This window comes from Amborella trichopoda, chromosome 4, assembly GCF_054954075.1.
Source record: "Amborella trichopoda isolate Santa Cruz 75 chromosome 4, AtrichopodaSantaCruz75HAP2 v2.0, whole genome shotgun sequence".
Classification (NCBI taxonomy): Eukaryota; Viridiplantae; Streptophyta; class Magnoliopsida; order Amborellales; family Amborellaceae; genus Amborella; species Amborella trichopoda.
Window position 1 is genome coordinate 11,789,500 of NC_142339.1, and position 72,089 is coordinate 11,861,588.

The 72,089-nt window shown below is 34.0% G+C and overlaps 3 protein-coding genes across 3 annotated transcripts; all 3 read right to left on the reverse strand.

The window, feature by feature from the left end:
• Positions 1 to 21,782: 21,782 nt before the first annotated feature.
• Positions 21,783 to 24,220, reverse strand: LOC110006339 (receptor-like protein 54; the record flags this gene model as incomplete). The annotated part of the gene is given in 2 exon segments (XM_088864605.1): positions 21,783 to 22,580; positions 22,814 to 24,220. Coding segments are annotated over 2 exon segments (1,776 nt in total), but the record flags the coding sequence as incomplete, so codon positions are not given.
• Positions 24,167 to 44,426, reverse strand: LOC18430565 (uncharacterized). The gene is made up of 4 exons (XM_020665079.2): positions 44,183 to 44,426; positions 25,502 to 25,621; positions 25,051 to 25,287; positions 24,167 to 24,933 (listed from the first exon to the last, which is right to left on the reverse strand). The coding sequence occupies exons 1-4, from the start codon at positions 44,424 to 44,426 to the stop codon at positions 24,233 to 24,235; spliced, it is 1,302 nt and encodes a 433-aa protein (XP_020520738.1). The 3' UTR covers positions 24,167 to 24,232.
• A 24,331-nt stretch (positions 44,427 to 68,757) lies between these two features.
• Positions 68,758 to 71,829, reverse strand: LOC18430569 (uncharacterized). The gene is made up of 2 exons (XM_020665077.2): positions 71,378 to 71,829; positions 68,758 to 71,260 (listed from the first exon to the last, which is right to left on the reverse strand). The coding sequence occupies exons 1-2, from the start codon at positions 71,784 to 71,786 to the stop codon at positions 69,204 to 69,206; spliced, it is 2,466 nt and encodes an 821-aa protein (XP_020520736.2). The 5' UTR covers positions 71,787 to 71,829; the 3' UTR covers positions 68,758 to 69,203.
• Between the last annotated feature and the right edge of the window lie 260 nt (positions 71,830 to 72,089).

Sequence of the window (72,089 nt, forward strand, 5' to 3'; positions counted from 1 at the left end):
GCTATTGTTCATTGTGTAACTAAATTTCAGAGCGACTTGCTAAATCAGTGTTTCCTTATTCATACTGATTGTAAGGCAACTAAGGATATCCTTGAAAAATATGTAAAAAATATCGTGTCAAAACAAATTTTTTCTCGATGGCAAGGTATACTTTAAGCGTTTGAATTTACAATTGAACACATTAATGATTAAAGTAACCATCTTCCTGACTTTTTGACTCGAGAATTTTTGTAGGAAGGCACGAAAAAGCAAAATCAAAATCACCCAATAGATATAGTTCTCAGTCCGGGTAAAAGCTTGGCTACACCATCGACATCTCCAAGTGCTTTAATAAGAAAGCAAGTTCAAGAGGTTGATATATCTCCCCAGCAATCTCCTTTAAGCACTAATAGTCCTGGTCAAAGTGCTAATAGAACTTCTTTTCTTGATACGACTTATATACCACTCATAGGCGTTGAAAATAATCACAAAACAAAAAATCCTACTGAAATAGCATCAATATATTTACGAAACCACACGCATCCCAATGTGGGAGAATAATGTAGAGAATGGTAAGAGGCCATACTCATGGAAACATGATCGGTGACTATAGTTCACCACTATATAAATAATGATGCAGAAATTACATACTCAAAATTTCAAATTCATAAGATCATCTCTTATAGAGACTATGGATTTCATCATTTAAAACCAAGGATGTTAAATACCAGAGGATTTAAAATGAAATCCTACCATTATTTAGAATATATAAAAGCATGGGATGAATTATTTGCCTATCAAAGTACCAAGAATTCACATAGTTGGTATGTGCAGTTTAAAATAACTGAACTTGTAGAATTCCCTAACTAGTTAAAAAATTAGTTCCTTTTACGGGGATCATGCAGCCAGATACTTTCTTCGAAAATGAAAGTATCACAGAGAAAGTTCTCTTACTACAATAAACATTGTTTAAAAAGAAACTATCATTTATACTTCATGGCCTTATACCAGGTCCCTTGGATTCTTAAATGTATATATTAGCTCTCAAAATGGTGGGATAGCTATAAAAATAACTCCCTAGATATGGAAAAAATTATATGAAATTAGTACCTTCCTCCACACAAAATTCTAATATGGATGTAACAAAATACATTGAAATAATGCAACAGATAAATCCAAAATTATCAAGGGCAGAGCATAAAAGAAAGCTACTATTAGCACTTGAAGAAGATGTTGATAAAATGTCTACATCAACAAAAGAAGAAATAAATAAAATTTCCTCCAATAAACTGAAATAAATTCTTAAGCAGATATGGTACGACTCCAAATTTACTCTGAACATTTGTCCCGAAAACCACCAACAAAATACAAAGGTATTATAGCCACCGACAGATTACTATAGCTACCGACAAGCTTTTTACTGTAGCAAGAATACGTAGCACCTTTCCACTATGCAAATGGAATCTTACTTTTGCATAGTATCGGTGCATTATTCAAAAGGCGTGGGTGCATTATTAAAGACGTCGGTGCTGATTTTCAACCATTTCAAATCCGGCTACTTCCCATCTATAAAAGGAGGAAGCCACATACATTAAAGGCAAGGGTCTGAGTGTTTGGCTGCTTGTGTAAGTAAGAATCGTAATTCTTATTAAGCCTGAGTATGAGAGCTTTTTCAGTATTGGTCAGAGTACTTGTGTATTGAGTGTATTGGCTTGAGCAAAAGTGAACTACCCTAGTGATGTGTCAAGCTCATCTTATGTAAGTTTTATGTTCCTATATTTTATTAGTCTTGGTTCTATTATTCATGTTGCGTTGTTTATTGTATTCTTGTTGCTTTGCATTTTATTGTTCTGGTTCTGTTGTTTTGTTTAACTGATTAACAACAGTTAAAGCCAAGTTCTATATATAATGGTTTGATAAGCTTTATATAATGTTAACAGTTAAAGCCAAGTTCTTTATATAATGGTATCAAAGCCTTGATGATATAATGGACATCGGAGCATTTCTTCTTCTCAAAAATCTTATCGCAAAACAAATATTTGCTTGATGGCAAGGTATCCTTTCAGCATTTGAATTTACAATTGAACACGTTATTGGTAAAAGTAACTATCTTCCTGACTTTTTGACCCAAGAATTTTTGCAGAGAAGGCAGGAGAAAGCAAAATCAAAATCACCCAATGGATATAGTTCACAGTCCGGGTAAAGGACTGGCTACACCATCAACATCTCCGAGTGAAAGCAAGTTCAAGAGATTGATATATCTCCTCAACAATCTCCTTTAAGCACTAGTAGTCCTGGTCAGAGTGCTAATTGAACCTCTTTTATTGAGACGACTTATATACCATTCATAGTCGTTGAAAATGATCACAAAATAAAAAATCCTACTGAAATAATAGCAATATATTCACGAAACTACATGCATCCCAATATGGAAGAAAAATGTAGAGAATGGTATGAGGCCATTCTCATGGAAACAGGATCGGTGACTATAGTTCACCACTATAGAAATAATGACGGGGAAATTGCGTACTCAAAATTCCAAATTCATAAGATCATCTCTTATAGAGACTGAGGACTTGATCCCTTAAAACCAAGGATGTTAAATACCAGAGGATTTAAAATTAAATCCCACCATTATTTCGAATATATAAAAGTATGGGATGAAGTATTTGCTTCTCAAAATTCCAAGAATTCACATACTTGATGTGTGCAGTTTAAAATAACTGAACTTGTAGAATTCCCTAACTGGTTAAAAAATTGGTTCTTTTCATGGGGATCATGCAGCCAGAGACTTCCTTCAAAAATGCAAGTATCACACAGAAAGTTCTCTTGTTACAATAAACATTGTTTAAAAAAAGATGATCATTTATACTTCATGGCCTTATATTAGGCCCCTTGGATTCTTAAAGGGACATATCAGCTCTTAGAAGACAATATGGACAGATGTGATTATATCCCAAAGTTATGCCGACAATCATGAGTATTGGATCTACTCAGATTCAATCTGACCATTGGGCATACACTGTGGATATTACCTAGGGGGCTAACATGATATATATGGGAGAAGATCCTGTTAGGGTTGAAAAAAAAAAGGTTTTAAGAAAAATTGATTAAGAGATGGGGAAGTTTTAAAAAGGAAAATAAATTGATAGGGTTGCAGCTCTATCAAACTAAGTGAAGTCTCAATATTTACAATTCAAGCATTGGAAAACTTTTACATGGATTATCTAGGCTTGAACATTATGGTTGTAAAAAGAAATTATGATTTTAAGCTCTAGAAAATAATATATATTATAATAAATTATTTAGACCGTACATTTCATCCTAAAAATATATGTCCATAGATCCACAAGTTCTGTATCATTTTTGTTGTTTCAAATTTTATTGTCGGTATTGGAAATTGATTTTAGATCCATCATGGAGATTTTCGTTACCAAAAGTGACTTTCCGAATAAGGATTTGAGGTGAAGCTTTATTTTTTTTCATAAAATCCTAGGCCTTATAGAAACTTCATCTTTTTTAAAATATAAAACATAGATTATGGCAGAAAATACAATTCCGATGCATTCAAGAAGCCTTTGATGTGAATGGAAAATTTTAGCAATAATACTATTTATTGTGTAAATCCATTTCAGAGTGAGAGGCATCTTAGCACGATTCACCATTAGCATTATTCGAGTCCGAGTCTGAGTTCAGCCGGACCCGACCTGTACCCATAGTCATAGGATATATGATTGCAATCATGTGTCGTTATGCACGCGTTAGATGTTCATATTGTCACAATATTGTCATAATATTGACATACATTATTATTGTCACAGGGACCCAACAGGTCTGGGTATGGGTCTAAATTTTGGCCCGAATTACTAAACCCGGACCCTACCTGTTGTCACCCCTAACTGTGAAAGTAATGCGCAGTTTAAAAACTCCTTGGAAAATTGGTAAAAACCTTGAAATATATAGATACGAAGGTCTTCAAGTTCTAACAATAGTGCACCTTGTAACATATTATCTAAAACAATCTATTTTTAAGATGTTCAATTATTTGTAGATCGCCTCTACCTTCACAAATAACTTTAAATTTCATACGTAGATGTCGAAATAGATTTTTTGGGCCATCAAAGTGAGTCCAAAATTACGTATTTTGAACTTATTTAGCGATGCACCTTACTTCAACTATTTAAAGGTGAGACATATACAAACAGCACCCTCCTCTTCTGTCGACATAAACAAAAATGTAATAGATCTTTTATTAAAGGGTGTGGTTTGTATAAGGTTGAAATTATAAACAATCAAAGTAAGGCACACCTTCATGTTGTTTCAGTATACAAAATATTAGTAATGACTTTAAAATTTATTTTTATCTCTAATTATAATATTTAAATAATAAAAAATAGTGTTAACCTAACAAATCTACGAACATTTGAGAATGTTAAAAATTGACGGTCTAATAATACGTTACAAGATGCACTATTTCCAAAACTTGAAATCTATTTTATCTCTTGTCCATACATCTTCAGCTTGAGATGATAGAATTGAGAGTTACTCAGCATCAAAGCAACCTCTTCGAGTGAATTTTCGAAGTACACCTTAATTTGATTATTTAGAACCTTACCCTTATATAAACTTTTCCCTGTACAATAAGGTTGGAGTGACATATTGTTCTAAGGTTGCAAAGACCTTATTTGAAAATACAAAAGAATATAGTCCTCCAAGATTGCCCATGAATGTAAGCAAGGGAATCACGCAATGGATTTGGCCACCTCCTTGAAAAATTTAGGCTTTTATTTATAATTAAATTTATAGAATTATGCTATTGTAATAAGATATATTTTTAAGGAATACTACGTATACGCCACCATTTTTAAGAATTATACTCATGGATTGTCATTGTATAACCCTCATTTTTTAGGTTCTCTTGGTCCGAAAAATGAAACAAAATCTCACTTAAATTAATAAAATAATTTTTATAAATAGGAAAGGCATGGAAGGTAAAAAAACCTTTTAACATTTTTCTTTTATGAAGGGCAAATAGCTCCATTTGGCTCACTATAAAAAGGTGGAGTGCTAAACTCAAAAATAAAATATTTTAAGGTCTATTTTCTTAAAAGAAAGTTATCATGAGGCCTGTTAAGAGAAAAGATGTTGCACTTGCCTGTTGATGTAACCCTTGGAACTATGTTCTCATGCACCTTCAAATTGGCTTTTTATGGACTAGGATTTTAAAACCTCAATCGGTGGGGTAAATGGTCCACCACAGAAATCTGTGATAGATAACTGGATCGTCAATCTAGAAAAATATTAAAAAATAAAAATAAAAATAGGGTGGAACTAAAGAAACATTAGATAAGCATAAAAAAAAAGGACAAAAGAAATGTGAAATGAGGAATTTTATGTGGGAACCGGCTATAACCGATACCTTTACAAAACCAGTTCAGTCCCTGCTGATTCCCAGCCTGGATCAGCGATTCACAAGTTGGATCGCAGCACGTTAAAACATTTTTGCTGCTCATTTTCTGACATTTTTGCAGCTCATTTTCAGATTTGGATGCTCATTTGCTAGGTTTTGGATGGTCAGATCAAGCTTTTAAGATCTAGCTTATTATTTTTTATTTTTCTAAAAAATTTTAAATCAAGAAAATCCTTTCTCCCTAGTGCCCTGGTCGTAAAATAATAGTTCATGCTCCTCTTCATTTAAAAGAGAAAAATATGGTTATAATTTACCTTAAGCAAGACCGTGCCTTGAAAACTAAATTGAAAGTCAAATTTTGCAATTGAAAAGTTGTTTTTTTTTTTTTTTTTGGATATATTAATGTTGGGAAGAAATAAGTTCTTGAGAGACTCTTTGATACACCAAGATTACCTAAAAATGTAGCTTTACGTCCATTCGTGATCTCGTATTCCATCTTATGGCCTTCATGTTCTCTAAACCCAGTTGTGTTAGGTTCGGATTTTGTTCTATTCTTTCAAAGGTATAACCCCGTTGGCATTTTTGGACCACATTAAATAAGACTCTACAGCCTTATTTTAGAAAAAAATAAGTTGAAATAAAAAATATTTCTAAACCCTCTCACAAAGAAAAATACAAGAATTTACAAATGTCAAAATTCAAACAATCGCAGGGAAGAAAATAAACATTCCTAAAAGATTTATGCAAGATCACTCTTTCAAATAAAAGGGAAAAAAAAAGATACATGTTTGTTATAACTGCGGGAAGGTAGGTCATTACAAAAATAAATGCAGAGCTAAAAAGAAAATCAATGCACTCGAAATCAACGAAGATATCAAAAAACAATTATTTGATATTCTTTTAGTGAATGGAGATAATTATGATAAGTTCTTCTAACTTTGATGGAGAAATTTTAATTGGAAAAATAAATGATGAGGATTTGTTCCTCACTAGCTCTGACTCTGATTCAGATGATGATGGTAATCCTAGAAATGTCTGCCAATGCAATTTTTACAAGGCTATCATTGATATGAATGGTTTAGACCTAAACACTCTTATAAAAGAGAAAAGTTTAATCATTGACCTGATTGATAAAATTAGTAACCCAGAGGCTAAAAAGGAAGCTTTAGTTCAATATATCGACATGGGAAAAGATTCATCTAGACCTACTACTCCAAAACCTTCTCTCGTACCAACAAGAGAAGAATATAATTTCCACGACATCCTAAAAAGGGTTCAAAACAAAACTCAAACTATCAGGAAACTTTCAACTCCTGAGTTAAAACATGAGACAAATGAAGTTCGCAATGAATTGGTAGCCCTGAAACCTAGAGTTCAAATCCTGGAAATGGCAACTGCTACTTTTAATAGAAAAGAAGGTATTCATGATGGAAATACTGAAGTAGAATTCAACAACTTGATGAATGAATATCTCCATAATCTTCTACCACTTGAAGCGGAAGATACACTTCCGAAAATTTTAGAAAATAATGACCATGAAACTTCAAAGAAATGTAACATGCTAAAAAAAATCAAACTTCAAAATTGTGAATATGTCAAACTTTTAGACAAAGTCATAACTCAACGATGGTTTATTATCGTTAAAATAGTAGTACAAAAGGAATATATATTCCAAACCACTGCTCTTATTGACTCTGGAGAATATCTAAACTGTATAAATGAGGGCTTAGTCCCTACAAAATACTTTAGTAAAATTACTCAAATTTTAAACACCGCTAACGGAAGTAAAATGTTAATAAACTATAAACTATCTGATACGGCAATTTGCAATAATCGAGTATGTTTTAAATTTCTATTTATCATGGTTAAAGAATCAAGCCAACCAGTTATTCTTAGAACCTCATTCCTAAATATGCTTTACTCTATCAAAATCGATGGTACCGGTATTGAGGCTAACATTGAGGGGCATGAGGTAAAATTACTTTCATAGATAAGCCTAGAGTTCATGAAATAAATAACATTAAGAATAAAATCTCTACTAAGGAAAAACTCCTTTTTCATCAAAAAGAAGAGTTCAAGTAGAAAACCATTGAAGAAAAATTACTATCTCTAGAAATACAAAATAAAATTAGTACTTTCAAAACAATTCTTGAAAATAAATATGCTCCAATGTCCCTAACGCTTTTTGGAATATAAAACAACATATAGTTGAACTTCCTTATGAACCAGGTTTCGATTAGCGAAAAATACCTACAAAAGCAAGGGTTATTCAAATAAATAGTAGGCTCCTTGAAATTTGTAAAGAAAAAATACAAGAATTACTTGCTAAAAAATTTATCAGAAAAAGTTCCTCACCCAGGAGCTGCTCAACATTTTATATTGAGAAAACTTCTGAAATCGAAAGAGGAGGCCCTAGATTGGTTGTAAATTATAAACTATTAAATAAAGCATTAAGATGGATTTGGTATCCATTTTCAAATAAAAGAGTTCTCTTAGATAAATTGGTAAATGCCTGCGTATTTTTAAACTTTGACTTAAACTCTGGATATTGGCAAATCCAAATAATAGAAAAGGATAGGTATAAAACAACCTTTAATATTCTTTTTCGGGCATTATGAATGGAACATTATGCCTTTTGGTTTAAAAAATGCATCATCTGAATTTCAAAACATTATGAATGATATATTCAATCCTTATACCAAATTCATGATTGTATACATTGATGATGTACTTGTTTTTTTTTTAATCCATTGATCAACATTAGAAATATCTAAACACATTTTTAAAAGTTGTTAAAAATGTTGGGTTGGTGGTATCAGCAAAAAAGATAAATATTTTCCAAAAAAATAAGGTTTCTTGGGCATAACATTTATCAAGAAAGGATTATTCCTATTGATAGGGCAATTGAATTTGTGTCAAAATTCCCAAATATCATTAAGGACAAAATCGAACTTCAACAGTTTGTTGATTGCCTAAATTATATCTCCGATTTTTATAAGGACCTTGCTATAGACACTAAACTTTTGTTTCAACGGTTAAAAATGAACCCTCCTGATTGAACTGACGAACATACCAGAGCAGTCAGAAAACTAAAATTGAAAGCCAAAGAATTACCTTTCTTGGCATTATCTAATCCCATAACTTTTAAAATTATTGAAACTAATGCCTCTGAACAAGGGCTAGTGGTGTACTTAAACAAAAACTTCATGAGCAAGAACAATTAGTCCGATATACTTCAAAAACTTGGAACCCAGTTCAAAAAAACTATTCCACTGTTAAAAAAAGAATTCTTGCCATTGTTCATTGTGTAACTAAATTCTAGAGCGACCTGCTAAATCAATGTTTCCTGATTGTAAGGCAGTTAACGATATCCTTGAAAAATATGTAAAAAATCTCCTATCAAAACAAATATTTTCTCAATGGCAAGGTATCCTTTTAGTGTTTGAATTTATAATTGAACACATTAAAGATAAAAGTAACCATCTTCTTGACTTTTTGACTCTATAATTTTTGTACGGAAGGCAGGAGAAAGCAAAATCAAAATCACCCAATGGATATAGTTCTCAATCCGGGTAAAGGCCTGACTACACCATCGACATCTCCAAGTGCTTTAATAAGAAAGCAAGTTCAAGAGATTGATATATCTCCCCAGCAATCTCCTTTAAGCATTAATAGTTCTGGTCAAAGTGCTAATAGAACTTCTTTTCTTGAGATGACTTATATACCACTCATAGTCGTTGAAAATGATCACAAATAAAAAAAACCTACAAAAATAGCAGCAATATATTTACGAAACCACATGCATCCTAATATGGGAGAATCATGAAGAGAATGGTGTGAGGCCATACTCATGGAAATAGGATCGGTGATTATAGTTCACCGTTATATAAATAATGATGCAAAAATTGCGTAATCAAAATTTCAAATTCATAAGATCATCTCTTGTAGAGACTGTGGATTTCATCCTTTAAAACCAAAGATGTTAAATAACAAAGGATTTAAAATGAAATCCTACCATTATTTCGAATATAAAAAAGCATGGGATGAAGTATTTGGCTATCAAAATACTCAAAATTCATATAGTTGGTATGTGCAGTTTAAAATAAATGAATTTGTAGAATTCCCTAACTGGTTAAAAAATTAGTTCTTTCTATGGGTATCATGCAGCCAAATACTTGCTTCAAAAATGCAAGTATCATAGAGAAAGTTCTCTGACTACAATAAACATTGTTTAAAAAGAAACTATCATTTATGCTTCATGGCCTTATATCAGGTCCCTTGGATTCTTAAATGGATATATCAGCTCTCAAAAGACGATATCAACATATGGGATTATGTCTCAAAGTTACACCAACAAATATCGGTAAAATGGTGGGACAGCTATAAAAATAACTCCCTGGATTCGGAAAAAATTTATATCAAATTAGTACCTTCCTCCTCACAAAATTCTAATATGGATGTAACAGAATACATTGCAATAATGCAACAGATGAATCCAAAATTATCAAAGGCAGAGCTTAAAAGAAAGCTAGTATTAGCACTTGAAGAAGATGTTGATAAAATGTCTACATCAACAAAAGAAGAAGAGGAGACTGAAGATTATAGCCCTCTAAATGGTGATGACTATGCAGGGAACAGTTTTCCTCCAATAAACTAAAATAAATTCTTAAACAAGGACGGTACGACTCCAAATTTACTCGGGACACATGTCCCTAAAACCACCAACAAAATAGAAGGGTATTATAGCCACCGACAGATTACTATAGCTACCGACAAGCTTTTTACTGTAACAAGAATACGTGGCACCTTTCCACTATGCAATGGAATTTTACTTTTGCATAGTATCGGTGCACTATTCAAAAGGTGTCGGTGCATTATTAAAGACATCGGTGCGGATTTTAAACCATTTCAAATCCGGCAACTTCCCATCTATAAAAGGAGGAAGCCACATACATTAAAGGCAAGAGTCTTAGTGTTTGAGTGCTTGTCTAAGTAAGAATCATAATGCTTATTAAGCTTGAGTATGAGAGTTTTTTCAGTATTGGTCAAAGTACTTGTGTATTAAGTGTACTGGCTTGAGCAGAAGTGAACTACCCTGATGGTGTATCAAGCTCATCTAATGTAAGTTTTATGTTCCTATATTTTATTAGTCCTGGTTCTATTATTCATGCTGTGTTGTTTATTATATTCTTGTTGCTTTGCATTTTATTGTTCTGGTTCTATTGTTTTCTTTAACTGATTAACAACAGTTAAAGCGAAGTTCTATATATAATGGTTTGATAAGCTTTATATATTGTTAACAGTTAAAGCCATGTTCTTTATATAATGGTATCAAAGCCTAGACGATATAATGGACATCGAGCAGTTCTTCTAAAAAAATCTCATCTCAAAACAAATATTTGCTCGATGGCAAGGTATGCTTTCAGCGTTTGAATTTACAATTGAACACATTATTGGTAAAAGTAACCATCTTCCTGACTTTTTGACCCAAGAAGTTTTGCAGAGAAGGCAGGAGAAAGCAAAATCAAAATCACCCAATGGATATAGTTCTCAGTCTGGGTAAAGGCCTGGCTACACCATCAACATCTCCGAGTGCTTTAATAAGAAAGCAAGTTCAAGAGATTGATATATCTCTTCAGCAATCTCCTGTAAGCACTAATAGTCTTGGTCAGAGTGCTAATAGAACTTCTTTTCTTGAGACGACTTATATACCACTCATAGTCATTGAAAATTATCACAAATTAAAAATCCATACTGAAATAATAGCAATATATTCACGAAACCACATGCATCCCAATATGGAAGAAAAATGTAGAGAATGGTATGAGGCCATACTCATGGAAACAGAATCGGTGACTATAGTTCACCACTATAGAAATAATGACGTGGAAATTGTGTACTCAAAATTCCAAATTTATAAGATCATCTCTTATAGAGACTGAGGACTTGATCCTTTAAAACCAAGGATGTTAAATACCAGAGGATTTAAAATTAAATCACACCATTATTTTGAATATATAACAGTATGGGATGAAGTATTTGCTTATCAAAATGCCAAGATTTCACATAGTTGGTATTTGCAGTTTAAAATAACTGAACGTGTAGAAATCCCTAACTGGTTAAAAAATTGGTTCTTTTCATGGGGATCATGCAACCAGAGACGTCCTTCAAAAATGCAAGTATCACAGAGAAAGTTCTCTTCTTACAATAAACATTGTTTAAAAAAAGACTACCATTTATACCTCATGGCCTTATATTAGGTCCCTTGGATTCTTAAACGGATATATCAGCTCTCAGAAGACAATATAGACAGATGAGATTATATCCCAGAGTTACGTCAACAAATATCGGTAAAACTGTGGGACAACTATAAAAATAACTCCCTGGATTAGGAAAAAAATTATATGAAATTAGTACCTTCGTCCTCACAAAATTCTAATATGGATGTAACATAATATGTAGCAATAATGCAACAAAATAATCCAAAATTACCAAAGGCAGAACTTAAAAGAAACCTATTATTAGCACTCAAAGAAGATGTTGATGAAATGTCTACATCAACCGAAGAAGAAGAGGAGACTGAGGATTATAGCCCTCTAAATAGTGATAACTGTACAGGGATCATTTTTCCTCCAATGAACTAAAATAAATTCTTAAGCAGGGATGGTACGACTCCAAATTTACTCAAGACACGTGTCCCTAAAACCACCAACAAAATACAAGAGTATTATAGCCACCGACATATTACTATAGCTATCGATAAATGTTTTACTGTAGTAAGAATATGTGGCACCTTTCCACTATGCAAATGGAATCTTACGTTTCCAAGCGGCGTCGGTGCATTATTAAAGAGGTCGGTGCAAATTTTAAACCATTTCAAATCCGGCTACTTCCCATCGATAAAAGGAGGAAGCCACATATATTAAAGGTAAGAGTCCGAGTGTTTGTGTGCTTGTCTGAGTAAAAATCAAATTGCTTAATAAGTTTGAGTATGAGAGTTTTTTCAGTATTGGTTTGAGTACTTGTGTATTGAGTGTATTGGCTTGAGCATAAGTGAACTACCCTGGTAGTGTATCAAGCTTATATTATGCAAGTTTTTCGTTCCTATGTTTTATTAGTCCTGGTTCTATTGTTCATGTTGTGTTGTTTATTATATTCTTGTTACTTTGCATTTTATTGTTCTGGTCCTGTTGTTTTGTTTAACTGATTAACAACAGTTAAAGCCAAGTTCTATATATAATGGTTTGATAAGCTTTATATAATGTCAACAGTTAAAGCCAAGTACTTTATATAGTGGTATCAGAGCCAAGTGCTATTCAGTGGTAACATAATTAATTGTGCAAATCTAGATTTTTCAGTCAAATCAAAAGTCACTGTGACCAAAGATCGCCATTGAACCAGAAGGCAGAGAAGTTGTGGGGACTGTTTCCAGTTGACTCAAATTAAGACTATAAAATCGAATATGGCAAATTGGCTCAGAATACTATCTAGTAGGACAACTTCTACCAGCACACTTCGTGTAAATAATAAGGAAGAAGTTATTATCGATAATATCAAAAAAAAAATCAAAAAATGGAACATCCCAAAACTTCCTATATATATATATATATATATCTATGGGACCTTAAATGTAGAACTATGGATGCACAAGAAAAATCCAATGGAAAAAATTATTTTAATGTTCAAAAACCCTCTAATTGAGCATCTCGACATCGAGATATATGATTTTGAAAGAAAAAAAGATTTAGAGTCCTAGATGCGTCTTACAACACATTAGCTAGACCATCCATTTATAAAATTTCCACATGTTTATAGATCTACTTGATTTTAACCATTTTTGGAGTTTAAAATTTTATAATTATATATGAAAATAGATTTTGAGATAATTCTAAGAATATTTTACACCAAAATTATATGTTATGATCAAATTTGAAGGTGCACCTTAATTGGATTGTTTAAGGTTGCAACCTTATTGAAACCACACACACACACACACACACACACACACACACACACACACACACACATATATATATATATATATATATATATATATATATATATATATATATGGGTTTTGTTAGGCTACACCACTTGTGGTGTAGACCCTTAAAGTGTAGACCTTTAAAGTGCACAACATTTTTAGACATTTAGATACCCTTGTCTTATAGTATAATAACTTTTTGTTTAAGGGTATTTTAAGTAATTAGTCAAGGGTAAACTAACAATTCCTAATAGAAACATAAATATTTATTAACAATAGTGGATAATGACATTATCGATATGGTGTGTGACGTCACCCACAAGATGCATCAATCGCTTTTAACTACTAATAGAACGCAACTATTTACTTATAAAAGTATCCATTTTACCCTTCTTACTGACCAAAAAAGCCCCTACTTGAAAAATTTTGTTTACAATTTAATGTTATTTTAGTATCAAAAAATGTTGAACACTTTAAGGGTCTACACTACTAAGAGGTGTAGCCTAACAAAACCCTATATATATATATATATATATATATATATATGGAAAAGCTTTCTATGTTCTCCTTACAACATAGAAGTTCTATCCACCCCCGACCATCCAGCCGTCCATTTTTTATTCAGAGAGTCACTCACTGTTTGATCTTAGATCCGACGTCTCAAAGTATTTTATTTTTTGTTTTTTTAATAAAATTTTTCTGAATAAGAAATTTGGTACGTCCCATCATCTCATTGGGGTGCACCTATAGAAAATATTAACAATAACTTTTCAATAAAAAATAATTACAAAATATCCCTTGAATCTTTTAGGGTATTTTAGTCATTTTATTTTATTGAAAGTATTTTTTTTATATTTTTCGATAGTGTGTGATTAATAGAGGAATGGACGTCCAAACTTTGGTGTCAAAATAGTTTATAGAAAAAAAAAATGAAAATAAAACAGTGCAGAGACGTGACATTGTGATTGGGGTAATCTTAGCCCTCCATTAAAAAATGGACGGTTGGATAAGGGGGAGGAATAGAACTTCTATGTGGTAGGGGGAACATAGAAAGTGTAACAATCTTAAACTTTCAAAAATATATATATAATAATAAAATATTAATGTTGTTAACAAAAATAAATACAAAAAAAATAAGAATAATAAATAAATAAATAAATAAAATAATAAGTATATATTAGTAATGATAATAATAATAATAATACTAATATGCCGTTAGGATATTGTTGCTTTATATTATTGTTAATATATTTGAGGGTTCAATTTTACTTGGGTGGACTTTAGGTCCACCACCTTAAAGTTTTACAACAACACTCCTTTAATCAACACCTTGCATTAAGGTGTTTTCTTTTTATTCGTCCTTCTCTCTCTCTAAACATTTAAAACCCTAGCCCCTATTATGGTTTCTGTAACTTCTTTCTGTGTACGAGGACTTTCTCTCTCTCTAAACATTTAAAACCCTAGCCCCTATTATGGTTTCTACAACTTCTTTCCGAGTACGAGGAAACCAACTCTTGTTCGTTTTTTTTTCAAATAACCTTTGCTTTCTTCATTAAAGGGGTATATGTGCACAATACAATACTTTTCTGGTGTACTGGTCTAAGTTCTCTTATCTCTCTCTCTAGCCGAATTCTTATCGGAAGCTCCTTCTCAAATATTTTAGGTAAGTGACATCGTCTTCCTGAAAAATAGTCTGTTTTTAATAAATAGTGATATTTCCGTCCAGGATCTTTATTTTATAAGTTTTGTGTGTAAGTGACCCCATTGTCTCGAAAAATAATCCATTTTTTTAAAAATGAATGAAATAATTATTTCTACTTATTATCATGAATTTTAGGCGCGATAAATTTTATGCGCACGTGACCTCATTATCTTGAAAAATAATCTTTTCAATAAAAATTGTGATATTTTATCTATGTTAGAAATTTTGAATGCTGTAAATTAGAAAAATAAATTTATTTATTTTTCTTGTCTATTGTTAGAAATAAATGTGATATTTCTGCTTTTAGTAAAATTGTGATATTTCTTTCTACTGTTTTGAATATTTAGACATTGTAAAATTCATGTGCAAATGACTGCCTTATTATTTAAAATTGACATTTTTGCAATTGATTATAGTATTGTTGTGAAATGTTTATTTGTAGATTGATATCCCATAATTTGTGATAATTCCGTATTCTTGAATTTCTATAAGAGTTTTTCTATACATATTAAATTGGCAATTATGCTAGAATGCCTTTACAAACTGCTACCTTTCTAAATTTGAGCCCAAAATATTTGATTGGTTATTTTTGAAATGTTGTAGAGAGTGACTGTTATTAATGGTTTAAGTGAAATTCATATAAATGATTTCAGTGATATGTTGAGTACATGATATTGCTGCTTTCGAATGTTTAAAGAGATTTATAAATAATTTAAGTATGCAAGTGGACTCATCCGGTTCGCCGGTGAGGTATAAGTGAACCTATCTGGGACGCCGGTAGGGATTAAGTGGACTCATCCGGTACGCCGGTGAGGTATAAGTGGACTTATCTGGGACGCCGATAGGGATTAAGTGGACCCATCAGGACGCTGATGGGGTATATAGGTGACCTACTTGGGACGCCAGTAGGGTATTTTTTGAAATCCTTTGAATTATGCACTGCCGTTAAAAGTGTTATAAGTATTTCAATTACTCGGATTATACTTAATTATGTATTTATTGAAAGTGAAACTGTTGATGCATTTCTGTTAATAGATCTCATTTTGGAAAATATTGATATCTTTCAATCATGATTATTTTTAGGATTATGATGGTCACTTACTGAGTAGCCAGACTCATAAAACTATGGTAAACATTTTTTCAGGATAACTGCGGATTCATTTTGAGTGCTAGTCAAGATCAACCTTGGAAGATACTGTTGTTGTGCTAGCTTTCTTTATTTACTTTGTAAGACCTCGCCACTGTAAATTTGTCCTATCAATAGATGTGTATATGTTTTGTCTGTCACATCTCAGGAATAACAGTATTGTAAATTCTTGGGGTGTGACAGAAAGCTTTCCTTATATATATATATATATATATATATGAAAAAGGATTTGGTGAGCCGGCTCGCCTATAGAAAACCTGTGACCCAAACGGCTGTGATTAATTCATACTTTCCAATGGACATGATGTCTTATGAATCACTGACACCTTGTGCAGCGAACCCTCTCTCTCTAGGGTCCCTCGCTCTCCCTCTCTCTCCTTCCTCCACCTTGCACGTGGGCAGCAGCACCCTACCCGTCTCTCTCCCGTGAACCCACAAGCAGCAGCACCCTACCCTTCTCTCTCCCATGAACCCAAAACTCTCGTTCTCCCTCTCTCTCACCCATGAACCCTAAACTCTATTCTCACTCTCTTTCCCATGAACCCTAAACTCTCGTTCTCCCTCTCTCTCTCCCGCCTCCACCCTGCACGTGAGTAGCAGCACCCTACCCTTCTCTCTCCCATGAATCCGCGAGCAGCAGCACCCTACCCCACTCTGTCCCGTGAACCCTGAACTCTCGCTCTGCCTCTCTCTCTCCCTCCTCCACCCTATATGAGAGAAGCAGCACCCTGCTCCTCTCTCTCCCGTGAACCTGAACTCTCGCTCTTCCTCTCTCTCTCCCTCCTCCACCCTACACACGAGTAGCAACACCCTGCTCCCTTCTCTCCCGTGAACCCTGAACTCTCGTTGTCCTTCTCTCTCTCTCCCGCCTCCACTCTGCATGTGAGCAACAGCACCCTGCAAAGGAGAGGGAGGGGCAGGGTGTTGCTGCTCGCAGGTTCACGAGAGAAAGAGGAGCAGGGTGCTGCTACTCGCGTGCAAGGTGGAGGAAGGAGAGAGAGAGAGGGAGAACGAGGGACCCTATAAAGAGAGAGTTCGTTGTACAAGGTGTCAGTGGTTCAGAAGGCATCAAGTCAGTTGGAAAGTATGAATTAATCACAGTTGTTCAGCTCACAGGTTTCTATAGGAAAGCCGACTCACCAAATCTTTTTCCTATATATATATATATATATATATATATATATATATATGGTAAACCTTACAACAGCTAGCCACCTATAATGAATAGTATATAGGTGGAATGGAAGTCGTCAGATCTTCATTATGTGGTTCAAAATGCACATCAATTTTTAATTTTAATATTTTTTATATAATTCTGATTAGTATGAAATTTTGGGTGTATATACCTAACACTATTGCGCACCATATAAAAATATAAAAGAAATTATTTTCAATAACTTAAAATGACCAAAATACCCCTGTCATTTTTCAGGGCTATTTCAGTCATTTCATATTTCTGGAAAAAAAATTTATCTTTTTTTATTTGTGCACCCTATTTTTTAGTACGCATGTCTAAAATTTAATTATGGTTTGATTTATAGGAAAAATAATTAAAATTGAAACAGTGATATGCATTCTGAACCGCATGATGAAGATCTGATGGCTCTCATTCTACCTATATTACTATTCATTATAGCTGACCAGCTATTGTTAGTTTTTTCTATATATATATATATATAAGGTTCAAATTAGAAGGGGTTGTGATGGGTGTATTTATCAAAATAATTATTATTTTATTAAAATATTATTTAAATAGGTAACTTTACCATCAAGTAAGGGTAAATTTGAAATTTTCATAAAAGTACAATGGAATTTTGAAAGTTAGTGTGTTGGAACTTTTTTTTAGAGTGCATTGTCCTTTAGTTAAACTTTCAATTTTACCCTTATGAAGATCACAAAAGTACCATTTATCTTGTAATAATATTTTTATAAAATAACCCCATAAAGTAACTTTCTTTAAAAACTAGACTAGAAAATTGATAAATCCACCCTTCACAACTCTCTCTATCTTGAACTTTTGTAATTGGAATGGTTGTGAAGTTTAGATTATATATATATATATATATATATATATATATATATATATATATATATATATATATATATATATATATATATATATATATATATATATAGATGGTCATGTTAGCTCACTAGCTGACAACTACAATGTATACCCAACGGCCTAGATTGAATCTGGGCCAATCTAATGATCATGACCTCATTTAATAATATCATTTTAATATGTTTTATACAAGTTCAAATCACATAAAATTTCAAACATCCATTTTTCTCATGAAGGCACACTTAATAAAAATAGTTAAAAAATAATTTGTAAAATTCAAATTTTCAGGGGTATTTTAGCCAAAATTATTTTTTGATATTAGAATCTCATTTTTAAAAAAGAACAAGAGAAAAAGAAAAGACATTCAAAATTTCAAGTGATTTGTATTTCTTAAAATTTAAGTACGAAATACAATCGTGACTATTGGATCAGCTCAGATTTAATCTGACCATTGGGCATACACTGTAGATGTTACCTAGTGGCCTAACATGATATATATGGGAGAAGATTCTGTTAGTGAAAAAAAATGGTTTTAAGAAAAATATATTAAGAGATGGGGATGTTTTAAAAAGGAAAATAATTTGATTGGGTTGCAGCTCTATCAACCTAAGTAAAGTCTCAACTCATAACTCATCGATATTTACAATTCAAGCATTGGAAAACTTTTACATGGATTATCTTGGCTTGAACATTATGGTTGTAAAAAGAAATTAGGATTTTAAGCTCTAAAAAATAATATATATTATAATAAATTATTTAGACCATACATTTCATCCTAAAAAAAGATGTCAATAGATCCACAAATTTTGTATCATTTTTTTTGTTTCAAATTTTATTGTCGGTAATGGAAATTGATTTTAGATCCATCATGGACATTTCCGTTACCAAAAGTGACTTTCCGAATAAGGATTTGAGGTGAAGCTTTATTTTGTTTTCATAAAATCCTTGGCCTTATAGAAACTTCATCTTTTTTAAAATATAAAAACATAGATTATGGCAGAAAATATAATCCCGATGCATTCAAGAAGCCTTTGATGTGAATGGACAATTTTAGCAATAATACTATTTATTGTGTAAATCCATTTCAGAGTGAGAGGCATCTTAGCACGATTCGCCATTAGCACCATTCGGGTCCGAGTCTGAGTCCAGCCGGACCCAACCCGTACCCATAGTCATAGGATATATGATTGCAATCATTTGTCGTTATGCACGCGTTAGATGTTCATATTGACACAATATTGACAATATTGTCATAATATTGACGTACATTATTATTGTCACAGGGACCCAATAGGTCTGGGTATGGGTCTAAATTTTGGCCCGGATTACTAAACCCGGACCCGACTTCTTGTCACCCCTAACTGTGAAAGTAATGCGCACTTTAAAAACTCCTATGAAAATTGGTAAAAACCATGAAATATATAGATACGAAGGTCTTCAAGTTCTAAAAATAGTGCACCTTGTAACATATTATCTAAAACAGTCTATTTTTAAGATGTTCAAGTATTTATAGATCGCCTCTATCTTCACAAATAACTTTAAATTTCATACTTAGATGTTGAAATAGACTGTTTGGGCCATCAAAGTGAGTCCAAAATTACGTATTCTCAACTGATTTAGCGATGCGCCTTACTTCAACTATTTAAAGGTGAGACATATACAAACAACACCCTCCTCCTCTGTTTACATAAACAAAAATGAAATAGATCTTTTATTAAAGGGTGTGGTTTGTATAAGGTTAAAGTTATAAATAATCAAAGTAAGGCACACCTTCATGTTGTTTCAGTATACAAAATCTTAGTAATGACTCTAAAATTTATTTTCATCACTAATTATAATATTGAAATATTCAAAAATAGTGTTGACCTAACAAATCTATGAACATTTGAAAATATCGAAAATTGACGGTCTAGTAATATGTCACAAAATGCACTACTTCTAAGACTTGAAATCTATTTTATCTCATGTCCATACATCTTCAGCTTGAGATGATACAATTGAGGATTGCTCAGCATCAAAGCAACCTCTTCGAGTGAATTTTCGAGGTGCACCTTAATTTGATTATTTAGAACCTTACCCTTATATAAACTTTTCCCTGTACAATAAGGTTGGAGCGACATATCGTTCTAAGGTTGCGAGGACCTTATTTGAAAGTACAAAATAATATAGTCCTCCAAGATTGCCCATGAATGTAAGCAAGGGAATAACGCAGTGGATTTGGCCACCTCCTTGAAAAATTTAGGCTTTTATTTATAATTAAATTTATAGAATTATACTATTGTAATAAGACATATTTTTAGGGAATACTATGTATACGCCACCATTTTAAGAATTATACTCATGGACTGTCATTGTATACAAATTATCCTCATTTTTTAGGTTCTCTTGATCTGAAAAATGAAACGAAATCTCATTTAAATTAATAAAATACTTTTTATAAATAGGAAAGGCATGGAAAGTAAAAGAAACTTTTAACATTTTTCTTTTATGAGGGGCAAATAGCTCCATTTGGCTCACTATAAAAAGGTGGAGAGCTAAACTCAAAAATAAAATATTTTAAGGTCTATTTTCTGAAAAGAAAGTTATCATGAGGCCTATTAAGAAAAAGGCTGTTGCACCCTGTTGATGTAGCCCTTGGAACTACCATCTCATGCACCTTCAAATTGCCATTTTATGGACTAGTATTTTAAAACCTCAATCGGTGGGGTAAATGGTCCACCTCAATCGGTGGGGTAAATGGTCCACCACATAAATCTGTGATAGATAACTAGATCCGCAATCTAGAAAAATATTGAAAAATAAATATAAAAAAAGGGCAGAACTAAAGAAAAATTAGATAAGCATAAAAAAGGGGAAAAAAAAAAATGTGAAATGAGGAATTTTATGTGGGGAACTGGCTATAACCGATACCTTTGCAAAACCAGTTCAGTCCCTGCTGATTCCCAGTCTGGATCAGCGATTCACAAGCTGGATCGCAGCACGTTAAAACATTTTTGCTGCTCATTTTCTGACATAATAATCAATAATCCATAGACGTGAGTCACTTAGACTATGCTTAAGTTATAAGGTAGCTTCTGCAGTTTGAAAACTAACCTAGCCTAAGAAGAGTACTGTTGTTGTAACTTTTTCTCAACATCAGCACTTTCTCAACATCTAGTATCTTTTTTCATTCCTTCTCCATGCCCATGATACATACAAAACTACTTGTTTGGCTCCAAATGAAAACGAATATGTATTTTTTCAGATTTGGATGCTCATTTGCTTGGTTTTGGATGGTCAGATCAAGTTTTTAAGATCTAGCTTATTATTTTTTTATTTTTCTAAAAAAATTTAAATCAAGAAAATCCTTCCTCCCTAGTGGCCTGGTCGTACAATAATAGTTCATTCTCGTCTTCATTTAAAAGAGAAAAATATGGTTATAATTTACCTTAAGCAAGACCGTGCCTTGAAAACTAAAATGAAAAGTTGTTTTTTTTTTTTTTTTGGATATGTTAATGGTGGGAATTGATGGGGGACAATTGAAAGAAGTTCTTGAGAGACTCTTTGATACACCAAGATTACCAAAATGTGGTTTACGTCCATTCGTGATCTCTTATTCCATCTAATGGCCTTCATATTCTCTAAACCCAGTGGTGTTAGGTTCGGATTTTGTTCTATTCTTTCAAAGGTATAACCCGGTTGGCATCTTTGGACAGCATTAAATAAGACTCTACAGCCTTACTTTAAAAAAAAAAAAGTTAAAACAAAAAATAACAAGCATTCCGAAGATCCTCAGTCCGATGGGCAATTTGGAAATGAATAACGACCTTTTGACCGAACCTTTACATATCTTACAACCCTACAATAGTGTAATTGTGCCACATGGTAACATTGTTGCCCATTGGGTTATTGTGTGTGAACAGGAGGAGAAGAAGTCGAATGACTCTAATGTTTACGGAAAAATGCATGAAAAAGTCGGGAGACAATTGCGTCCATGGCCCTCACACAAGCATGTCCCCTCTTGTTGCCAAAAAAAACATGGGCTAGTGCTCCCCATATGCCAATAGCATAACCCAAGGCAATGAAAGCATAGAACGCAGGTGTCATCTCCACCCACCCTTCATCTCCTTCATCTTCATCTTCATCTTCACCATCATTATCGCTCGATGCAGTTGGCACATTTGATGACAGAGTTGTCGAACACCTCTTTCCTTGTGTATTCAGGTTTGGGTTTCCACTAAAAGAACTCTCATTGAAAGTACAGAATTGTGTTGTGTCTGGTATTTCACCGGATAGATTATTATTTGCAACAGAAAAGATGGACAAATGGGTAAGTCATGTTAATTGAGAAGGAAATTCACCAGAGAGTGCATTCTAAGAAAGATTTAATATTGAGAGACCCAATAACCCTCCAAAGGATTTGGGAATTGGACCTGTTAGAAGATTGTTGGAGAGATTCAACATGGCCAGTTCTTTTAAAAGACCCATGTCTAAAGGAGTAGGGCCACTTAATTTGTTCTCCGACAAATCCAAACCGGTCATGTTCTTAAGAGCATCCCCGAGATAACTATATGTATTTCCCTTTGTAAATTCCACCTTCCCTTGAGAGATTGTGTAAGGGCTAAATAAGAACAAAATTTGGAAGAAAAGGTAAAAAATGGATCAAAACGAAATGAAATGGAACCAATAAAGGATGCCTTTGTCCATGCAGAAAAAGTATTGAAGCAAGGAGGTACGGGACCTTCAAGGTTGTTTTGGGAAAAATCCAAGACGGCCAAACTTTTTACTTGACACAATTTGAGTGGAATATGATCGAAAAAATTTCCTCGTAAGATTAGCACTTTCAATTCCAAAAGCCCAAATAATTCAATTGGCATGGGAGCATATAATTTATTATTTGCAAGATTTAAAACAGTTAGAGATGGACTACACTGCAACAAGTTCCTCGGTATGGTTCCATTGAATGCATTGTTATCTAGATGGAGTGATACCAAATTTGGTAATTTGAAATGTTTGGATTGCAATGGTCCATTCAAGGAGTTCTTAGACAGGCTCAAAAACATGAGGTCATGTCCTCTGGTCAAACTGGGGGGTATTTCTCCAGTGATTTTGTTGTTTGATAAGTCCAAAATTATGAGGTTATAGGGGAAAATGGAAGGCAAATTTCCTGAGATATTGTTGCTAGACAAATCCAACATTCTCAATCGCTTAAAGCCAATAATGTAAAACATTAAGTCATCATTAAGGAAATTCTGGGACATTTTAAGTGATTGCAAATTAGGAAAATAACTAGAGAAATTTCTTGGGAAATTCCTACTGATTGGGTTGTTAGAGATATCTAAATTATTGAGGTTGTAAGATATGTTAGGCAAAAATTGTACTCCTGTGAGCAAATTCCCATCCAACAACAGTTCTCCAGTCTTTTCGAGTAACCACGAGGGGATATTCCCAACAATGTTGCTCTTTGAGAGATCAAGAGTGAATAACTGGTTTTGAGTCGATAGGAAGCCTGGAGAACTTAAGTCGAACCTTCACATGTCACACGATGACAACTTGTGACTATAAAGCTGGAAAGCAGGCGTAAAGTTGTTGTGGGAAATGGTTAGCTTAGGGTTTGCAGAGAGGTGGACATATTTGAGGCTAGAAACATTTGCAAAGACTGTGAAGGAGAAATCACCTGACAAGTCATTATCATTGAGAAGAAGACTACTCAAAGAGTAAAGCTTACCTAATTCGCGTGGGATAGAACCTTGCAGGTGGTTTTCACTAACCACAAGAATTTCAAGAGAGGAGAGGTTGGCAATAGAAAACGGTATGCTCCCTTCAAGTTTATTTTCGCCGTGGTCAAGCCATTCCAATGATAATAGGCTGCCAAGAGATTCCGGTATGCTACCGGAAAGTTGATTCCCATATAGTAGTAGATCATTGAGAAGGGACAAGTTTCCCAGAGTTGATGGTATGTTCCCTTAAAGTTCATTTTTGTCGAGCTCAAGCCGTTCCAATGATAATAGGCTGCCAAGAGATTCCGGTATGCTATCGGAAAGTTGATTCCCATATAGTTCTAGACCATTGAGACGGGACAAGTTACCCAGAGTTGATGGTATGCTCCCTTCAAGTTTATTTTCATGGGGGTCAAGCGATTCCAATGATAATAGGCTGCCAAGAGATTCCAGTATGCTACCTGAAAGTTGATTCCCATATAGTTGTAGAACATTGAGACGGGACAAGTTATTCAGAGTTGATGGTATGCTCCCTTCAAGTTTATTTTCGCCGATGTCAAGCCGTTCCAATGATAATAGGCTGCCAAGAGATTCCGGTATGCTACAGGAAAGTTGATTCCCATATAGTTGTAGAACATTGAGACGGGACAAGTTACCCAAAGTTGATGGTATGCGTCCTTGAAGCCGATTCCCATCTAGATAAAGCTTTTGAAGGGAAGAGAGCAAACCCACTTCCTCTAGAATTCTTCCATTGAGATCATTGTAAGACAAATCCAGCTCAACCAAAAATGTTAGGCCACCAATGGATGCCGGGATGGGTCCTTGATGGTGATTCCTTAGATCAAGTTTCTTAAGGGAAGAGAGCAAACCCACCTCCTCAGGAATTCCTCCACTAAATTCATTGGAAACCAAGATTAGCTCACTCAGGTTCTTTAGCTTTGAGAGCTCTGCAACCATAATAAAATAACCATGCGAAAATTTTGAGAGCTCAGTAATTGCTATCACCTATCACGAAACAACGATGAAGAGAATATGTATAAATCTGTCAACTGAACGAGACTCACCTTTTATGGGCAACACACCAGCAAAGAACCTCAGTTGCAAATGTTGCAGCTGGCTGAGTCTAGTTAAGGAAGAGGCATTCAGCATTACAGAGTCCATGCTCATGTTTGTGGCAGCATTTTTGACGTTCATGGCGATTGGAGGCTTCCCTTCCTTTGTGAAGGACATAAAGGGCGCTTTTTCAATACTATCTTTCCAAGGTATCGTATCTACTCTGAGACTCACACCATTAGATGTGCCTGGATGAGAAGAATGGATATTCCAAATTTTATGTGATTGAGATTTATAGAAAAATATTAAAATTATATTAAAAAATGAAATCGTCATCATCAGATCAACCCATTTTTAATATGGGCCGTTGGATTTATATTATTACAGCAACCCATCCCAAAATAATATAAAGGTTGGAACCACTACAAGAGGAACTGTGGCACTCCACTCCTTCCCACTCACAACAATTCAACCCCTTCCCTGAATCGATTTGGACCTTCAATGTAGCATTTGGGTTGGAATTAGAAGCTTTGAAATCTAAGAGGGCCACTCTTTCATTTTCTCTACAAAATGGGGAGCCCTCTAAGAAATCGAAAAAGCACATGACAGCAGTGAATGATAATATTGGGATAAGACGCGGAGGGTGGGGAAGAAGGGCTCCTTTTTTAGCTTCCATGGTGCTTCAATTGACTAAACAAGCACTGATGAAAATGCTTGCTACAAGCCCTCCTCGCGAGTCCCTTTTATAGGGGAGGCAAAATTTACGTGTGGACCAAAAAACTAGTTTCGGAGAATTAGAGAGCATTTCATATTTTTATTGTCAGGTCTAAAAGGTTTTCGATTTTTTTATTTAATTTATCTTTGTTTCTAAGGTTCAAAACTTCAAATTTAAAACCGATTTCTTTTCCCGTCTCCATGAAGAGATAAGTTGTCAAGACTTGGCTTTTTGATGACTTTTCAACTTTTTTTTTTTTTTTTTTTTTTTTTTTTTTTGACCATTACCAAAATTTGATGACTTTCAATAACTTTCTTTTTATGTATTTTTACCATTAACAAAACTTGCTGACTTTTAATGGCTTTCGTTTATCCTCCAAATTTGTTTGTGTCCACAAATAATATATTTGGGTCCACAAATAATATTAGGGGTGTGTTTTGTATAGTGTCGATGCTCTAAACAATCAAAGTAAAGCACACCTTCACGTAATGTCGAGAAATATATTTTCAATACTGTAAATCTTTGTAACAGCCTTAAAATCTATTTTTATCTTTAATTATAAAATTTAAAGTTTCAAAGATAACATGGATCGAACAGATCCATGAAAACTTGAAAATCTTGAAATTTGACGGTCCAAATATAGGTTACAAGATACACTATTTTCAAAACTAGAAATCCACTTTTTTCTAAGGTCCATGCATCTTGATGTCCAGATGATCAATTTGAGGATATTTGGACATCAAAACCAACTCTTCTAGTGAAATTTTTGAGGTAGATTCTAATTTGATTGTTTAGCACCTCAACTCTATAGAAACGTTTTTCTAATATTAGAGTAGAGTTGTAGATTAGTTGGAAAAATATGTAGTGCGCTTAACTTTAAACCTTCACACATCTAATTTCCGCCATCTACTCATGATTCCTATAATTAATCAACTCATTTTCATCTAGATCTCTGCATCATTAAATAAAAAATTTCATCTAAAGAAGAAAAATATATAATTTATTTGGGTAAAGTTTGTGCTCCCTAGAAAAATATATAATTTATTTGGTTAAAGTTTGTGCGCCCAAGAAAACAGCGGGGTTGTCAAATGAAACAAAGAAAAGAATGTACATTAAGAATTACCCGAAGATATCATTAAGGGGTCAAAACTCATCGCAAACATTAACGAGGCCAAAATGTCCCGATTTATTTCTTAGTTTTCATTTCACTCAGGTTTTTTCCTAATTATATATATATTAAAAATGCCCCAATTACTTATATATATATATAAAGCAAGGATTAGGCTACTAGCTCATGTGAATATATGAGCCCAACAGCCCAGATTGAATCTGGGCCGATTTGACGATCACGAATGTCTGATAGTATTTGAATTTAATTTTTTTTTTTACAAATCCAAATCACTTGAAATTTTAGGAGTGTATTCATAAAAAATAGTTGAATCTTTGAAAAATATCAAAAAAATATTTTACATTAAATAAATTATCCAAAATACCCTCGAAATGTTTTTGGGGGTATTTTGATCATTATTTATTGCAGTAATTTTTTTTTATATAATTTTATTAGGTGCGGCTGTATGAGAAGAATACACGCATAAAATTTCAAGTGATTTGGATTCGTAAAAAAAATTAAAATTAAAATTCAAACATAAAATAAAGTTGTGACAGTCAGTTCGGCCTAAATTCAATCTTGGTCGTTGGGCTTATATGTTCATATGAATTAGTGGGCTATAGGCCGCTCTGACGATCAGGGATGTTTGGTAGCACTTGAATTTTATTTATTTTTCTACAAATCTAAATCATTTGAAATTTTAGGTGTGTCTTCTTCTCATCAAGACGCACCTAATAAAAATATAAAAAATTTATTCGCAAAAAATCAAACGATTAAAATACACTCCGAAATATTTCGAGGGTATTTTGATCAATTTATTTTAGGTAAAATATGTTTTTGATATTTTTCAAAGATTCATCTATTTTTGATAAACGCACGCCTAAAATTTTATGTGATTTGGATTTGCAAAAAATAAAATAAAATATAAACAATATCGGACATCTATAATCGTCAGATTGGCCTAGATTCAATCTGAGCCGTTGGGCTCTTATGTTCACATGAGCAAGTGGGCTAATTTTAGATTTTTCATATATATATAAATTAAAACCCCTCAAAATATAAAGGTAAATTTTTGAAGGGGTTGTGATGAGTGTATTTACCAAAAAGATCATTAACTTTTTATTTAAAAAATTATTTTAATAGGTAATTTAACCATTAAGCATGGTCAAATTTAAAATTTTTATTAAAGTATAATGGCATTTTAGAAGTTAGTGTTTTGAAACTTTATTAGTAGATTGACATTGTCCTTTAGTAAAAATTTCAACTTTACCTCTTATGGAGATGACAAAAGTACCCATTAATACATTACAAAAATAAATTTATTAAAAAAATAAACCATAAAATTAATAAATCCATTATTCACAAGAATAAAAAGCTTGCCCAGATATATATATATATATATATGAGTAATGATCCTATAGGACCCCCGTCCACCCATGTATGTAGGACACCAAAAGATCACTATTAAATTTAGAACGGATATCAAGAAAAGCTATCACAAGGGTGTGGGACTTGACTTTTTTAGAGATCCGTGTGAAATTTAATAGTGATTGTTTGCGGACCTCCATACATGGGTGAGAGAAGGTCCTATAGGATCATTTCTCTATATATATATAAGAAAAAGCTGAGATTTTGAACATATGAACCAAACAGCCCAAATTGAATATGGGCCGATCTATCGGTTATGACTTCATTTCGTATTTTAATTTTATCTTTTTTCTACAAGTCTAGATAACTTTAAATTTAGGCGTCCATTCTTCTCATCAAGGCACACCTATTAAAATATTTAAAAAATAATTCACAAAAAATAAATTCTTCAAAATACCCCCAAAATGTTTTAGAGGTATTTTGATCTATTTATTTTTTGTAAATTATTTGTTTGATATTCTTATTAGATTCTCCTATTTTTGAAGAATACCCGCCTATAATTTCAAGTTATTTAAATTTGTAGAAAAAACAATAAAATTTAAATATGAAATAAAGTCATGACCGTCAGATCGGCCTATATTCATTCTGGACCGTTGAGCTCTTATGTTTATATGAGCTAGTGGGCTATCCACTTTGTGAGGGATTTTTTGCCCTTAAATAATAACATTTTTCTAAAGTTTTATGGTAACTTCTATAGTTGCTCTTTAAATGGATATATCTTGACGAGCATGCTGGGTGCAAGACCCAAAATCTTGTTTTTTTAATTTGAACCATTTTTGTAATATTTTGTATTTTGGTTGGTCGATCACCCATTTTAAAGGTAGGAAAGGTGTACAAAGATAATCATTTACTTTTAGTATAAGCGGCTACGAACACTCTTTTCTATCAGTTTTCAAATCGGGTGGTGTGAGTGGATCTTTTACTGCACTCAAAATCAAACAAAAAAAAAAAAGTAAAAAATAAAATAAAATTCTTGACATTCATGAAACCCTATGAAATCGAGTAATTATAATAAAGATGAACCGCTTCATAGGATACAATCCTCATTTGAAAAACCTTGTCGCAGTAAATAACAGGGGACGAGGTCTCCACCACGGGTAGAATGGCAATTTGTTATCTTCTTTTGTTAGTTTTATCCATTTGGATGAAAGTTTTGCTAAAATTAAGAAAGCGTTTTTGGCAACATTATTTATATATGAGGGAACCCTTATGTAGCTCGTCTTTTTTTTGGAATAATAATTTGGGGCAAAAGCAAATTTTGGGTAAATAAACATATAAGATGAACCAATTTTATTTTCACATCTAATGAGTGGGAAAGATTGACCTCAACGTACAAAAGATAAATGGTCTTTTTGTTGACAATCGCTTTAAAAAATACTCCCAACTATTGTTTCGCATGGGCAAGCAAGCCTGTCGGCTACCAAAAAAAAGAATTACCATATATTTTTCTACATTATAGAGCAATCTGAGTTGTAAATCTTGATTAATTTTCTAAAGAGTGTTTTGGAGATACAAATTATTCAGTTTTTCCTTTTTCCACATATATGCCTATGTTACCATTTACTATTGGGAAAAGTTTTTATAGAGCCGAGGCTCTAAACAATCAAATTGGAGCCTACAATTAAAATTGCACTAGAAGAGGTTGTTTTGATGCTCAAATATCTTCAAATTGATCATCTCGACATCAAGATGTATGGACATAAGAAAAAAATAGATTTCAAGTTTTAGAAATAGTGTATTTTGTAACGCATTTTTTATTGTCAATTTTCAAGATTTTCATATTTTCATGGATCTGTCGATTTACACTATTTTTTAAGCTTTAAACTTCATAAATAAAGATGAAAATATATTTTAAAGCTATTACAAAAATTTTCAGTATTGAAACCACATTTCTAGAAACTATTTCAAGGTAGGTATTAATGTAATTGTTTAGAGCCTTGGCTCTATACAAACTGCACCCTTTACTAATTATACAATTTATAAAAATGTAACAAATAACAAGGACCTCCTAATTATTCTATCTTTTGACTGGATGGCTTCTCTTCATTCTATATCTATATATCTTGAGGTCAAGATGATTAATTTGAGGGTTTTTCAGCATCGAAGCATTTTTTTCTATAGGTTTTTAAGGTTTAATTTCCTTCAATAATATAAAGTCGACATCTTGTATAAACCCTTTCCTTTTAAAAAAACAAGAAAAAGACAAAAGTAGATCCGCTTTCTTTGCAAATACATAAAAGTTGACCGTAATCGAGAATATTGAATACTAAAATACCCTTAGACGGACCTAACATTATTCTAACTAGGGAAAACAAGGTAAAGCGAAGAGTATTTAACCATAGCACCAGCCAAACTAAATTAGTATTTTAAAGTCCATCAATTTGGATCAATTTGGATTGGAAATTGTCAATCTAGAATGGTAATCATTCGAGTCAAGCCGATTCTCGGCAAGTATAAAAAATCGACCCTATCCCTTCTAAAAACCCCTTCTATTTGTGTTTTGTTTTCTTTTCATTTCCCTCATTATTTCATTACTTTACAATACTACCCCATTTTGTAGGTCTGTTAGACCTCATTTCCTCTCTTCTTTTTTTTCATATTTTTTTATTCGGCCAAATCCAATGCAGCCGATCACAATCAAGACTCGGTAGACAAATGATCCACCCCACCAATCCGTATTTTAAAACACTACTCTGGACTATACAAGACACCATGAGCTTCGCATGTTGGGTGGCTCCAACGTGAATCACAGCTCAAAACACATTCAAATGGATGAAACGCAATAGCATACAAGACACTGACACTCACCAGGGAAGCATTATGGAATAAGCTCTCCTAGTAAGCATGGTATTGAATCCATTCTCTATGCTGCAACATTAAATGAGAGGCCGCGGTTGTCACTGATTCTAGCGAACAATATTGTAGCCAATGCAATGCACCTGCAAGTAGAGCTGCCATCTGGGCCGGGTGAGTTCGCAGGTCTCATCGCACAGCTTGGCCTAAGGCCGGGTCTAGAGTCTGGACCCATTTTAAAGTCCACAGGATGACTTGGACATGATATGCTAGACGTGAACAATTTTTAGGTTGGGTGAGGGAACTTGAGCCCAGCCCGAGCCTAGTCTAATATTGTATATAACATATATTTAGGACAATTGATTAGACTAGTTCGAAATATCAACTATTCTAACTCATGATCATGTATTCTTGAAGAGATTTTTAAAATCAAATAACAAAATTTGATGGAATGTTAAATAGTTTATCTCTTGGGTACTTTTTTATTATTTTCACACAGCACAAAAAATAGGGACAGGCCTTGCCCAATCTAATTTTTGGGCATGCCTGAACCTCAGTGATATACTTCGGGCCCGGGCCAAGCTACAAGTTACAGTTTAATTTTGAGCCTAGGCTTGAACATAAAATTCGGCCCAAGTTCATGCCAAGGCTGACCGGACTGTTGGCAGACCTAGTGGCATTCTTTGATTGAGATAGAAACAAAGTTCTTTTTGAAACTACTTGTTTGTAATCGCTGCTATAAAAGTGTTTTAAGTGGGCAGCTTGATTAGGATTACAAACTAAAATAAAAGCATTTTAGGTTATTTTAACCAAATTTCTTCAAGAGGTACCCAAATGAAAGCTTTCTAGAAAGTAGTTAAAGTTGTTGGTAAAATTATTGATTTACCCACTCATTTAATTTTGGAAATTGTTTGATTAGGCAGCTGTCGTAAAATAAGTAAAGTCTTACGTCACAACTCATCAAAAACTGCAATTCAAGCATTAGAAAACATTTACATCATTCATCTTGGCTTGAACATTATGGTTGTGAAAAAAAAAAGATTTCAAGCTCTAAAAACAGTGTACACTGTAACAAATTATCTAGGTCGTCTATCTAGCCCTAAAAATAAATTTTCATAGATCAGCAAGATCTGTTCTATTTTTTTAGTTTTGAATTTCATTGACGGTGTTGGAAATTAATTTTAAAGCTGTCATGGAGATTTATGTTTCCAAAAGTGCCTTCCAAATGAGGATTTGATGGGAGAGTTTATTTTGTTTTCATAAAGCTTAAGCCTTATAGAAAACTTATCTTCCAAGAAGAATTCTAAAATCTCTGTTGATATCTATATATATATATATATATATATATGTAATGGATGTTGTCAGCCCACAGACTAACTGCTACAGTATCAGCCAATGACCAAGATTGAATATGGGCCGATCTGACGGTCACAATCTTATTTCGTATTTGAATTTTTGTTTTCTTTTTTTTATAAATCCAAATCACTTGAAAATTTAGGCGTAGATTGTACTCATCAAGACGCACCTAATAAAAAATATTTAAAAAATAATTCAAAAAAGATAAATTGACCAATTTATATTTTTTGAATTATTATTTTTATATATTTTTATTAGATTCTAATATTTTTTAAGCATAGACACTCAAAATTTCAAGTGATTTGGATTAGAAGAAAAAAGAAAATATGTAAATACGAAATGAGGACCATTGGATTGGGCCTAGATTCAATCTGTATTGTTGGCTGATACTATAGATATCAGCTTGTGGGCTGACAGACAGGATCTTTTCCCATATCTCCATATATATATATATATATATATATATATATATATATATATATATATATATATATATATATATATATATATATATATATATATATATATATATATATATATATATATATATATATATATATATATATATATATATATATATATATATATGGGCCCAATCCAATGGTCACAACTTCATTTCGTATTTTAATTTTCATTTTCCATATACAAATCCAAATTACTTGAAATTTTGAGCTTCTATTCTTTAAATAGAAAAATCTAATAAAAGTATAAAAAAAAATAATTTGTAAAATACAAGTTGACCAAATTATCCCCCAAAACTTTTCAAGGGTATTTTAATCAATTTTTATCAGGTGCGCCTTGAGAATCAGAATTATGTATCAACGACCTTCTCTCTAGTTTTACCTAATTTCCTATGTTTCTTATTCTTTCTTATGATTTAAAGTTTAAATCATCAAACAAACATCGAAAAAATGGCCCCATGTAAACTTTTTATTAGGTTTTTCTTAAAATTTTAGCTGGATTGCCCTTTAGCAGATTTGGATCAGCCGTTTCAAGGAATCGAATCAGTCCAGTCTCCATTTCAACCGGTCTATCCGGTTTTAAAGTGTAGAATGAGGTTAATCACCTTCAAGTTTTCTCATGTCATCCCATTTTCCAATTTTTCTATTTCCATGAAGTTGTCGAGACTTGGCTTTTTGTTGACTTTCAATTATTCTCTTTATATTGTTTTGACCAATCAAAGTAAAGCTCTAATCAATCAAAGTAAAGCTCACATTCAAATAACGTCGAGAAATGTGATTTCAATACTGGAAATCTTTGTGACAGCATTCAAAAATAGTGTATCGGATTTATGAAAACTTAAAAATCTTTAAAACTGTCTGTCAAAAAATGTTTTACAAGATGCACTATTTCCAAAACTTGAAATCCAGTTTTTTCTCATGTCCATGCATTTGATGTCGAGATGATCAATTTGAGGATATCTGAGCATCAAAACAACCTCTTCTAATGATATTTTTTATGGTGGGCTCTAATTTGATTGTTTAGAGCCTAGGATACATATAAACTTTTTCCTCATAAAGGACGGTAGAGGGTCGAAGTCTTGCAGGACAACTGATTTGGAGAATAGCAACCATTTAAACTTGCAGATTACTTTCTCTGCATAAGTCCCACAAAACTCCTACGCAATGAGAAACTTTTTGGCCACATATTTAAGATACAAGTAAAAGTAAAATAAGATTTATTTATTTAAAATAGTAAAAAATTAATAATACAACAAGATACTCGCGAGAATGAGTTGCTGACAATAATCCTATCGCAACAACATCAAATACATTTGTATCTTGCATATGGTACTTCAACAACTCTAAAAAGAATGCATTTTTGTTATCTTGGGGATCATATTATTTGTAATCAAGGTAATGACAACCTTCACTTCATAATTATAAAATTTGACAAGGCACCACATATTAAAGATGGATTAAGAAATACGACAACCACATGAATAAGGTGAATTATATTTTTCTTTCGCCTCTTTTCAAAATTCTTCAACAATTCAATATATCAAGATTCATTACTATCACAATTTCTCTTCAGTGCTTCCTTTGTCCTTTATATTGCTTCATATAAGTATCCTATGGTTGATTCCTCACTTTCAACTAAATGAAGCACCTTAATAAGAGGCTCTAATGTGGTGTTTGTATCTATCGTACATTCCACAATTGGGGCTTAAAATTATTTTTTTAAGTTTTTTTCCATTTTCACTATTGCCGTAACTCATAGCTCTCAACTCAGAGGATGCAACTATCAATCTCAAACCCTCTTGTACTTGCAATATGAATTAAAGTAACACACAATTAATGACATATATGGTTTTACAATAAATTTTTAGTTTCTTTTTTCCACATGGGCTTTCTCATTAAATATAAAATAATGGTATGCCGACATAAAAGATCCACTATCAGCTTAGCATCATTTAAGACATCTTTTACCCAAGTGACTTCTTTATCAATGTCTTCTAAAAGAAAATCTATCTTATGGGCAGCACACCGTGTCTTATGAATATGAGGGAATTTCGATTCTGTTAGACCATTAGAAACTCCATAATTTGATCCATTGTCAATCACAAGTTGAACAAAATTTAATGGCCCTTTTTCCTCAATAAATTTATGAAGCACCTTTTCAATAAATAATCATGTTTTTCTCTGTTCAGATACCTCAAATGTATTTATAAAAACTGAACCCCTTTGGATAAGAAGCACCAACATTGAGGAAATAATCATTTTCTATATCAGACCAGAGATCTGATATCAAAGTGCATTCTGATTGAACACGTAACTTATTTATTGAAGCTACATAAGCATGAACTTCTATATTAAATTCTTATACCAATTTAGTGGGAAAAGATAAATAACTTGACAATGTGTAACCAATATTATAATTCATACATGCATTTATCATATTAATAAATGATTGTGCATTGACAATATTAAATGTAATATTATTCATGATAAAGGCACAACAACTTCTTTGTCAACCAAGTCTTTATCTTTATTGTTTGAAAATAATAGTAAAGAACTTTGTTGTAAATGAGAACTACTCGTAGAAATGTACCAAGTGAAGCATAAGAAATACTTAGGCTTGATGAAATTTGATTATTTTGAGTATATAGTGTGATTTTATTCTTTTTCTTCGGGGCTTTAGAGTATACCTCGTGTATCGCACATACTGCCAAAGCTTAAACGTCATCAGGTACTTGAGGGCAAGATTTTATGTCATTTCCTTATTCTCTTGAGAAACGATACTTGAATATTGTTATCCCTGTAAAAAAAAAAAATATTTCTAAAAAATATTTACAACACATTTTATTTCCTCTTTCATCACAATAATCTTGAAAAGATCTTTTGACCTATTCATTTTTCCTTGTTTCATGTCTTTTTATAAAAAATAAAATAAAAAATAAAAATAAAAAATAAAAAATGTAAAGAAAAGGAAATATAGAAAAACGAAGAACACATCCACACAGAAAACAAAAGTCGTTGTGAGGCTTGATCATTCACACACGAAGTTACCCTACAAACGTGGCCCCACGCCCATATGTGGTCCCTTGTTCCCTCTAGTGGCCTTTGTATGTTTTTAATTTGTTCTCTTTTTCTAAAGGCAGGGGCCCTTTTTTTCCACAGGCTAGGCACAAATCATCGTTTTTTAACGTTCAATATGTAAACTTCCTCCTTCCCACTAAAATTTGTTACAAAAAAGGGGCAGCATATTGCCCCAACACAGAAATTTCTCGCTCTCTTTGATGAGATCGATGGATAACTGCCTTAGAGAAGGTCAAGAATAACCCATTGATACCTCTTTGAGAGAATGTTATAGAAGACAGAGTTTGACTTGGGTCAATTGGGAAGTGGGTTGTTCATATTTCTCTAAATTTTGAGATTTTGAGATAACTCTAAAAATATTTTACATCAAAAATATATACCATGATAAAATTTGAAGGTGCATTTTACCTCTACACTTTCGGATGCATTCGTATGCCAACTGCACCTTTTATTTATTTATTTAGTTATTTATTTCGGGTGTTTGTTTCTAGGAAAATGTTTATATAAGGTTGCAACCTTACCTCTACATCTACGGATGCAGCTCAAAAATCCATCGGAAAAGATAGTTTTAATGTTGAAAAACCATTTGATTGATCATCTCGGCATCGAGATGTGTGACCATGAAAAATAAAAAGATTTTAAGTCTCAGAAATAATGTATTTTATAACATATTATCTACAACGTCCATTTTCAAAATTTTCATATGTTTATAGATCTACTTGATCTTAGCCATTTTTTAAATTTAAAATTTTATAATTAGATATAAAAATAGATTCTAAGATAATCCTAAGAACATTTTATATCAAAATTATATACCATGATAAAATTTGAAGGTGTACCTTCCCTCTACACCTACGGATGCATTCCTATGCCAACTGCACCCTTGTTTCTACTGATACTTTGTTATGAAAGTCTTTATATATTCACTTAAAGCCCCAATTCTAGACATCCTTAGTGATGTCTAGATGTGTGATCTTTTAAAAGCTAATTTTAGTATTGGCCTTTTCTAACTCGTATATATATTGTCCTGATAAAGTCTAGAATTTATCTTGCATTGGTTGTTGCAAGAAGGTACGTTTTATCTCTTGGAAGTTCAGTTCCATCTGGCTGGAAATTTTAGATCTCTCTGCCTCCCTTTCAGTGTCTTTCTCCCATGTGTATCGTGAGGTGAATGTCCTTGCTGATACTTTGGTCAAAGTCGGGGCTTCTCTTCCCTCTATTTTGCTCTCTGATGTAATATCTTTTGCTTAATTGCTTTAATAAAACTTTGAAACTTTTGTCAAACAAAAAAAAGAGATAAAGTTTAGAAAATTATCTTGCATATTTAGTTTGTAAGAGAATTATTTTGTAAAAATATTTTTAGACAAAAGAAATCCCTCAGGTGATTAGGTAAGGAGTGTTTTTTTCACATCAATCGGTCCATTTTTATGGTAAACTTTCCTATCGTGCTTCAATTGGCGTGAGAAAAGTTCGATATCTGATCACATGGGGGACTCCTTTCATATGGAAATGTTTTCACGAAAAAAGTTCTGAATCAAACATGCGCATGCTTGTAAGCGGTAGAACGCTGGGAGAACCGCAAAACCGAAAATGTTTGCAAATGGTAGAATGCTGCTTTGCCTTTTAACTCTTACTATGAATATCTTTAGAGCAAATATCTATCAAAATTAATTTTCCATTGAAGAATTGTCAGGCTTGTTACTTAAGCTAGAGTAATAGAGTGAGAGTTTGGGATTTTGTAGAGAGAGTTTGAGAATAGAGAGAGAGAGTTTGGGCACATTGAGATTTTGGTAGCGAGAGAGTGGACAGTTTGGGGAGAGATATATTTAAGGGACAAAACATGAGATCTCGGTAGAGAGAGAAGTTCTAAAAACTTTAAAATACAAAATATTACGGAAGTTATTAAAAATGGTATTATCGTCCCAATTTTATTAACTACTTGACTGGGAGATAAATATAAGAAAAGATAGTGTTGAGGTTTTGGATGTGAAAGAAAAAGACCCTTTGAAAGCCAATACTAAAATTAGCTAAAATTTTATCGTAACAATGTGAGAGAAAAAGACCCTTTGAAAGCCAATACTAAAATTAGCTAAAATTTTATCGTAACAATGTGAGAGAAACAGACCCTTTATTCTTATAAAAAACATTGGCAGGGTCTTTTGAGAGCCAAGAAGCATCATTGCCTCTAAAACCCATTTCATGACTAATAATTTTAGAAATATTAGATTGGTTTTATACGTTACCTAATTTGGTTCACAAATCAGAGTGCCGTACCCAGCCGTGTAATCGCTGAGTATTTTCAAAACTCTACCCGTCTATGCTTTTTAGGACGTACTTGTTTGATTAATAATGAGAAATTTTGCAGTAAACTTTTTTAACTAAGAATTTTTTTTGGCCCATTTAATGATTTTTGTGGGGGGTTATGCCATCTTATATGGTATTTTTCCAAACATTACTTTAATTTTCAAGTGTTCACAAGTATTTTGGTTGACGTTGTCCATTGGGGGTCCTTTGCCTCCCCAGTTGCCTGCCTATTAAGGTGAAAGAATTAAATTTATATTTTGCTACAATTTACTTGAAGTATCTACCTGAAATAATCAAAGTAAGGTGCACCTCTAAATCATGCCGAAGGTGCAGTTCTGATATTGGTAATCTTTTTGATGGACTGAAAATCTATTGCACTCCCAATCGTAAATTTTAAAGCTCCAAAATAATTGAAACTCAAATTATCAATAAATACTTGAAAATCTTAGAAAGTTTCTAGATAATATATTATAAAGATGACTTGTTTGAAACTTAAAATCTTTTTTCTCTTCATCTCCCTGTATCTTGATTTCAAGATGAGGAATTTAAAAATGCGACTTTCTCTACAAGAGCTGGCCCTCAAACTTCGTTATCAACTATGCATTGTGCCATGTGCGACTGTTTCCCATACAATTTCTGCACATGAACATGAAGATACTCACAATGCATTGACCACATGATTGAGTGACACAAAAATTTCATGAGGAATGTAGAAAGTCGGGTCCTCTCAAAGCCATTTAAGAGAGAGAGAGAATGAGTACTCTCCATTATTTGAATAATAACACTATTTGGGTAGGGTGGACATGGACCCAGACCAGTCCAATATTTGGACCCCGACCCTACTTGCGAGGTCCAATATTTGGACCTATACCTGGGTCGGAGTCTATTGCCACCCCAATTCTCAAAGTGCGGTCAAGTGTAGTTGGCTGCGCAAAATGCCATTTGTGCGTCTTTGTTTTGTGTGTGTGTGTGTGAGAGAGAGAGAGAGAGAGAGAGAGAGAGACAGATTTCTTTGAGTGTGAGAGAGCTTTATTTGTGCATGTATTTGCGCGGAAGAGAGAGAGAGAGAGCACTTTGTTTTTGGGGTGTAGTTTGCATAATGTTGCAACCTTAAACAATCAAATTAAGACGAACCTATAAATTTTATCATAAAATATAATTTTGGTGTAAAAAATTCTTAATATGGCTTAAGAATTTATTTTCATATATAATTATAAAATCTTGAACTTTAAAAATAATTCAAATCAAGTAGATCGATAAATATTTTTGCAAGATACATTATTTTGAGGACTCAAAATATTTTTTTGTTTTTATATTCATACATCTCAATGTCGAGATTATCAATTAGATCTCCAATATCAAAACAATGTTTTACGATGGATTTTTGGGGTGCATCTTAATCCTACATTTTAAGGTTTCAACCTTATATAAACCTGTTTTTTTGTATTTGTACGTGTATGTGAGAGATATTAAGATTGACAACAATGACTTGGGTTAACATATACAATAAACAATGGGAAGACTTTGACAAGAGTTAATTGGTAATGGCGTGCGGTTTGTAAAGAGCCTAGGCTCTAAACAATCAAATTAGAGCCTACCTTCAAATAGTATCGAGAAATATGGTTTCAATATTCGAAATCATTGTGATAGCCTTAAAATATATTTTTATATTTATTTATAAAGACTAAAGCTTTAAAGATAGTGTAGATCGACAGATCTATAAAAACTTGGAAATTTTTAAAATTGAGGATCCAAAAATGTGTTAAAAAATACACTATTTTAAAAATTTGAAGTCCATGTGTTTCTCATGTCCATACATCTTGATGTCGAGAAATGTTGAGATGATCAATTGGATAATATTTGGGCATCAAAACAACCTTTTCTAGTGAAAGTTTTTAGAAAGATTCTAATTTGATTGTTTAGAGCCTAGGCTCTATATAAACTTTTCTCATTGGTAAGGGGCTCGTTCACGTTTTATTAAAAAGAAGAATTACATTTTGCTCCCTTTTCTGAGAAAGAAGAATATATGGTGAGGAGTCACTTGCTTTTCCTTACCAAATGAATAACAAGGCTCACTTTTTTATAAAGGGTGAGGTTTGTATAAGGCTACCTTCTTATACTGTTGAAGTAAGCCACACTTATAAAATTTGTTGGAAATATGGCCTAGCCTAAATTCCAGTAGTATCTCATTCTGTGGGAGCAATTGAGAGATTGAAATCTTGACGTCTTGCGAAATGGAGCCCAGATTCTTTCACCCCGAGTACGCATGAGGCATCGAGAGTTCACGTGTTGAGAAAGAAATTTCTCAAGGAGGTGTGAGGGTCACCTCCTAGTCAGGATTTTATAGGTTAGCCTCATGTTTCGCTGCAATTGGCCAGACTTGGAGAATCCAAATGAGAAAAATAGAACCCGATTATTTATTGAGTATTCGCCCTGTATGAAATGGTCAAGACTTAAGAGACATCAATCCCCATCCTGACATGAGACCATGCATAGCATGTGCATTTTCAGTTCGTACGGGAAGCCACTCTTCCAAATGTAATATCCAAGTTTGGAAGAGCCAGTGCACATGTGTTTTGAGAGGACCCTTGTAATTGAGTTGGATCTTGTCCAACAGGGAGACACATGTAATCCATTGGGAGCCAAATGATCGAAAGTTCTGGCTCAACGGTTTTGATATGACCAATTATGTGTCACTGCTTTAGACTGTAGAACGTAGGTCTATTGGGTCGATCTGAGACTCGACGAAACATCATTCGAGACTAGCTCAATGGAGTACTCCGATACCTATAGTTATTAGCCTGGGATCTCTCTATACCTTTTATCCAATTTTATAATGATGAAAAAAACCTAATAATTGCTCAAAAATACTTTAAATATTTATTGTGAATTTTAGAGAATTATTTTGGAATTTTATTTTCTAAAAAATTAATAATAAGGGTTTTCTTATTGTTTGGCTCAAATTTCACTATAATCCTGACCTGGTAGTGTCATGTGACGTTCGAGTGGCCATAAGACACATGGCACCCACACCTCACTCTAGGATCACTGCCCAGCTGGGCACTGATCCCTAGGCAGGGAACTACATTTGCATTTGGTTGCTTATTTTATAAGGGGTTGTGCTATGGTGTCTTATTATATATTGTTATATTTTGTTATATAATATTATAAACTAAGGCCCTCTTTTTATCACGTCTTAATTAACTCACACATGGGTCATGCATGGCATGTATGAAGTTTAATTAATTAATTTATTTGATATTAAAGAGAAAATGTATTTTCAAATTTGAGTTGAAAAATATCTTCACACACATGTGTAAAGGGGACATTATCTTTAAATTTATTGATTTGAACTTTTAGATCTACAAAGTGGTTGGCTTTGATAAAGAAGAATATGTCCACATGTGTAAGCTTTGCCAATTACTTCTTTGCCTTTTAGTCTTTGTGGTTATCTACTCTAATACATTATTAAAAACAAACTAAGGGTATTTTTGTACGGCCATATTTGATATAATTGGAACAAAAACATGGGCCAAGTACAAAATGGTAAAGTGGCATAACTTAGAGTTACGGTAAGTGATAATAGTGTAAAATTCCATCCCTTCATCCTAGTGGTTGGATGTGGATGGGTGGCTTGGTACATTAGCCTCTCACGTACCTTTGGATTAGTGCATAAAGGGTGTTGATTGAATCCAAAGTTACACTCATGTTATAACAGCACACTATCTCAACTCTTGAACTATTTTGGAAAATTGTTGCTCCCCTCCTTCTAAGGTTTTGTGAGAGAAAATTGAAGAGAGAGAGCTTTTAAAGTTCCATTAATGGTGACCTTGATGGTGGTCCTTCTTTCTTATGCTTAAGTCTATAGTGTGCATTTATCAAGGTAAACTCCATTGAATTTGTTTTTCTCATAAGATCATATCCTTGGCATCTATAGTTGCTGGAGTTTTGAATTTCGAAAATTTTCATTGATCTTAGAATCCCCATTTGATCAACTTTTTCATCATGCTTTTTTATAGTATGGCCCTTCGTGAGTTATAGCCTATATGCATGAGAATCCATGATCATGCATAGTATCCCTTAATTATTTTGTTTCAAACCCATCAAATAATTTAGTTTCAAAGTGTCACTCCATGTTTAGAAATTTTTTATCACGTTTTTACCTATAGGGGTTCATAATCTTTTCATACAAGACTGTTTTTGTGGTCTGAGGGACCACCGTGTGTAGTTTAGCCATAACTCTCTTGTTCTTTATCCGATTTGATTCAAAGCTTTTGCATCTTGTTTTGGATGATAATTCTAGTGTGTTGAGATCTTAAGAAGTTATTTTAAGGTTTGTAAGTTCTTCCCATTTGGATTAGACATCCTTGTGACATTGAACCACTTTTGTACAATCCGAAGGGACAAAATTAAGTCCTTATATGTCCCAATTACATAGCTCCAGCACAAGGGGTTTGAAACATGGCTTCCCTATTTTAGTTTGGAATTATAATTTCCTGTTTAGTTCATTTTATTCTTTAGAATTTTGTTTAGATTAGTTGCATGATGTATTTAAGCTTTGGGACATAGTTTATGTAATTTGTGCTATGAAAGTGTAATTCATAAACTAGTCTTGCTTTATATGTAATTTCCCTATAAGGGGTTGGTATTTGAGTTTATTTACAGTGGTTATATAAGGCTAGAACTGGTTGTAATTTTTATATAAAAAAATTGAAACTTATTCACCTAGCTTGATTTTTAGCAAGTGGCTTGTTGAAGGTATCTATTTTGCCTTGTTTTTTGGCTTAGAAATTTTCTCTAGTCTTTGTATCCCCTTTCAATTGGTATCAGAGGCAGCTGCATTTACATCCTCTTTTAGGGTCTTTAGAGGGATTATAGAGTGTCAAATAGGAACCCATAGCAGCCCGTTCAATACTCACCGAATTGCTTAAGGATAAGAGGTTCAATGGAACCAACTTCTCCGAATGGAGAAGAAAAACTTGTTATGTGTTTCATGAAGATGATCTATTGCCATTATTGGTTTCTAGACCACGCAATCCGTCGGCATTCAATGTTCCTCAAGTTGTTAAGGATGAATATGAGATATGACATAACAAAAACCAAAGTGCCATGAATATTAATTTTGCAACCATTAGTGATTCCTTTGTTAAGGAGTATAAAAATTCCATATGTGTCAAAGATATTATAGAGAGCATGAAAAAGAAATACGACACATCAAATGAAGCTCAAAGGATCATTAGAATGAGGAATTGCATGTGTTGCAAAATGGATGATCACACCAAAGTGGGTGATCATCTAAGAGAGTTCAAGAGTTGTATAAGAGAGAGTGAGAGAGTCGGTCACTCATATGATGAGGTGACACAGAAGACGATGTTTGTGCTTTCGATCTCTCCCTCATGGGAGACCCTTGTGGCCAATTTGATGGCCAAAGATAAGCCTACAACAGTGGAGGAGATTGCATTTTTTATGAAAGGGGAAGGGCAAAGAAGGATGGTAATGGACGGACTATTTTTCATGGTCCATATAGTAAAATCTCACCAACCCTCATCTTCTTCTACTCCCTTACTCATTACTTCTATCTCTACTTCTCTTCTTAACTCTTTTATAGTGAATACATGTATTGTGGGAGTGAGTAGGAGTGATAATGTTAAGAACAAGAAAAGAAAGGGGAAAGGCATATGGAAAGGGAAGGGGAAGCAAAAGGGAAAATCATACTCTCATTAACCATTTAGCCCTTACCCTCCTAAAACTCATGCTTACCCACCAAACCATGCAAGCCTCATGCCTTTTAGGCCTAAACCACCACCCACACCCATGATGGTAGGTGGGAGGTCAGTTTGGCCCTCAAGCCAAGATTATTCGAATGTACAATGCTTTAGATGCAAGAAATACGGACATACCTAAAAGTTTCGTAGGTATCCTCCTCCTCCACAAAACCCTCATTTTGCTCTTAAGCCCAATACCGGTAAGCTTCAAGCTAATACCAATGGAAGACCAAGGAAACAGAGAGCTTGCGAGGTCCATGAGACTTTGATTGTCAACGAGGAGGCAGATGTGTGGGTTCTTGACTTGGGGGCTACTATCCAAGTGATAAATTCTATGAAGGGCTTTAGAAGGTTTTATGATGTCAAACTCGATACCCATAATCTTATATGGATGGAAATCAAATGGAAAGGGTCTTAGGAAATGGGACTATGTGTTAGAGCTCACAATGGTAAGACTCTCGTGCTTAAGGACACCCTCTATGCACCCGGGATGAGGAAGAATCTCATTTGGGTTTCCAAGATAAGTAAAGCCAAGTTTGTGCCCTTGTTCAAGGAGGAAAAGGTCTAAGTGCATGATGGCTCTATTAATAAAGACCTTGTTTTTATAGCTCACTTGGTTCAAGGGCTTTATGAAATCAAAATGAAAAAGGAGTTTGCCTACATGGGTGATGATGTAAAAAATTTTACTTTATGGCATTTAAGGTTAAGTCACATTAATCCATCGAGAATGCATATTATGATGAAAGAATGATTGCTTGATAAAATGAATATCGATTCTCGTAATAGATGCGATGCATGCCTTAAAAAAAAGATAGTAAAGAAGTCCCACCAAAAGGTCGAACGGGTCTCTAGTCTTTTAGAATTAATCCACTCAGATGTGTGTGGACTTATGAATGTGTCTACCATAGGGCACATGAGGTACTTCATAACATTCATTAATTACCATTCCCATTTGGTCACACCTATCTCATTCCCATTTGGTCACACCTATCTCATGAGAAACAAAAGTGAAGCCATAACCAAATTCGAACAATATAAAGTGGAAGATGAAAACCTACTAGGTCGAACCATCAAAACCCTTAGATCAGATAAGGGTGGGGAACACACCTCCCAAGCCTTCCAAGATCTTTGTGTCCAATATGAAATTGTCTACAAAACCACCATGCCTTACTCACCCGAAAAAATGGGGTTGTCGAGGGAAGGAATAGGGCCGTAGTTAAGATAGTTGAGATAGTGCGAAGTATGATAAGTACCGTTAATCTTGGATTAGAGTTTTGGGGGGAGGCGATTTTAACCACCACATATGTCCTTAATCGGACTCCCACCAAAGAAATTCAATCAAGTCCGTACCAACTCTTCATGGGCCAACCTACCTTAATAAAGCACCTCAAGGTTTGGGGATGTTCAGCCCATGTTCTCATGCCATCCCAAAATAGGTCCAAACTTGATCCTAAAACCATAAAATATGTATTCATAGGATACCCATGTCATGGGAAGGGTTTTAAGTTTTATAACCTTTTGAATCGTAATGTGATTGAAAGCCTTGATGGACATTTCCTTGAATATCAATTCCTTGAGAGAGAATCAACCGAAAAGACAGTAGACTTCCATGAGCTTCAGCCTAACAAAGAAATTGAAACGATCCCACATAGGCGAACTAAGAGAATAAAGAGACCACCTACCTTTTCCACTTACCTTGGGGAGTACTATGAAAGGATTAGTGAAGAACCCAATGATGAACCTTATTCTTACCTACATGCTATCTCTTATCCAAATAATAAGTTATGGAAGGAAGTCAATCAAGATGAGATATATTCAATCACAAAGAACCATGATGGGAGTTAGTTCAATTACCACCTAACCTTAGATCCATATGATGTAAATGGATATTCAAAAAGAAACTTAACTCCAAAAGGCGTATTTTTCAATACAAGGCAAGACTTGTAGCAAAAGGTTTGACTCAAAAGAAAGGGGTAGATTATTTTGACACCTACTCACATGTTGCCAAAATGCCTTCAATTAGGATGACCATATCCATGACAGCCAACCTTGACCTAAAATTCCATCAAATGGATGTGCAGACCACCTTCTTAAATGGTAACTTAGAAGATGATATATAAATGAACCAACCCGAGGGTTTTGTTGTGAAAGGAATGAAAAAGTTCGTGTACAAACTTAACAAATCACTTTTTAGTCTCAAACAAGCTTCAAGAAGATGGTTTGTTAAATTCCACCAAACCCTGGATAGATATGGATTCAAACCAAATGAGGATGACCATTGTGTGTACCATAAGACCAATGAGACTGACATTACTTTCATGACTTTATATGTGGATGACATTCTAATAGCTAGTAGCACCCTAGACCATATAAGCGACACAAAAGCAACGCTATTAAGTAATTTTGATATGAAAGATATGGGAGAGGCTTCATATGTGTCAGGGATTCATATTATAAGAGATTGAGCAGCCCGCACTATTCAATTATCTTAATCTACATATTGCAAGAAAGTTCTTGAGAGATTTGGTATGAGTGAATCCAAGCCTATAGATACACCTGTGGAAAAGAGAGGAAAATTAAATGTCAATATGAAACCAAATAATGATCTTGAGAGAAATGAGATGGAAAGGATCCCGTATCGGAGTGTCGTAGGATCACTAATGTATTTAACCATGGGAATTAGACCCGAACTAGCTTTTGCTCAAAGCTTGATTGGTTGATTCCAAAGGGATCCTGGATTAGAACATTGAAAAGCTGTGAAAAGAATAGTGAGGCATTTGAAAGGAACATTTGATTATGGATTAACCTATGGTAATGGGAGTGAGCTTAAAGTTTTGTGATACACAGACTTTGACTACCAAGGAGAACTGGATGACTCGAGATCCACTTCGGGTTATCTATTTCTATAAGGGGGTTGGTGTTATTTCTTGGCTCACCAAGAAGCAAGACATTATAGCCCTATCTATCATGGAAGCCGAGTATATGGCTTTAAGTTTCGCAACTTTATAAGCCATTTGGATTAATAAGTTCTTGAATCATCTAAACTTCAACCCTCTAAAACATGGAACTATTAGAATCATGTGTGACAATCAAGTTGCAATAGCAATGGTAGTTGAACCAAGGTTCCACAGCAAGTCAAGGAACATTAATGCTCGATATCATAGAGTAAGAGAAGAGATAGCAGCTGGTGAAGTAGAAGATGGTTACATTTCATCTGAGGCTATGCATGCAAATCCATCAATCAAAGGATTAGGGGCAAATGATTTTATGAGGCATGTGCATGGGATGGGCTTAAGGAGGTTGACATAGTTGTTATTACTTTGTCTATTACTTATGAATGACAAATCCATGGATAAGTATGCATGCCTTGATTTATTGTGAACGATAATGAGAGAGAGATGCATACGAATTTAGGCCTCATAAGGCCAAGCGGGAGATTGTTAAAAATATGGCATATCAAAGCCTCAATTCCAGTAGTCTTTCATTTAGTGGGAGCAATTGAGAGATTCGGCGTCCTGCGAAATGAAGCCCGGATTCTTTTACCCCGAGTACGCATGAGGCATCAAGAGCTCACATGTTGAGAAAGTAATTTCTCAAGGAGGTGTGAGGGTCACCTCCTAGTCAGGATTTTATGGGTTAGCTTCATGTTTAGCTGCAATCGGTTAGGCTTGGAGAATCCAAATGAGAAAAATTGAACCTGAGTACTTATTGAGTATTCGCCATGTATAGAATGATCAAGACTTATGGGACATAAGTCCTTATCCTGACACGAGACCATTGCATGGCATGTGCATTTTTATTTCGTAAGGGAAGCCACTCTTCCAAATGCATTATCCGAGTTTGGAAGAGCCAGTGCACATGTGCTTTGAGAGGACCCCAATAATTGAGTTCGATCATGTCCCACCGGGATACACCTATAATCCATTGAGAGCCGAGTGATTGGAAGTTCTGGCTCAACAGCTTTGATATGGTCAATTATGTATTCCTACTTTAGACTGTGGAACATATGTCTATTGGGTCGATCTGAGACTCGACGGAACATCATTCAAGACTAGCCTGATGAAGTATTCTGATACCTATAGTTATTAGCCTGAGATCTCACTATACCTTTTGTCTGATTTTATAATAATAAAAAAAACCTAATAATTGTTCAAAAATAATTTAAATATTTAATGTGAATTTTATAAATTTTTTCGGAATTTTATTTGCCAAAAATAAATAAATAAGGGTTTTCATATTGTTTGGCTCAAATTCCACTTTAGTCCTGACCTGGTAGTGCCATGTGGCATTCGAGTGGCCATAGAGCTGCCCCATGGCACCCCACACCTCACTCTAAGATCACCGCCAAGCTAGGCACTGATCCCTAGGCGGGGGACTAGATTGGCATTAGGTTGCTTGTTTTATAAGGGGTTGTGTTATGGTGTCTTGTTATATAATGTTATATTTTATTATAATTGTTATAATTAAGACGTCCTTTTTATCACATGTCTTAATTAACTCACACATGCGTCATGCATGGCATGTGTGAAGTTTAATTAATTAATTTATTTGATATTAAAGAGAAACTGGATTTTCAAATTTCAGTTGAAAAATATCTTCACACGCATGTGTGAAGAGGACATTATCTTTAAATTGATTGGTTTGAAATTTTAGATCTACAAAGTGATTGGTTTTGATAAAGAATAATATCTCCACATGTGTGAGCTTTGGCAATTACTTATTTGCCTTTTAGCCTTTGTGGTTATCTACTCTATTACATTATTAAAAAAAACTAAGGTTATTTTTGTAAAGCCATATTGGATATAATTAGAACAAAAACACGGGCCAAGGACAAAATGGTAAAGTGGCATAACTTAGGGTTAAGGTGAGTGATAATAGTGTGAAATCTCATCCCTTCAATCTAGTGGTTGGATGGGGATGGGTGGCTAGGTATATTAGCCTCTCATGTACCTTTGGATTTGTCCATTAAGGGTGTTGATTGATTCCAAATTTACACGCATGTTATAAAAGCACATCATGAGATCTCAAACTCTAACTACCTCAACACTTGAACCATTTTAGAAAATTGTTGCTCCCCTCCTTTTTCTAAGGTTTTGTGAGTGAAAATTGATGAGAGAGAGCTTTTAGAGTTCAATTAATGGTGATCTTGATGGTCGTCCTCCTTTCTTATGCTGATGTCTATAGTGTGCATTTATCAAGGTAAACTTCATTGAGTTTTCTTTTCTAAGAAGATCATATCTTTGGCATCTGTAGTTGTTGAAGTTTTTAATTTATAAAAGTTTAATTGATCTTAGAATGCTCATCTGATCATCTTTTTTATCATGCTTTTTCATAGTATGGTCCTTCATGAGTTATAGCCTATATGTATGAGAATCCATGATCATGCATAGTATCCCTTAATTATTTTGCTCTAAACCTATCAAATAATTTAAGTCTCAAAGTGTCACTCAATTTCCATTTGCAGAACTTTTTCATCACGTTTTAACCTATAGGGGTTCATAAGCTTTCCATACAAGACTGTTTTCGTGGTCTGAGGGACCACCGTGTATAGTTTGGCCATAACTCTCTTGTTCTTTATCCGATTCGATCCGAACCCTTTTCATTTTGTTTTGGATGATAATTTCAGTGTGTTGAGATCTTAAAAAGTAATTTTAAGGTGTGTAATTTCTTCCCATTTGGATTAGACACTCTTGTGAGATTGAACCACCTTTGTACAATCCGAATGGACAAAATTAAGTCCTGATAGAGCCTGATTGTTTGGCCCTGGCACAAGGGGTTCGAAACATGGCTTCCCTATTTTAATTTGGCATTCTAGTTCCCTGTTTAATCGATTCTATTCTTTAGATTTTTTTTTAGATTAATTGGACATAGTTTATGTAATTTGTGCTATGAAAGTGTAATTCATAAGCAAGTCTTGCTTTATATGTAATTGCCCCATAAGGGGTTGGTATTTGAGTCTATTTACAATGGTTATACAAGGTCAGAAATGGTTGTAATTGTTATTTATACGGATTGTAACTTATTCATTTAGCTTGATTTTTAGCAAGTGGCTTGTTGACGGTGTTCATTTTGCCTTATTTTTTTGCTTGGAAATTTGCTCTAGTTTTTGTACCATTTTCTCCACACCGCACCATAATGGTCTTATAGAAAGAATGAATCGTACCATAATGGAAAGGGTTAGAGGCATGCTTTCATCAACTAAGTTACCAAAAGAGTTTTTGAGTGAAGTTATGAATACCGCGTGCAACATGATAAATCTATCTGCTTCGGCTCCATTGGAAGGGGATGTGCCAAAAAGAGTGTGGTCCGACAAGAACGTATCCTACTCACACTTGAGAGTCTTTGGATGTAAAGCTTTCATACATATACCTAAAGAGCATCGAAGCAAGTTAGATGACAAAACAACCCAATGTGTATTTCTGAGCTATGAAGATGATGAATTTGGGTACAGGTTGTGGGATCCCATGGCCAAGAAGTAACATAGAAGCCGAGATGTGATCTTTCGGGAAAGCTAAACATTTTTCGATTTTTATAAGGAGGAACCACCAAAGAGGCTTGTAGATGAGCTGACAGAAGCACAAGCCCCTTGACCCATACATGATAATGATGGGCAACAAGTTCAAGATGAAGATGACCAAGTTTGGGCACAAACCCCTTTACCTATACATGATAATGTATGGGTAAAGCACAAGCCCCTTTACCCATACATGATAATGATGTACAAGGTGATGTTGAGCAGGGGGAGCAACCTCCTCAAGAAGAACCACCTATGGTGCGAAGGTCACAAAGGGAACGAAAAGCTTCAACAAAATATCCATCATCACAGTATATCACATTTACCGAAAGTGGTGATCCAAAAAGTTTTAAAGAAGCTGTGGTACATGAGCAAAATGAATAATGGAAGAAAGCTATGCAAGAAGAACTTGAATTATTTCATAAGAACAGAACCTATGAGCTTATGGAGCAACCAAAAGAACGAAAAGCTTTGAAGAACAAGTGGGTATTTAGGTTAAAAAATGCAGATGACAATAAGAAAATGAGGTACAAGGAAGGTTAGTTGTCAAGAGATTCGGGCAGAAAAAGGTGTTGATTTTGATGAAATCTTTTCTTCCGTTGTGAAGATGATTTCCATTCACATCATCCTAAGTCTAGCTCCTAGTCAAGACATGAAGATTGGGTAGTTTGATGTCAAGACAGCTTTCTTGCATGGAGATCTAAAGGAAGAAATATATATGAAATAACCAGAAGGTTTACTAGTGAAGGGCAAGGAGCAAATGGTATGCAAGTTGAAAAAGAGCTTGTATGGATTGAAGCAAGCTCCACGACAAAGGTACAAAAGGTTCGACTCTTTTATGATGAGTCATGACTTTACTAAAACCATTGGAGGCCACTGTGTTCACCTTTAAAAGCATTATGAGTCTTCCTTTATTGTTCTCATGTTATATGTTGATGATATGCTTATCGTTAATCAATATGCGAATTTGATTGATCGGTTGAAGAAAGAATTGAACAAGGTTTTTGACATGAAGGACCTAGGCGTTGCAAAACAAATTTTGGGCATGACAATCAAGCGTTATAGGAAGAACGAAAAGTTGTGGCTATCGCAAGAAAAGTACATGGAAAAGGTACTTGAAAGATTTAACATGAAGAATGCCAAGCCAGTCAGTACACTATTAGCTAGACACTTCAAGTTGAGTGCCAAGTTATCTCCAACCAGCAGTGAAGAGAAAAAGAAAATGGAGAAGATCCCCTATGCATCAACCGTAGGGAGTTTGATGTACATTATGATGTGCACAAGGCCTGACATAGCACATGCCATCGGTGTAGTTAGCAGATACTTGGCAAATCCAGGCAAGCAACATTGGAAAGCTGTAAAATGGATTCTAAAGTATCTAAGAGGAACATTTAAAGTTTGTCTATGTTTTGAAAACTCATCACCCTTGGTGGAAGGCTATACAGATGTGGATATGGCAGGAGATCTTGATAGAAGAGAGTCTACATCGGTTACTTGTTTACTTTTGCAGGGGGAGCCATTTCTTGGCAATCAAAGTTGCAAAAATGGGTTGCACTATCAATTACAAAAGCAAAGTATATTGCTACCACAAAAGCCTGTAAGGAGATGCTATGTTTGAAGCGTTTTCTTATGGAGTTGGGTTTGAAGCAAAAGGAGTATGTAGTTAGATGTGACAATCAAAGTGCCGTTGATCTGAGCAAGAATGCTACATTCCACTCTAGGACCAAGCACATTGATGTGTGATACCATTGGATTCTAGATGTATTAGAAAATGGGTTGATGAAGATTAGCAAAATCCATACCTATCGGAATCCATCAGACATGATAACGAAGACAATGCCAAAGGAGAAGCATGAGTTATGCAGAGCTTTGGCAAGCATGGATGCCATGTGAGCATCCAATATGGGGGAGCCGTCCTCATGGGTCTGGAGGGGGACTTTGTTGGGTGATATCTTGTGGGGTCCAGCCCCGTAAGGAGTGATAAGAAAAAAAGGACCCAATAAAATAAGAAAATGTTAGAGAGAGAGAGAGAACATTGGGGGTGTTTAAAAGACAAAACCCATTAGGATTTTTCACCACGGTAGAGAAAAAGAATAGGGAGAGGGTAGCAACCTCCATCCACCAACGATCATCTCTACTAGCGAGTATCTTCCACCTCTGGGTATCCTTCATCCACAGAAACAGTTGGTGTGCTCTGTGATTGCATCTCCAAGCCATTGGAAGACCATCATTCGATTTTTTGAGGTGGGAAAGAGACCATTCTTTGGAGCTTGTGAGGTAACTCTGTATCTTCTCCAACTTATTGTTGTTCTCTTATTTGATTATAAGCCTCAAGTTTTGGGTAAAAACTTAAGAAGAAACTATATTGTAATCCCCATTTGATTTTAGTGGATTCCGCTCTCGAATTTGCCAGTGGGTTTTCCTCCACATTGAATGGTTTTCCACATTAAATCTTGTGTTGTGATTGTGCTTCGTGGAACTTCATTTTTTTTGTGATTTGTGATTTCTATTATACTTGGCACTTAGCAAATTGCCCATTTTTGGTATTTGCACAAACACACATTGTGGATATTCTTTTGCCTTTGATTCACACATAGAAGGGAAGGGCATTGCTTCCCAACAATATTTCCCATTTCATCAACAAAACCAGAAATTCCTAGATTCCCCATAATTGGGATATCATGGGGTTTTTCCTCAATCCTGATGCTACTTTTTTTGTTGGTTCTTTGCAGAGCTTTCCAGGTTAAAGAACTTGCAAACTTTGGACTTATCATGGAATTCAATTGACGGTGCAATGCCAGTGGAGATAGGTTTTCTATCCTCCCTTGAGAGGCTTGATTTATCAGGGAATCAACTTCGAAGCCTATCTTTTTCTTTGGGCAACCTTTCCCATCTTAAGGAGCTCGATCTAAGTTACAATCAGTTCAATGGAACTATTCCTTATTTCTTGGGTAGTCTCTCGTCTCATGAAGCACTTCATTTGACTGGAAATGAATTTAGAAGTAGGCTAACTCAAATTCTTGGCAATTTATCCTCTCTCCATACCGTCCATATTGATCATAATGACCTTTCAGAAGCCATCCCTCCAGAACTATCCAAGCTTTGAAATTTACAGTTTTTGGACCTCTCCAGTAATAACTTTTCTGGGAGAATCCCTCAAGAAATAGGTAAGCTTCACAATTTCCTCTCTGATAGCAGCCTTTCAGGAGCCATCCCTCGAGAACTGGGTGAGCTTCAAAAGTTAAAGCGTTTGCACCACTCCAATAATGGTATTTCTTGATATATCCCTCAAGAACTGGGTAAGCTTAATAATTTAAAGCACTTGGTCCTCTCCAACAACAGCCTTTCAGGAGACTTCTCTCGAGAACTGGGTGAGCTTCAAAATTTAGTGGAATTGGACCTCTCCACGAACTCTCTCATCCATCTTCTCCTTATCAACCCTAGCCAATCTCTCTATGCTTCAAAATGTAGACCTTTCTCGCAATAGTAGACTGATGTTTCGCCTTTTCAGCTTTCCAAATTCCGATTGTCATATTTTGACCTGTGCAAATTCAATACCAGTGTTCTTGGGTTAGTTTCGCCTCAACCTAGTCTTGAGACACTAGACATCTCTAACAGCAAAAGCAGAGGAGAAATTCCAAAGAATTTCTTTACCGATCTTCCGAGGTTGAAGGAGCTAAATATGTGTTGTAACTCCTTAAGTGGTGGTACCATTGATTCTTCCATCAGCAGATTACATAAGTTGTTAGAGTGGGATTTGTCTTCTAACAATTTTTCTGGGGGACTACCATCCAATTTGACAAATACATTGGAAGTTTTGGACTTGTCAAACAACGGACAATCGGGAACTTTGCCACCCAATTATGCCAAATGAAATAATTTGAACTTTGCCACCCAATTATGCCAAATAAAATAATTTTGAGGTGCTTGAATCTAGCAAATAACAAGTTGGAGGGGCCCTTAATCTCAGAGAACTTTGATCCAACTAGCTTAATGTCATTACATTTGAATCGCAATGCATTTAATGGAACAATACTTAAGAGCTTACTTGCCAAAAGTGCATCGTTGCAGGTCATAGACATTGAAAGATAACAATATGTCAGGTGTCATTCCAAACGAGATAGAAAACCTAGGTTTTTACAGGTATATTGGTCTTAAAGGGAAATGATTTTCAAGGTAATATACCCTACAGCTTTTGCCGGCTCCAAGGACTTGGAATTCTAGATCTTTCCCAAAATAAATTTCGAGGTTCCATACCTTCTTGTTTCCATAGCAACCCTGCATGGGCAAACCATACAATGCGGCAATTGGTGGGATTTGTTAATGGCAATAACCCAATCGAAGTAGTGAATTTCAACAAGGATTACACACATGAGTATCGTGGAGATGTTCTAGCGTCGTTGACTGGAATTGATCTCTTTTCGAACCAGCTCAGTGGATGCATTCCAAGAGAAATGAACTCATGATATTGAACCTCTCAAATAATCACCTCACTGGTACACTCCCAACATCTTTAGGAGATTTGAGTCAAGTTCTGGTACTGGATCTCTCGTGACACATTGAGACAATGTGATGTGGAAACTTTGGATGAATGTGTCTCAAATGGTAGCATTCCCGCAATAGATTTTTTTTTTTTTAATGTTCTTCCCATTGTTGAAATTATATTGGAAAATGCGTGCAACCATTGCCTTCCAACATGTATATTGGAATGGCCCAATTTTAGACAAGTGCACCATGAACCATTGCCTTCCCACATGTATATTTGGAATGGCCCAATTTTTTGACAAGTGCACCATGATCATTTGATCATAGAAAAGCTACTTTAGTGTCATCTCCGTCCAATCCATTCACAGCCGATGCTGGTGAGAGGCTGGCATAATTCTCTCTCTCCTCTTTTCTTCTTTTCTCTCTATGTATATACTAACGTTTTAAAAAAAAATACAGGTCCGCGACTCGGATCGCCGATCTCATAAACCGTGTTGGATAAACAGATCGGTGATCCGGATCGGAGAATCGGGCAAATCGATATGTTTTGGCATAAAATAATTTTAAAAAATCACTAAAAACTCTTTAAATTGTATATTGCTTTTTATATTTTCAAAGAAATTTGGAGTTTCCCACTGTAGATTTTTACTGTTTTATTGAAAATATATAAATACTGAGAAGATATTTCATGTCTAAGTATTTGTTGACTACTACATCCATTTCATAGTCAATTGTAGTGTAAAAGTATATTAAAATTTTATTGCTCTATATAATAAGTTATTATAATAATAATAAATTAACAATAAATTTTTTATTAATATTTGTAAAAGTTATAAATAAGTTAATTTTAAAATAACAATCTACCGATTTAGTTTGGACAAGAAATTCATTTTTTTGTGCAAAATAATAATATCAAACTTGAGAAGAATGAATTGATGGGATTACAGAGAAAAGAAACAAAAATTTCAGTGGAAATATTGATAAATAAACCTTGGGTAATAAGGCCAAGAAGGAGACCCGTTATCTTGGTTCTTAATTTAGAATCGAAGTATTAATAAACAATGAAAACCATATTTTAATAAGTAGAAATAGGAGGACCCATTGACAGAAATTTCAAACGTGGTTCATAACAGTAACATAACATGAGATACACAGAAATAACACTACTATGCACATTAATCACCGATGCAAGTGCACGTTGCTCAACTTATAATGATGGGATACGTGGTGTTTCATGGCCTTAGTTACTAAGACAGGAGGGATGTGCCGCCCCTTTTTAAAAAACAATTTTATAATTACAAAATTTTGAATGGCATGTGTTTCACGGCACTAGTTACTAAGAGGTGTGGTCGGCCACCTATTTTTGAAAGACAATTTTCTAATTACAAAATTTTCAAAAAAAAAAAAAAATGAAGGTGTTCCTTGTTACCGAGAGAGGTGGGATGGGCCACCCTGTTTTTTTGGTTTTTTTTAATTTATAAATACAAAATTTCAAAAATAAAATAAAAGAGTTTAAAAGGGACTCATCCAGTTCCTGATATATTGAGGGATCCGGAATGGCATGAACGATTCTAATTCCAATCGCCGAATTTTTAAACCTTGGTATATACAAAAAAACCTTACAAATACTTGTGTGTGATTTTTTTTTTTTTTAACAATCTCATGAGTGAATTTCTACAATACTTCATTCATGGCTCATTACCATTCATAGTCCATCATAAAAACCCCTCACAAACACTAATGAGTTAATTTCTACAATACTTTATTCATAGCTTATTGTCATCCAAAATCCATCATGGGGTCATAGATGTCTAATAGTGTTTAAACTAAAATAAATTTTCTACAAATCAGATTTATTTTAAATTTAGGATATGTATATATCTAACTAACTCACACATAAATAAATTTATTAAAAATAATTAAATATAAAATAAAAATATGGCTGAAATATTCATAGGGATAGTTTGATTATTTTTGTATTTTATTTAGGTGAGCTCACTAAGGTCCACATACCTACAAAATTTGATATTAGTCCGATCTTACAAAAATTCAAACACTATCAGACAATCGTGACCATTTATTAATTTTGGGAGTTGATGAGCCACAAGTGAAACAATGTAGAACTTCACACATAAGTATTTTATATATATATATATATATATATTTGAAAATGTTGAGGTTAGCGAACTAGCTTATATCTACATATGAGCCCAATCGTGACCTTTTATGAACTTTGAATTTTAATTATTTTTTTACAAATCCAAACCACTTCAAATTTTAAGTGTACGTATTTCTCATCAAGGCGCACTTAATGAAAATATTAAAATATAATTCACAAGAAATAAATTGACCAAAATACTTCCGAAACATTTCGGGCATATTTTGATCATTTTATGTATTGGAAATTATTTTTTTAATATTTTAATTATGTTATGCAATTTGTAAAGAACGCATGCCTACAATTTCTAGTTATTTAGATTTATAAAAAAAAAATTAAAACTTAAATAAAAAATGATGGCCGTGACCGTTAGATCGATTCAGATTCAATATGAGCTATGTTGATATGAGCTGGTGGGTTAACCTCAGCACTTTCAATCAGATCGATCCATATTCAATCTGAGCTATGTTGATCTGAGCTAGTGGGTTAACCTCAGCATTTTCAATATATAATATATATATATATATACATAGAATAAAAGCTGAGGCTAGCCCACTAGCTAATATGGACATATGAGTCCAACGGTCTAGATTGAATCTAGGTCGATCTGACAGTCACGGATATTTGTCAGTATTTTAATTTTCATTTTTTTCTTTAAATCCAAATCACTTGAAATTTAGTTATGTATTCTTCTCATCAAGGTGCACCTGATGAAAATGTAAAATTTTTTTTTTGCAAAAAGTAAAATGATAAAATACCCCCAAAATTTTCGAAGGTATTTTGGTCAATTTATTTCATGTAAAAAAGTTTTTGATATTTTTCGAAGATTCACCTTTTTTTTATGAACACACGCCTAAAAACTTAAGTGATTTGGATTTGTAGAAAAAATTCAAACTCAAACAGTGGCAGACATTTGTGACCGTTAGATCGTCCCATATCCAATCTGGGCCATTTGGCTCATATGAACTCATATGTTCATATGAGCTAGTGGGCTAACCGCAACGTTTTTCATATATATATATATATATATATATATATATATATATATATATATATATATATATACATATATGTATATATGTATATATATACATATATGTATATATATACATACATATATATATATACATACATATATATATATACATACATATATATATATATATATGTATATATATGTATACATACATATATATATATATATATATATACATACATATATATATATATATACATACATATATATATATATATATATATACATACATATATATATATATATATACATACATATATATATATACATACATATATATATATATACATACATATATATATATATATACATATATATATATATATATATATATATATATATATCGTAAATGCCCAATGGCCCATATTGAATCTGGGTTAATTCAATGGTCACTATTGTATTTGAATTTTAGTATTTTTTTCTACAAATCTAAATCACTTGAAATTTGGAGCATTTATTCTTAAAAATTTGGCAAATCTAATAATATTTTTTAATATTTTGATTTGGTGCACCTTGATGAGAAACGTGGGTGCCCCAAATTTTATTTAATTTAAATATGTACGAAAAAATTGAAACATCAAATACAAAATACAATCGTGACAATTAGATCGGCCCTGATTCAGTCAGTGTGGGGCATATATATATATATATATATATATATATATATATATCTGTGTGTGTGTGTATGTGTGTGTGTTTGTGTGTGTTTGTGTGTGTGTGTAGAAGTTTATAAAAGGTGTCAGCATTATTTTGTAGAAGTAAGGTGCACCTCTAAAACTCATTCAAAAAGGTTGTTTCTTCACTATAAAACTCTCCAATTGATCATTTTGACCTCGATATATATGGATATGAAAGAAAGATTAAATTTCAAGTTTTAAAATCAGTGCATCTTGTAACATATTATCCAGTCCGTCCATTTTTAAGATTTTCGAGTACTCATAGATATGCTAGATTTGTACATTTTTTTGGAGCTTTCAATTTCATTATAGGGGTGAAAATTTGACTTTTGAGGCATTATAAGTGTTTTGGTAGCGAAAATACATATTTTAAGGTGTACTTGAGCGTGATTGTATAAGATTGACACCTGACACAAACCTCACCTATATAGATATATATATATATATATATATATATATATTATCTGCTCAATTCTTTATATAATAAAAATCAAGACAAGTTCTATTCAGTGGTGAACTGATTAACTATGCAGATTTAGATTTACTATGCAAATTTAGATTTTTCAGTCAAATCTAAAGTCGTTGTGACACAAAGATCACCATTGAGCCAGAAGGTAGGGAAGGTGTAGGGACTGTTTCCAGTTGACCTATATTAAAACTACAAAATCGAATATGGCAAATTGGTTCAGAACACTATCTAGTAGGACAGCTTCTCCCAACACACTTTGCATAAATAATAATGAAGAAGTTATTATCAATAATATCGAAAAAAAAAAAAATTGAAACATCCCAAAAGTTCCTATAACAGATGTTTATAAAAAGGGGACTTTTGATTTTAATGTAGCTTCTCAATTAAAACTATTGAGAAAACTATTTATGTCATGAAAACTCAAGATAGCTTCCAACTCCTATCCTCAAGGATGATTGAAGAACCTAAAAGAAAAGATTTTAACTATCTGCATATTGGCCTAGTCCAGATAGCTATTAAACCCTTAACTAGGACAAGGCTAATCGACTCTGTTTTGCTTTGCTTAAGGGATAACAGGCATAAAAGATTCCTCGATTCTTTATTAGGAATCGTCGAATCAACTCTTTGCAATGGTCCTATATATTTTAATTGCCTTCCGAATTTTTCGGTGCCCTTATCTGATCAAAATCTTTTGAAGGTTTTAACTCTGAATTTATGGATCCTGGATCTCAAAACAAAGCTTTTGTTTATAGAATCTATGTAAAGTTATGAACACTTTATGTCCAAATCTGAGGCAAATGGATACAAAGGGTCAGAGCATTTACCTTGGGTACCGGTTAAATTACCGGAAAGATGGTCTCTTCAGTCTTAAAATCAAACTAAGATTCCTAAAAGTAGAGAGCCTGAACAATTAATCGAATACTCGGATGGAGAAATTGAAATACAATTTCCATCGTCTAGAAAAACTAGACTAAGTATTTTCAATACACTTCTTAAAAATCCGCCAAGAACCTCTACCTCCTATATTCCTCAATCAGATTATGAAAAAGCCCGTAGTGATAGAATAATCCTATAAGGACTTAGAAAAGCTTCAAATCAAGTCCAACATCTAGTATATCGAGTTAACACTCCAAGTTCTTCTCTAACTGAACCAGAAGAGTCAACCCCATCAAAATTTGACTTTGATCTACCTACAATCCAGAGTCAAGACGAGTTTGTCATTAATAAAGAATGGATTAAAAGAGATTTCCTTTCAGAAATAAAAAGACAAATAAGGGAATGGTTTTTCCAAGAATTTAAAGAAGAATTAAAGGATGCTTTTCATAAAAAGTTTAATAAATTTATGATACAACATAAAAGGAATGTGAAATTCTTCAAATGGCTTAAGTATATTCTTAAAAAATAAGGGATTAAGCTTCCAGAATTTAAAATAAATATGTCTGAAAAGGCCTTTCAGACCTTTCACACTATGAATATCCCCTAAAAACGAGTTTACATTTAAAAGGAGAGAAGCTTGAAACTAAAGCTTCGCCCTTTAAGTTGGGGCCTAAGGAATTTGGATATCATATGGCCAAATTAGAGGGAATACCACACATCATAGAACAGAATAATTACACAAATCTTTTCCGACAAACTCTAGGAAAACATACCACTAGATTTGAAAATGTCTTGAATAATCTGTACGGAAAGAAAAGAACGAAGAAAATCAAAAGGAAGCAGTGTTATTCAAACCACCACCAAGTATAAAAGAGGGAAAATTTAGCCTGCAAGGAATAAAGAAGAAAGAAGATAATAATAAATTGGTTGATGAGTTAGTCAAAAGACTTGCAAAACTGAATATTAATGAGAAGGGAAAACCTCTCATCGGTGAGTTACAAGTTCTACAAAAAGATCAGAATTATACAAACTAATAAAATTTTGGGATAGAAAATGCTTTTAAAACAGAAAACTTCGATCTTAACAGAATAGATTACGGGAGGAAAACTAGGCCAGTTGCCCAAACTAGAATGCATTATCCTAGACCCACTCCTGTTGATCTCCAAATAGAATAATATCTTATTTCTAGTTCTGTGTCCTATTCAGAAAGATCAATTGTAAATTGGAATATAGATGGCTTGTCTGAAAATTAGATCCTTGTTCTTATGAAACAGATGACAATGTATGCCACCGCTTGTAAAGTAAGTGGAAACAAAGATCATAGAATTGTCAAAGCTATCATATGTGGCTTTACAAGATGGCTTAGAAGATGGTGGGGTTTTCATATGGATGAGATTGCAAATGATCAAATCCTAAATATTACTAAACAATGGATTCTTAAAACTGAAGTCGACCCTGGACAGGTCCAAGAAAATGTAGTTGACGAAGGTGATGCAATTAAAACATTTATCTACACTATCACCCTTCACTTTGTTGGAAGTACGGCTCTCTTAGCCGCTAGATCAGAAGATATGCTATCAAATTTATGTTGCCCAACAACACTTTCTCATTTTAAATGGTATAAAAATGTTTTCTACTCTAGGTTATTATCTAGGGAATATAGTAAGACAGATCATTGGAATGAAAAATTCATAATTGGACTTCGCCATCTTTTTGCTGAAAAGGTTAAAACACGGCTGAAAAATAAACATGGAGGAATTATTCGCTATTCCCTTTATACCCTTAGAGAATTATTAGCGGAAATTTGCGCTAAAGGTCTTGCTTTGTGCACTGACCTGAAACTCCGAAGACAATTAGTAAAACAAAGAATGACAGGGAAGAAATTACTATGAGACTTTTGGGAACAGTTTGAGTATAATACTTTACCCTCTTCTAAACCCTCTCACAAAGAAAAATACAAGAATTTACAAAAGTCAAAATTTAAACAATCGCAGGGAAGAAAATAAACATTTCGTAAAAGATTTATGCAAGATCACTCTTTCAAAGTGTAGACCCTTAAAGTGCACAACATTTTTAGACATTTAGATACCCTTGTCTTATAGGATAATAACTTTTTGTTTAAGGGTATTTTAAGTTATTAGACATGGGTAACTAGAAATTCCCAATAGAAACATAAATATTTATAAACAATAATGGATAATGACATTATCGATATGGTGTGTGATGTCACCCACAAGATGCATCAATCGCTTTTAACTACTAATAGAATGCAACTTTTTTCTTGTAAAAGTATCCATTTTACCCTTCTAACTGATCAAAAATGCCCCTACTTGAAAAAATTTGTTTTCAATTTAATGGTATTTTAGTGTCAAAAAATGTTGAGCACTTTAAGGGTCTACACCAGTAAGTGGTGTAGCCTAACAAAACCCTATATATATATATATAAAAAAGCTTTTTATGTTCACCTTACAACATAGAAGTTCTATCCACCCCCAACCATCCAGCCGTCCATTTTTTATCAAAGAAGTCACTAACCATTTGATCTTAGATCTGACATCTCAAAATATTTTCTTTTTAGTTTTTTTAATAAAAATTTTCTGAATAAGAAATTTGGTACGTGTCATCTTCTCATTGGGGTGCATGTATAGAAAATATTAAAAATAATTTTTCAATAAAAAGTAATTACAAAATATCCCTTGAATCTTTCAGGGCATTTTGATCATTTTATTTTATTGAAAGTAAATTTTTTATATTTTTTGATTGTGCGAGATTAATAGAGGAATGGACAGCCAAACTTGGGTGACAAAATAGTCTATAGAAAAAAAATTAAAAATAAAACAGTGCAGAAACGTGACATTGTGATTGGGGTAATCTTAGCCCTCCATTAAAAAATGGACGGCTGGATACGGGGGAGGAAAGAACTTCTATGTTGTACGGGGAACATAGAAAGCTTTCCTTATATATATATATATATATATATATATATATATATATATATATATATAGAAAAAGATTTGGTGAGCCGGCTCGCCTATAGAAAACCTGTGAGCCGAACGGCTGTGATTAATTCATACTTTCCAATGGACATGATGCCTTGTGAATCACTGACACCTCGTGCAGCGACCTCTCTCTCTCTAGCATCCCTCGCTCTCCCTCTCTCTCCTTCCTCCACCCTGCACGTGAGCAGCAGCACCCTACCCCTCTCTCTCCTGTGAACCCAAGAGCAGTAGCACCGTACCCTTCTCTCTCCCATGAACCCAAAACTCTCGTTCTTTCTCTCTCTCTCTCTCTCCCATGAACCCTAAACTCTCGTTCTCGCTCTCTCTCTCCCATGAACCCTAAACTCTCGTTCTCCCTCCTCCACCCTGCACGCGAGTAGCAGCACCCTGCCCCTCTCTCTCCCATGAACCCTGCCCCTCGGTCTCCCTCTCTCTCTCTCCCTCCTCCACCCTGCCCAAGAGCAGCAACACCCTGCTCCTCTCTCTTCCGTGAACCTGAACTCTCGCTCTCCCTCTCTCTCTTCCTCCTCCACCCTGCACGTCAGCAGTAGCACCCTGCTCCTCTCTCTCCCGTGAAGTCTGAACTCTCGCTCTCCCTCTCTCTCTCTCCCGCCTCCACACTGCATGCGAGCAGCAGCACCCTGCACAGGAGAGAGAGGGGCAGGTTGCTGCTGCTCGCAAGTTCACGAGAGAAAGAGAGGCAGAGTGCTGCTGCTCGTGTGCAGGGTGGAGGAAGGAGAGAGAGAGGGAGAACGAGGGACCCTATAAGGAGAGAGGTCATTGCACGAGGTGTCAGTGATTTGTTAGTGATTCAGAAGGCATCATGTCTGTTGGAAAGTATGAATTAATCACAGTTGTTCGGCTCACAGGTTTCTATAGCCGACTCACCAAATCTTTTTCCGATATGTATAAATATATATATATATATATATATATATATATGGTAAACCTTACAACAGCTAGCCACCTATAATGAATAGTATATAGGTGGAATGGAAGTCGTCAGATCTTGGGTGTATATACCTAACACTATTGCGTACCATATGAAAATATAAAAGAAATAATTTTCAATAACTTAAAATGACCAAAATAGCCCTATCATTTTTTGCGAGTATTTCAGTCATTTCATATTTTGGGAAATATTTTTTATATTTTTTTATTTGTGCTCCCTATTTTTTAGTACCCGTGTCTAAAATTAAATTGTGATTTGATTTATAAAAAAATAATTAAAATTAAAACATTGATATGCATTCTGAACCGCATGATGAAGATCTGACGGCTCTCATTCTGCCTATATTACTGTTCATTATAGCTGACCTGCTATTGTTAGTGTTTTATATATATATATATATATATATATATATATATATATATATATATATATATATATATAAGGTTCAAATTAGAAACGGTTGTGATGGGTGTATTTATCAAAATAATCATTTTTTTTATTAAAAAATTATTTAAATAGGTAACTTAACCATCAAGCAAGGACAAATTTAAAATTTTTACAAAAGTACAATGGCATTTGAAAGTTAGTGTGCTGGAACTTTATTTGTAGAGTGCATTATCCTTTAGTTAAAATTCCAATTTTTTCCCTTATGAAGATCCCAAAAGTACCATTTATCTTCTAATAATATTTTTATAAAATTGCCCCATAAAAGTAACTTTCTTTAAAAAATAGACTAGAAAATTGATAAATCCACCCTTCACAACTCTTTCTATCTTGAATCTTTGTAATTAGAATGGTTGTAAATTTTAGATTATCCATATCTATATATATATATATAAGGTCATGTTAGCTCACTAGCTGACAACTACAATGTATGCCCAACGGCCTAGATTGAATCTGGGCCAATCTACCGATCATGACCTCATTTCATAATATCATTTTAATATGTTTTATACAAGTGCAAATCACATGAAATTTCACGCATCCATTCTTCTCATGAAGGCACACTTAATAAAAATAGTTAAAAAATAATTTGTAATATTTAAATTTTCAAAGGTATTTTAGTCAAATTATTTTTGTAAATTATTTTTTGATATTAGATTCTCATTTTTAAAAGAGAAAAAGACAAAAAGAAAAGACATTCAAAATTTCAAGTGATTTGTATTTCTTAAAATTTAAATACGAAATACAATCATGACTATTGGATTAGCTCAGATTCAATCTGACTATTGGGCATACACTGTAGATGTTACCTAGTGGGCTAACATGATATATATGGGAGAAGATTCTATTAGGGTCGAAAAAAGATGGTTTTAAGAAAAATTGATTAAGAGATGGGGACGTTTTAAAAAGGAAAATAATTTGATAGGGTTGCAACTCTATCAAACTAAGTAAAGTCTCAACTCATAACTCATCGATGTTTACAATTCAAGCATTGGAAAACTTTTACGTGGATTATCTCGGCTTGAAAATTGTGGTTGTAAAAAGAAATTAGGATTTTAAGCTCTAAAAAATAATATATATTATAATAAATTATTTAGACCATACATTTCATCCTAAAAATATATGTCCATAGATCCACAAGTTCTGTATAATTTTTTTTGTTTCAAATTTTATTGTCGGTATTTGAAATTGATTTTAGATCCATCATGGAGATTTCCGTTGCCAAAAGTGACTTTCCAAATAAGGATTTGACGTGAAGCTTTATTTTGTTTTCATAAAATCCTAGGCCTTATAGAAATTTCATCTTTCTTAAAATATAAAAACATAGATTATGGCAGAAAATACAATCCCGATGCATTCAAGAAGCCTTTGATGTGAATGGACAATTTTAGCAATAATACTATTTATTGTGTAAATCCATTTCAGAGTGAGAGGCATCTTCGCACGATTCGCCATTAGGAATATTCGGGTCCGAGTCTGAGTCCAGCCAGACTCGACTCGTACCCATAGTCATAGGATATATAATTGCAATCATGTGTCGTTATGCACGCGTTAGATGTTTATATTGTCACAATATTGACAATATTGACAATATTGTTACAATATTGTCATAATATTGACATACATTATTATTGTCACAGGGACCCAACAGGTCTGGGTATGGGTCTAAATTTTGGATCGGATTACTAAACCCGAACCCGACCTGTTGTCTCCCCTAACTGTGAAAGTAATGAGCACTTTAAAAACTCCTTGGAAAATTGGTAAAAACCATGAAATATATAGATACGAAGGTCTTCAAGTTCTAAAAATAGTGCACCTTGTAACATATTATCTAAAACAACATATTTATCGATCGCCTCTATCTTCACAAATAACTTTAAATTTCATACGTAAATGTCGAAATAGATTTTTTGGGCCATCAAAGTGTGTCCAAAATTACGTATTCTGAACTGATTTAGCGATGCGCCTTTAAAGGTGAGACATATACAAACAGCACCCTCCTCCTCTGTTTACATAAACAAAAAAGTAATAGATCTTTTATTAAAGGGTGTGATTTGTATAAGGTTGAAATTATAAACAATCAAAGTAAGGCACACCTTCATGTTGTTTCAATATACAAAATCTTAGTAATAACTTTAAAATTTATTTTCATCTTTAATTATAATATTTAAATATTAAAAAATAGTGTTGACCTAACAAATCGATGAACATTTAAAAATATCGAAAATTGATGGTCTAGTAATACGTTACAAGATGCACTATTTCTAAGACTTGAAATCTATTTTATCTCATGTCCATACATCTTCAGCTTGAGATGATAGAATTGAGGGTTACTCAGCATCAAAGCAACCTCTTCGAGTGAATTTTCGAGGAGCACCTTAATTTGATTATTTAGAACCTTACCCTTTTATGAACTTTTCCCTATACAATAAGGTTGGAGCGACATATTGTTCTAAGGTTGCAAAGACCTTATTTGAAAATACAAAAGAATATAGTCCTCCAAGATTGCCCACAAATGTAAGCAAGGGAATCACGCAGTGGATTTGGCCACCTCCTTGGAAAATTTAGGCTTTTATTTATAATTATATTTATAGAATGATGCTATTGTAATAAGATATATTTTTAGGGAATACTACGTATACGCCACCATTTTTAAGAATTATACTCATGGACTGTCATTGTATATACCCTCATTTTTTATGTTCTCTTGGTCAGAAAAATGAAACAAAATCTCATTTTAATTAATAAAATACTTTTTATAAATAGGAAAGGCATGACTTTTAATATTTTCCTTTTATGAGGAGCAAATAGCTCCATTTGGCTCACTATAAAAAGTTGGAGAGCTAAACTCAAAAATAAAATATTTTAATGTCTATTTTCTTAAAAGAAAGTTCTCATGAGGCCTATTAAGAAAAAGGCTGTTGCACCTGCCTGTTGATGTAGCCCTTGGAACTACCATCTCATGCACCTTCAAATTGCCTTTTTATGGACTAGTATTTTAAAACCTCAATCGATGGGGTAAATGGTCCACCACATAAATCACTGATAGATAACTGGATCGGCAATCTAGAAAAATATTAAAAAATAAAAATAAAAATAGGGCGGAAGTAAAGAAACATTAGATAAGCATAATAAAAGGGAAAAAAGAAATGTGAAATGCGAAATTTTATGCTGGGAACCGGTTATAACTGATACCTTTACAAAAACAGTTCTGTCCCTGCTGATTCTCTGTCTGGATCAGCGATTCACAAGCTGGATCGCAGCGAGTTAAAATATTTTTGCTGCTCATTTTCTGACATAATAATCAATAATCCATAGACGTGAGTCACTTAGACTACGCTTAAGTTATAAGGTAGGTTCTGCAGTTTAAAAACTAACCTAACCTAAGAAGAGTACTGATGTTGTAACTTTTTCTCAACATCAGCACTTTCTCAACATCTAGTATGTTTTTGTATTCCTTCTCCATGCCCATGATACATACAAAACTACTTGTTTGGCTCCAAATGAAAACGAATATGCATTTTTTCAGATTTGGATGCGCATTTGCTAGGTTTTGGATGGTCAGATCAAGCTTTTAAGATCTAGCTTATTATTTTTTTATTTTTGTAAAAAAAATTTGAATCAAGAAAATCCATCCTCCCTAGTGGCCTGGTCGTACAATAATAGTTCACGCTCGTCTTCATTTAAAAGAGAAAAATATGGTTATAATTTACCTTAAGCAAGACCGTGCCTTGAAAACTAAATTGAAAGTCAAAATTTGGAATTGAAAAGTTGTTTTTTTTTTTTTTTGGATATATTAATGGTGGGAATTGAAGGGAGACAATTGAACGAAGTTCTTGAGAGACTCTTTGATACACCAAGATTACCTAAAAATGTGGCTTTACGTCCATTCGTGATCTTTTATTCCATCTAATTTCCTTCGTAATCTCTAAACCCAGTTGTGTTAGGTTCGGATTTTGTTCTATCCTTTCAAAGGTATAACCCGGTTGGCATCTTTGGACTGCATTAAATAAGACTCTACAGCCTTACTTTAGAAAAAAATTAGTTAAAATAAAAAATAACTAGTCTGAAGATCCTCAGTCCGATGGGCAATTTGGAAATGAATAAAAAACGACCTTCTGACCGAACCTTTACATATCTTACAACCTTACAATAGAGTAATTGTGCCAAATGGTAACATTGTTGCCCATTGGATTATTGTGTGTGAACAGGAGAAGAAGTCGAATGACTCTAATGTTTACGGCAAAATGCACGAAAAAGTCGGGAGACTATCGCGTCCATGGCCCTCACACAAGCATGTCCTCTCTTGTTGCCAAAAAAAAGAAAGGCTAGTGCTCCCCAAATGCCAATAGCATAACCCAAGCCAATGAAAGCATAGAACGCAGGTGTCATCTCCATCCACCCTTCCTCTCCTTCTTCTTCATCTTCATCTTCATCTTCATCTTCACCATCATTATAGCTCGATGCAGTTGGCACATTTGATGACAGAGTTGTCGAACACCTCTTTCCTTGTGTATTCAGGTTTGGGTTTCCACTAAAAGAACTCTCATTGAAAGTACAGAATTGTGTTGTCTGGTATCTCACCGGATAGATTATTATTTGCAACAGAAAACATGGACAAATGGGTAAGTCTTGTCAATTGAGAAGGAAATTCATCTGAGAGTGCATTGTAAGAAAGATCTAATGTTGAGAGACCCAAGAACCCTCCAAAGGATTTGGGAATTGGACCTGTTAGAAGATTGTTGGAGAGATTCAACATGGCAAGTTCTTTTAAAAGCCCCATGTCTAATGGAAGAGGGCCACTTAATTTGTTTTCCGACAAATCCAAACCGGTCATGTACTTGAGAGCATCCCCGAGATAACTATATATATTTCCCTTTGTAAATTCCACCTTCTCTTGTGAGATTGTGTAAGGGCTAAAATAAGAACCAAATTTGGTAGAAAAGGCGCAAAATGGGGCAAAATGATATGAAATGGAACCAATAAAGGATGCATTTGTCCATGCAGAAAAATTATTGAAGCAAGGAGGTATGGGACCTTCAAGGTTGTTTTGGGAAAAATCTAAGACGGCCAAACTTTTTACTTGACACAATTTGAGTGGAATATGATCGAAAAAATTTCCTCGCAAGATTAGCACTTTCAATTCCAAAAGCCCAAATAATTCAATTGCCATGGGAGCATATAATTTATTATTTGCAAGATTTAAAACAGTTAGAGATGGACTACGCCGCAACAAGTTCCTCGGTATGGTTCCATTGAATGCATTGTTATCTAGATGGAGTGATACCAAATTTGGTAATTTGAAATGTTTGGATTGCAGGGGTCCGTTCAAGGAGTTCTCAGACAGGCTCAAAAACATGAGGTAATGTCCTCTGATCAAATTGGGGGGTATTTCTCCAGTGATTTTGTTGTTTGATAAGTCCAAAATTGTGAGGTTATAGGGGAAAATGGAAGGCAAGTTTCCTGAGATATTGTTGCTAGACAAATCCAACACTCTCAATCTTTTAAAGCCATTGATGTAAAACATTAAGTCATCATTAAGGAAATTCTGGGACATTTTAAGTGATTGCAAATTTGGAAAATAACTATGGGAAATTTCTTGGAAAATTCCTACTGATTTGGTTGTTAGAGATATCCAAATTAATGAGGTCGTAAGATATGTTAGGCAAAAATTGTACTCCTGTGAGCAAATTCCCATCCAACAACAGTTCTCCAGTGTTTTCGAGTAACCAAGAGGGGATATTCCCTGTAATGTTGCTCTTTGAGAGATCGACAGTGACTGGTTTTGAGTGGATAGGAAGCTTGGAGAACTTAAGTCGAACCTTCTCATGTCACACGATGACAACTTGAGACCATTAAGCTGGAAAGCAGGCGTAAAGTTGTTGTGGGAAATGGTTAGCATAGGGTTTGCAGAGAGGTGGACATATTTGAGGCTAGAAACATTTGCAAAGATTGTGAAGGAGAAATCACCTGACAAGTCATTATCATTGAGATGAAGACCACTCAAAGAGTAAAGCTTACCTAATTGGCGTGGGATAGAACCTTGCAGGTGGTTTTCACTAAGCACGAGACTTTTAAGAGAGGAGAGGTATCCGAATATAGGAGGTATGTTTCCTTGTAACATGTTCTCTTCAAGATTTAATCTTCTAAGGAGGGTGAGGTTGGCAATAGACAACGGTATGCTCCCTTCAAGTTTATTTTTGCCGAGGTCAAGCCGTTCCAATGATAATAGGCTGCCAAGAGATTCTGGCATGCTACCGGAAAGTTGATTCACATATAGGTTTAGACTATTGAGACGGGACAAGTTACCCAGAGTTGATGGTATGCGTCCTTGAAGCCAATTCCCATATAGATAAAGCTTTTGAAGGGAAGAGAGCAAACCCACTTCCTCTGGAATTCTTCCATTGAGATCATTGTAATGCAAATCCAGCTCAACCAAAAATGTTAGGCCACCAATGGATGTCGGGATGGGTCCTTGAAGCCGATTCCCATTTAGATCAAGTTTCTGAAGGGAAGAGTGCAAACCCACCTCCTCAGGAATTCCTCCACTAAATTCATTGGAAACCAAGATTAACTCGCGCAGGTTCTTTAGCTTTGAGAGCTCTGCAACCATAATAAAATAACCATGCGCAAATTTTGAGAGCCCAGTAATTACTATCACCTATCACGAAACAACGATGAAGAGAATATGTATAAATTTGTCTACTGAACGAGACTCACCTTTTATGGGCAACACACCAGCAAAGAACCTCAGTTCCAAATGTTGGAGCTGGCTGAGTCTAGTTAAGGAAGAGGCATTCAGCATGACAGAGTTTGTATATCCATTGATCTTCCAAGGTGTCCTATATACTCTGAGACTCACAACATGAGATGAGGAACTGTGGCACTCCACTCCTTCCCACTCACAACAATTCAACCCCTTCCATGAATCCATTTGGACCTTCAATGTAGCATTTGGGTTGGAATGAGAAGCTTTGAAATCCAAGAGGGCCACTCTTTCATTTTCTCTACAAAATGGGGAGCCCTCTAAGGCCCTGGAGAAATCGAAAAGGCACATGACAGCAGTGTATGATAATATTGGGATAAGACGCAGAGGGTGGGGAAGAAGGGCTCCGTTTTTAGCTTCCATGGTGCTTCTATTGACTAAACAAGCACTGATGAAATGCTTGCTACAAGCCCTCCTCGCGAGTCCCTTCTATAGGGGAGGCAAAATTTACGTGTGGACCCAAAAACTAGTTTCGGGGAATTAGAGAGTATTTCATATTTTTATTGTCAGGTCTAAAAGGTTTTCGATTTTTTTATTTATTTTATCTTTGTTTTTAAGGTTCTAAACTTCAAATTTAAAATCGATTTCTTTTCCGTCTCCATGAAGAGATAAGTTGTCAAGACTTGGCGTTCTGAAGACTTTTCAACGGTTTTTTTTTTTTTTTTT

Bases quoted from the DNA above. Each gene is read 5' to 3' on its own strand.
- LOC18430565 (XM_020665079.2), bottom strand. From the start codon at position 44,426: ATGGGTATCGAGTTTGACATCATAAAACCTTCTAAAGCCCTTCATAGA. The intron at 25,288-25,501 runs GTGAGTGGGAAG...CTTCTCATCCAG, and splicing joins AGGGAAGGGGTTGAATTGTT to GCACATCTAATGGTGTGAGT. The intron at 24,934-25,050 runs GTGAGTCTCGTT...TTATGGTTGCAG, and splicing joins TGGTGTGTTGCCCATAAAAG to AGCTCTCAAAGCTAAAGAAC.
- LOC18430569 (XM_020665077.2), bottom strand. From the start codon at position 71,786: ATGGAAGCTAAAAACGGAGCCCTTCTTCCCCACCCTCTGCGTCTTATC. The intron at 71,261-71,377 runs GTGAGTCTCGTT...TTATGGTTGCAG, and splicing joins TGGTGTGTTGCCCATAAAAG to AGCTCTCAAAGCTAAAGAAC.